This window comes from Chiloscyllium punctatum, chromosome 8 (assembly GCF_047496795.1).
Source record: "Chiloscyllium punctatum isolate Juve2018m chromosome 8, sChiPun1.3, whole genome shotgun sequence".
Classification (NCBI taxonomy): domain Eukaryota; kingdom Metazoa; phylum Chordata; class Chondrichthyes; order Orectolobiformes; family Hemiscylliidae; genus Chiloscyllium; species Chiloscyllium punctatum.
This window is the reverse complement of record NC_092746.1, coordinates 85,834,896-85,906,984: the sequence shown is the minus strand read 5'-3', so window position 1 is coordinate 85,906,984 and position 72,089 is coordinate 85,834,896. Positions and strand designations below refer to the sequence as shown.

The following is a 72,089-nucleotide window of genomic DNA, read 5'->3' as shown; positions in this document are numbered from 1 at the left end:
GCAATGAAGAGAGGGTGGACAAGCTTGAATTGTTTACCTTGAAGCAGGGAAGGTTGAGAGGGGACTTGATAGAGTTTTAATCATTAAAAGGTACTTGCATGAGCACTTGAAATGTTATAGCACTCAAGGCAATGGGGCTAGATTTGGAAAGTGGGGTGAATATAGATTCAGGGTGAAATAACTCCATGTAGGCTGGTATCTGTGAAATTCCCTGCCCAGTGAAGCAGTTGAGGCTACCTTGTTGAATGTTTTTAAGGGTAAGATAGACATACTTTTTAATAGTAAAGGAATTAAGGTGAGCAGGTGGTTAAGTGGAGATGAGTTAATGAGAAGATTAGCCATTATTGAATGGCAGAACAGGCTCAAGGGGCCTACTCTTGCTCCTCTTTCATATGTTCTATCCCATCATCACGACACCCTTTACTTACACGTGCATAGTACCTGACACTGACCCAGCTGGCACACAGCTGTGTCGTAGAGTAAGCAGAATCCCTGACATTCCTCTTTGTATCCCTGAACTCCCTGATTGGAGCAGGTTAACAACCCCAGTCAGGGAAGTGATATCCAATGAGACCCACCTGGCTGACCTCATTCCAATCACTACATGCATTGCCCTCTACGTCCTAGGACGTAGACCCATTCTTTTTCTTGTAGCTTCTTAAGAGGTGTTTTCGGACAAGGTCTAGTTCTTCTGACTCTGCCTCAATATGGACTCTTGTGCCCTGAGCACTGGCTGAAATTCATCTTTTTCAGGTGACAATTGCATCAAGGCTGCTGTGTCTGTCACATCTTCAAAGATTTCTTCGCTAGGCAGAGGGGCAGAGACCATGGGTTCTGACAGCCTTGCCGGATGTTCTGAGGGGTTGGCTATGTTTGCTCCTGCCTTGTTTGTGAAGTTGCAGCTTCCATGCAGTCCACATGCTTGTTCACGACTGCCTCTCCTACCCAAACTTTGTACATCAGGGGACCTGACCTCACGTCAATCATGCCTCTTACCCATGCAGGGCCATTCTCACGGTTTTGACAGCAAACGTCATCCACTGAAGTAAACTGCCACTCCTGATTAGAGGAGTCTTGTGTCCAGCACTGTCATTCCTAATACCACTTCACCCTCTCCCCCAGGTCTGTGAACATCAGATACAACCTGGTGTAGTCTTATCCTCATTAGCAACTCTATTGGAGCTGTTCCTATAGTTCCCTGAGGAGTGGTCACATAAGCAAACAGGAAGTAGGTCAGTTTGGTATCAAGTGAAACTGTAGGCTGTATCTTTAGGCCAACGTTCAAAGTTTGGGCTGCTCTTTCCACTAGACCATTGGACGATAGATGGAAGGGTGTGCAGAAAGTTTAAAACCAGAATGGATTCTGCCAGTGGTGGCACTACTGGCGGTGCATATGGCTGTGGGAGGCAGCTCAAGGCATCTACATTTGCCACTTGACATTGTTCCAACTGATAATTGTACGCATTCTGAATAACTAAATTTGACCTGATGCAAGGGGCAGCACAGCCCTGTCCTCTTTAAGTAGCTTTAGCAGGGATTTGTGGTCCATTTCTATAACAAATTTATGTCTATAAATGTTTTGGTGGAACTTTTTCACACCAAAGATGATCACCGAACTTTCCTTCTCTGTCTGAGTGTATCTTTATTCAGCATCAGCCAGAGTCTAGGAAGGATATGTTATCAGAGTTCCTCTCCACTGAGCCAATACTGGGACAACACTACCCTGATAGCATATGGGGAGGCATTGCCTGTCAGCCACATCTCACTTGGGATCATAGTGTGCCAACACCTTAGATAATACTAGCTGCTTCTTCACTTCCCTAAATGCTATGTCTTGGCTATGAAACTATTTCCAAAACTGACCCTTTTTCAACAGCAAATGTAGAAGTGCCAGGATGGAAGTCAGGTTACATATGAATTTTCTGTAATAATTCACCAACCCAAGGAAAGACCTAACTCCAGTACAGACATGGGAGCAGGGGCACCTTTGATCACACTCCCTTTATCTTCCAACAGGTGTAACCCTGTTTTGCCAAGTCTTCCCTCCTAAGGCATACATCCACCTTGGGGAAAATTTAAGCACTATGTCCTAAGTTCTCTAACTGCTCTTTATTGATCTTCCTGGTTGTTAGCATGTTATTCAGATAAATGGCGCCCAGGGATAGATGTTATAAAATGTTCTCCATCATCCTCTGGAAAATGGCACAGGATAATGTTACCCCAAAAGGCAGTCTCGTACATTGGTACAAACCCTTATTGGTATTAATTGCAGCACACATCTGGGAACCCTCATCTAATCGCAATTGCAGGTACGCATGTCCAGCTTCATGAAGGACGGCACGCCCCACAGGTTTCATGTATAAGTCCTCTACGTGAAGGACTGGGTATTTATCCAGTTGCAAAAAACAGTTCACCGTTTGTTTGAAATCCCTACAAAGGCAAACTGACCCTTCGGGCTTCATAATTGCTGCCCATTCTGGTTTGATGATTCCTCCACTGTCCAGCCTCCAGATTTCTGCCTCTAATTTTGCATGTAGACAAATGACACTGGGCAGACCATGCAGAATCGTGAAATTGATTCTTGGTCAAAATGTATGGTGGCCTTGAACCCTTTGATAGTCCCTGAAAAACTTCTGGATGTTTAATTAGGACTTCACTCAGGCAGCCATTTTCTAATCAAAAAATGTTAAACCAGTCAAGTTGAATCTTTCTCAAAAAAGTTTGCTCCACCAAGCTTGGGCCTGAGCCCTATACTAGAATGAGTTATAACTGAACCAGTTGATTCTCTTAAGAGACCAGAACTAAAGTTGTACCCTTAATCTGTAGGGGTTCCCCGGTGTAGGTCCTCAGCCTGGCCAAGGTCTTACACAAACTTAAGGGTTGGGGTCCAGAGAAATTTTGTAAAGACTAATTTTGCAGTCATTGCACTGATATCGACGTCTATTACATCTGGGTGATCATTTAAGCTGATGTTTATTTTGATTGGTTCTAATTTGGATGTTGCTAAACATTTTAATAACTGTTCCAAGCCAGATGTAGGTGTGCATTCTCCTGGATCCTGGCGTATGAGCACTCTTATTTAATTCAGGCCTAGCAAGACTCTCTTGCTGTCTCGAGCTCACAAATTACAATGGCCTACCGGCCCAGATCCTTGAGAAACTTTTAACTGTTTGGGCAAGGCTTGGATTTATTTTGGGGTTTGCTATGGGCTGACCTAGAGTCCCTCTGCTCAGGATATCTCCTGAGTGAGGCTGTGCAATTGCCTTCACTCATGCGGTGTTCCCCAAGCACAGTCACCCTGGTGAGGATGTCCACTTCCATCAGCATAGCTGTAACTCATAAGATCCACTTGCCACATTTTCTAATGACAAAGTCGGTTGCAGTGCCCGTTTGAAATCCAGTTGGGCCTCATTTAGTCGGTGTTTTGCCTGGTTAGATCATTAATCCCACACACTAAACATGTCTCAGTATCTCACTCAGGGTTAAACCAAAATCACATGCCTCTGCCATTCATCCGAACTCATCAAAAATCCCGATATGGATTCCCCTAGTTCTCGAACATGTTGAGTAAAACTGATAGCTTCTCAGAATTACAACTTGCAATTGTAATATTTCTTTGCTAAATCAAGCAATTTTTGAAATATTTTAATATCTGTTGCCTCCAGGAAGTTAGGCGAGAAACCTAAAAAGTTGCAGGTCCGCACATTGTCAAAATTAATCGTTGATTTTCATATGCCTCAATGTCATTTGCCTGGAGGAAGTTATGCATTCTTTCCACATACTGGCCCCAGTCTTTGACGGCAGGGTCAACGAGTCAAGCTTCCCAAATAGCAGTATGAAACCAGAAATGCTTACCTCAATTCCGAAGGGTCTGTTTCCATGCTGTACATCTCTATGACTCTATAATTCAAAGACAACTGTTGCAAGAGAATCTTTTCAGGGATGTGTTTTTGTCTCATTGCCGAAATAACTTCACAAAGGCTACTATCCAGTCACCAAGTCACTCTTTATTTACACATGCATAGCATATGTCACTGACCCAGCTAACACAGAGCCGGCTCCTAAACTGAGCAGATCCCCTGACTCTCCCGTTTATTTTTTGTTCATTGTTTTTCCTTTTCGTTTCCCCGGTTATATATTTTAGCCCCATACTGCCGCCTAACTGTGGTAGTGCTTATTTTTCCCAGCATCCATGTCATGTGTGTGCAGGTGTAGGACACAGTTAAAAAAAGATGTTTAAATCTTTATTTGTATTCCACCACCAGGAAGAAAGGAAACACCCGAGTGGCCAGTGACAAACAAATCCCTTCTAATCAAAGGCCAATGCTGCGTGATCAAAAATGTGAAGGGGAGGGCAGGGATTAAATCCAAATAGAATTGGAGGAGGAGACTCTCCCGTTGTTTTGTGAACAGAACCTCAAACTCTCCTGATTATTTTTTTCTCTTTCACACTACTGCCTAACTGCAGTAGTGCTTATTTTCCCCAGCACCTATGTTGTGAGTATACAGGTGTGAGACAGTGAAGGACACAAGGTGCACAAATCTTTATTCAGTTTCCACCACCAGGATGAAAGGAAACACCCAAGTGGCCAGTGACAAGCAATACCCCTCACATCAAAGGGCAATGCTGTGTGATCAAACAGTGAAGGGGAGGGCAGGGATTAAATCAAAATAGAATTGGAGGGGGAGACTCTCCTGTTTTTTTTCTCTCTGATCCAGCTCCCTCAGAACCAGCTCTCAGACAGAACAGAATCTCTGACACTCCTGTTTTTTTTTCTTTTAAACCCCACACTACCGCCTAACTGCGGTAATGCTTATTTTCCCCAGCACCCATGTTTTGTGTGTGCAGGTGTGAGACACAGTGAGAGACACAAGGAGCACGAATCTTTATTCAATTTCCACCACCAGGATGAAAGGAAACACCCAAGTGGCCAGTGACAAGCAATGCCCCTCACATCAAAGGGCAATGCTATGTGAGCAAAAAAGTGAAGGGGAGGGCAGGGATTAAATCAAAATAGAATTGGAGGAGGAGACTCTCCCATTTATGTCTGTCAGACAGGATTCCCTGATTGGACCAGGTTAACAACTCCAATAAGGGAACTCATATTTAATGAGATCCACCTGGCTGACTTGTTCGAATCACTACACAGTGAAGCTTTGGTGGTATAGACTCAATGGGCTGAAGGACTTCTTCTGCAATGTATGATTCTATGATCCCAACTGATTGGAATCCTAGAAAAATTTCCAGAGTTGAAGGTCACGAGATGGACCGTTAAGATTATTTTTCTTCAACCTGTTTACCATAATGGCAGTCGCTGAATATTTTCACATAAGACAGGCAATGCATTTTTAACACAAGAATATGTTTGTAACACAGAAGCAAAAATCAAAACTATGCTTTTTTAAAATTCATTCATGGGACGTGGCAAAAACTGGCTGATCAGCATTTATTGCCTGTTCCTAGTTGCACTTGAGAACATGTTGGTGAGCTGCCTTCTTGAACTGCTCTAGCCCACCTGCAGTGCACTGAATCACAATACCATTAGGGAGGCAATTCCAGTGATATATTTCCAAGACAGGATGGTAAGTAGCTTGGAGGGGAACTTGCAGGGAGTGGTATTCCCATGTATCTGCTACCTTTGTCCTTCTAGATAGAAGTGAACGTGGATTTGGAAGGTGCTGTCTAAGGATCTTTGACGAATTTCTGCAGGGCTTCTTAAAGCACTCTGTTCCTACTGAGTATCGGTGAGAGAGGGACTGGATGCTTGTGGATGTGGTGCCAATCAATTGAGCTGCTTTGTTCTTGATGATGGCAAACTTCTTGAACGTTATTGGTGCTGCATTCATTCAGGCAAGTGGACAGTATTACATGGGGAGTCAGGACCTTTGTTACTCGCCAAAATATTCCGAGCCTCTGGCCTGCTTTTGTGGCTGCTGGATTTATGTGGCAGGTCCAGCTGAGTTTCTCATCAGTGGTAACCCCAAGGATGTTAACAGTGATCGATTCAATGATGGTAACACTATTGAGTGTGAAGGGGCAATGGTTAAATTGTCTCTCATTGGGAGATGGTCATTTCCTAGCATTTGCGTGGCATGTAATTTGCCACTTGTCAGCCCCATCCTGGATATTGTCCAGATCTTGTTATATATGAACATGGACTGCTTCAGTATGTCAGGAGTCACAAATGCTGAACATTGGACAATCATTGACAAACATACTCACTTCTGATCTTACGATGGAGGCAAGGACATTAATAAAGCAGCTAAGTGGGATCTAGGACAATACCCTGAGGAACCACTGCAGAGAGAGCCTGGAACTGAGATGACTCACCTCCTACAACCATGACCATCTTCCTATTTGCCGGTTTTGACTCTAACCAGTATAAAGTTTGCCCTTGTATACCCATTGATTGCAATTTTGATCTGGCTCATTGATGCCACACTTGATCAAATGCAGCCTTGATGCCAAGGGCTGTCAGTCTCACCTCACCTCTGGAATTTAGTTCTTTTGAACCAAGGATGTAATGAAGTCCCCAGCAGAAACCGAATTGGGCATTACTGAACAGGCTATTGCCTACATTTTAAGACTAAGTTCCAAAATAAAAAGAAAAAATATAAAACTTTAATCACACTTATCTCATTTCAGAAGTGTCCAAAAATCAGAATAAGTATGCTTCATGTTGATGTCTGATTATATTTTTCAATATTGCTGAGTTATATAATCATTTTAGTTCAAAATTGGCAAATATCTATTCGGGTCATGGAGGATATTTGAAGAAACTTTCTTTTCAATTATGCTATTGACTCTAACCTACTTATGTTGATATTGTTGATAGAAACACAAACTTGCAAAACAGAGGTCACTCAGTCCATCATATTTTGTAAAAATGCTCCTATTTAGTCCCTTTGTCAGAGTCATACAGTCATAGAGTCATGAGGATGTACAGCATGGAAACAGACCCTTCGGTCCAACGTGTCCATGCTGACCAGATATCACAACACAATCTACTCCCACCTGCCTCCAAACCCTTCCTATTCATGTACCCATCCAAATGCCTCTTAAATGTTGCAATTGTACCAGCCTCCACCACATCCTCTGGCATAGAACATAGAACATAGAACAATACAGCACAGAACAGGCCCTTCGGCCCACGATGTTGTGCTGAATTTATAACCTAGATTAAGCACCCATCCATGTACCTATCCAAATGCCGCTTAAAGGTCGCCAATGATTCTGACTCTACCACTCCCACGGGCAGCGCATTCCATGCCCCCACCACTCTCTGGGTAAAGAACCCACCCCTGACATCTCCCCTATACCTTCCACCCTTCACCTTAAATTTATGTCCCCTTGTAACACTCTGTTGTACCCGGGGAAAAAGTTTCTGACCGTCTACTCTATCTATTCCTCTGATCATCTTATAAACCGCTATCAAGTCACCCCTCATCCTTCGCCGTTCCAACGAGAAAAGGCCGAGAACTCTCAACCTATCCTCATACGACCTACTCTCCATTCCAGGCAACATCCTGGTAAATCTTCTCTGCACCCTCTCCAAAGCTTCCACATCTTTCCTAAAGTGAGGCGACCAGAACTGCACACAGTACTCCAACTGTGGCCTAACCAAAGTCCTGTACAGCTGCAACATCACTTCACGACTCTTGAATTCAATCCCTCTGCTAATGAACGATAATACTCCATAGGCCTTCTTACAAACTCTATCCACCTGAGTGGCAACCTTCAAAGATCTATGTACATAGACCCCAAGATCCCTCTGTTCTTCCACCTGACTAAGAACCCTACCATTAACCCTGTATTCCGCATTCTTATTTGTTCTTCCAAAATGGACAACCTCACACTTGGCAGGGTTGAACTCCATCTGCCACTCCTCAGCCCAGCTCTGCATCATATCTAAGTCCCTCTGCAGCCGACAACAGCCCTCCTCACTGTCCACAACTCCACCTATCTTCGTATCATCTGCAAATTTACTGACCCACCCTTCGACTCCCTCATCTAAGTCATTAATAAAAATTACAAACAGCAGAGGACCCAGAACTGATCCCTGCGGAACTCCACTTGTAACTGGGCTCCAGGCTGAATATTTACCATCTACCACCACTCTCTGCCTTCGACCGGTTAGCCAGTTTTCTATCCAATTGGCCAAATTTCCCTCTATCCCATGCCTCCTGACTTTCCGCATAAGCCTACCATGGGGAACCTTATCAAATGCCTTACTAAAATCCATGTACACTACGTCCACTGCTCTACCCTCATCCACATGCTTGGTCACCTCCTCGAAGAATTCAATAAGACTTGTAAGGCAAGACCTACCCTTCACAAATCCGTGCTGGCTGTCCCTAATCAAGCAGTATCTTTCCAGATACTCATAAATCCTATCCCTCAGTACCCTTTCCATTACTTTGCCTACCACAGAAGTAGGACTAACTGGCCTGTAATTCCCGGGGTTATCCCTATTCCCTTTTTTGAACAGGGGCACAACATTCGCTACTCTCCAGTCCCCTGGTACCACCCCCGTTGCCAGTGAAGACGAGAAGATCATTGCCAACGGTACTGCAATTTCCTCTCTTGCTTCCCACATAATCCTAGGATATATCCCGTCAGGCCCGGGGGACTTGTCTATCCTCAAGTTGTTCAAAATGTCCAACACATCTTCCTTCCTAACAGGTATCTCTTCTAGCTTAACAGTCCGTTTCATACTCTCCTCTTCAATAATACGGTCCCTCTCGTTTGTAAATACTGAAGAGAAGTACTTGTTCAAGACCTCTCCTATCTCTTCCGACTCAATACACAGTCTCCCACTACTGTCCTTGATCGGACCTACCCTTGTTCTCGTCATTCTCAGGTTTCTCACATATGCATAAAATGCCTTGGGGTTATCCTTGATCCTATCCGCCAAGGATTTTTCATGCCCTCTCTTAGCTCTCCTAATCCCTTTCTTCAGGTCCCTTCTGGCTATCCTGTATCCCTCCACTGCTCTGTCTGAACGCTGTTTCCTCAACCTTATGTAAGCCTCCTTCTTCCTCTTTACTAGACATTCAACCTCCCTCGTCAACCAAGGCTCCCTCACACGACCATTTCTTTCCTGCCTGATAGGTACATACATATCATGGACACGTCGTATCTGCTCTTTGAAAAAGTTCCACATTTCCACCACATCCTTCCCTGACAGCCTATGCTCCTCAAATCCTGTCTTACAGCATCGTAATTTCCCTTCCCCCAATTGTAAAATCTACCTTGTTGTGCACACCTATCTCTCTCCATAACCAAGGTGAAAGTCACAGAATTGTGGTCACCATCACCAAAATGTTCACCCACTAACAAGCCCACCACTTGTCCTGGTTCATTACTGAGTACCAAATCCAATATGGCCTCCCCTCTGGTTGGACAATCTACATACTGCGTTAGAAAAGCTTCCTGGACACACTGCACAAACACCGCCCCATCCAATCTACTTGATCTAAAGAGCTTCCAATCAATATTTGGGAAGTTGAAGTCGCCCATGACTACGACCCTGTGGCTTCTGCACCTTTCCAAAATCTGTTTCCCAATCTGTTTCTCCACATCTCTGCTGCTATTGGGGGGTCTATAGTAAACACCCAAAAAGGTGACTGCACCTTTCCTATTTCTGACTTCAGCCCATACTACCTCCAGAGACAGATCCCCCTCAAACTTCCTTTCTGCAGCCGTTATACCATTTCTAATTAGCAATGCCACCCCCCCTCCTTTTTTACCACCCTCCCTAATCTTACTGAAACATCTGTAACCAGGAACCTCCAACAGCCATTCCTGTCCCTCATCTATCCACGTTTCCGTGATGGCCACAACATCGTAGTCCCAGGTACCGATCCACGCCTTAAGTTCACCCACCTTATTTCTGATATTCCTTGCGTTGAAGTATACGCACTTGAGCCCATCTCTGTGTCCGCAAGTAGTCCCTGTCAGTGCTACCTTCTCCACAGCCTCCCTACAGTCTTGGGCATCCTGACACACAGCTAGCTTACTTGCTGGACTACAAGTCCGGATCCCATCCCCCTGCCAAATTAGTTTAAACCCCCCCCCGAAGAGTGCTAGCAAACCTACCCCCCAGGATATTGGTGCCCTTCTGGTTCAGGTGCAACCCGTCCTGTTTGTACAGGTCCCACCTTCCCCAGAATGCAGTCCAATTGTCCAAATATCTGAAGCCCTCCCTCCTACACCATCCTTGCAGCCACGTGTTCAACTGCACTCTCTCCCTATTCTTTGCCTCACTGTCACGTGGCACCGGCAACAACCCAGAGATGACAACTCTGTCTGTCCTAGCTTTTAGCTTCCAGCCTAACTCCTTGAGCTCTTGAATGACCTCCCCACCCCTCTTCCTACCTATGTCGTTGGTGCCAATGTGTACCACGGCTTCTGGCTGCACACCCTCCCCCTTAAGGATTCTGAAGACACAGTCCGAGACATCTCGGACCCTAGCACCCGGGAGGCAACAAACCATCCGAGAGTCTCGCCCATGTCCACAGAACCGCCTGTCCGTCCCTCTAACTAAAGAGTCCCCTATAACTAGCGCTCTCCTCCTCTCCCCCTTTCCCTTCTGAGTCTCAGAGCCACAGACCCCTTCACTGCAGCTTACATCTGCAAGGCTGTCCCCCCCCAACAGTTTCCAAAGCTGTATACTTATTTTTTAGGGGAACGACCACAGGGGAACCCTGCACTGCCTGCTTCTTCCCCTTCCCACCTCTAACTGTTACCCAGCTACCTCTGTTCTCTGGCGTAACTATGTCCCTGTAGCTTCTATCAATCACCCTCTCAGCCTCTCGAATAATCCTCAGTTCATCCAACTCCAGTTCCAGTTCCCTAACTCGTTCAGTGAGGATCAGGATCTGACTGCATTTCCTGCAGACGAAGTCGGCAGGAGTATCGGTGGTCACCCCTACCTCAAACATCCTGCAGGAGGAACATTCCACTGCCTGCGCTGCCATGACTGTACACTTTGTCTCCAAAAACAAGAACACTGAGTCAATAACACTGAGTCACTTACCTGTGGACTTTAAAGTTAGGTTCGAGGAGGCCCTACAAAAGTAGGGCCTGGGGTCTAAAACACACCCACTCAAATACTAATCACTTACCTTCCCGCCCAGCTATGCGCTCCAACCTCACTTCCGCTGCCCACTACAGGTAAGTAATTTTGAAACAAACTGTCTTACCTTAGCTGTAGTCTCCCGGGTTCGCTTTGACTCGGCCGCTGCTCCCACTCAAATGACCGTTGGTGATTAAAGGGTGAGTATTTATACATTTACACAGCTCATTCCATACATGTACCACCCTCTGCGTGAAAACGTTGCCCCTTAGGTCTCTTTTATATCTTTCCCCTCTCACCCTAAACCCATGCCCTCTAATTCTGGACTCCCCTACTCTAGGGAAAAGACTTTGTCTATTTACCCTATCCATGCCCCTCATAATTTTGTAAACCTCTATAAGGTCACCCCTCAGCCTCCGATGCTCTGGGGAAAACAGCCCCAGCCTGTTCAGCCTCTCCCTGTAGCTCAAATCCTCCAACCCTGGCAACATCCTTGTAAATCTTTTCTGAACCCTTTCAGGTTTCACAACTTCTTTCCGATAGGAAGGAGACCAGATTTGCACGTAATATTCCAACAGTGGCCTAACCAATGTCCTGTACAGCTGCAACATGACCTCCTAACTCCTGTACTCAATACTGTGACAAATAAAGGAAAGCATACCAAACGCCTTCTTCGCTATCCTATTTACCTGCAACTCCACTTTCAAGGAGCTATGAACCTGCACTCCAAGGTCTCTTTGTTCAGCAACACTCCCTAGGACCTTACCATTAAGTGTATGAGTCCTGCTAAGATTTGCTTTCCTAAAATGCAGCACCTCGCATTTATCTGAATTAAACTCCATCTGCCACTTCTCAGCCCATTGGCCCATCTGGTCCAGATCCTGCTGTACTCTGAGGTAACCCTCTTTGCTGTCCACTATACCGCCAATTTTGGTGTCATTTGCAAACTTACTAACTGTACCTCTTATGATCGCATCCAAATTATTTATGTAAATGACAAACAGTAGAGGACCCAGCACCGATCCTTATGGCACTCCACTGGTCACAGGCCTCCAATCTGAAAAACAACCTCCACCAGCACCCTCTGTCTCCTACGTTTGAGCCAGTTCTGTATCCAAATGGCTAGTTCTCCCTGTATTCCATGAGATCTAACCTTGCTCACCAGTCTCCCATGGGGAACCTTGTCAAACGCCTTACTGAAGTCCATATAGATCACACCTACTGCTTTGCCCTCATCAATCTTCTTTCTAACTTCTTTAAAAAACTCAATCAAGTTTGTGATCATGATTTCCTACGCACAAAGCCATGTTGACTATCCCTAATCACTCCTTGCCTTTCCAAATACATGTATATCCTGTCCCTCAGGATTCCCTCCAACAACTTGCACACCACTGAGGTCAGGCTCACCGGTCTATAGTTCCCTGGCTTGTCTTTACCGCCCTTCTTAAACAAGTGGCACCATGTTTGCCAACCTCCAGTCTTCCAGCACTTCACCTGTGACTATCAATGATACAAATATCTCAGCAAGAGGCCCAGCAATCATTTCTCTAGCTTCCCACAGAGTTCTCGGGTACACCTGATCAGGTCCTGGGGATTTATCCACCTTTAACCGTTTCAAGACATCCAGCATTTCCTCCTCTGTAATCTGGACATTTTGCAAGATGTCACCATCTATTTCCCTACAGTCTATATCTTCCATATCCTTTTCCACAGTAAATACTGATGCAAAATATTCATTTAGCATCTCCCCCATTTTCTGTGGCTCCACACAAAGGCCGACGTGCTGATCTTTGAGGGGCTCTATTCTCTCCCTAGTTACCTTTTTGTCCTTTATATATTTGTAAAAACCCTTTGGATTCTCCTTAATTCTATTTGCCAATGTTTGCCCTCCTGATTTCGCATTTAAGTATACTCCTACTTCCTTTATACTCTGCTAAGGATTCACTCGATCTATCCTGTCTATACCTGACATATGCTTCCTTCTTTTTCTTAACCAAACCCTCAATTTTTTTACTGGAGAATTGACATTTCGGGCATGAGCCCTTCTTCAGCCCTGACCTGCTGCGCTTTTCCAGCAACACATTTTCAGCTCTGATCTCCAGCATCTGCAGTCCTCACTTTCTCCTCAATTTTGTTAGCCATCCAGCATTCCCTATACCTACCAGCCTTCCCTTTCATCCTGACAGGAATAAACTTTCTCTGGATTCTTGTTATCTCATTTCTGAAGGCTTCCCATTTTCCAGCCGTCCCTTATTTTTTCACAATGTTAAATTTTGATATACTTCATTGCCACCTTTTAACCCTCATTTTTTATAGACAGAACAGAACTAATTTTGCCCCACCTTTCCTTATTAGAAGTCACTCAAATCAAGTAAATGTCCTCCTTACCCATTTCACCTTGAGTCATACATCACAGAAACAGATCCTTAGGTCCACCTCATCCATGCTGACCAGATATGACCTCATTCCATTTGCCAGCATTTGGCCATATCCCTCTAAACCCTTCCTATTCATATACCCATCCAGATGGATTTTAAATGCTGTAATTGTACACACATCTACCACATCCTCTGGAAAATTGTTCCATAAATGCCCATTATCTGTGAGAAAAAGTTATCCCTCACATCCTTTTTAAGTCTTTCCCCTCTCACCTCAAACTTATGCGCTCTACTTTTGGACTCACCCACCTGAGGAAAAAGACCTTGGCTATTCATCCCATCCATGGCCCTCATGATTTTATAAACCTCTCAAAGATCACCCCTCAGCCTCTGATGCTCTAGGGAAGGCAGAGGGGTGCGGAGGGGAAGGAAGGTGGGGTCTAATTGGAATTGGCAAAAGTGTCGGAGGATGATACGTTGGATGTGTAGACTGGTGGGGTGAAAAGTGAAGAGAATATGGAACCCTGACTTTATTATGCTTGGACGGGGTGGGGTTAAAAGCAGCGGAGCAGGGAATGGAGGAGGGGGCTGTCCGGATGACACTATCAAGAACATCTTCTCCTCCCCACCCCTCTGCTTTCTACAAGGACCACTCCCTTCGGCATTCCATGGTTTGCACCACCCTCCTCACCAACACCCCTGAAAACTCAGGTACCTTCCCCTGCAACCATAAAAGATGCAAACCCGGAGGCAAACCTCCTCCCACACCTCCATTCTGGGGCCCAAACAGTCCTTCCAGGTGAGACAGAGGTTCACCTGCCTCTCCTCCCATCTAGTTTCCTGTATCCAGTGCTTTTCCACATCGATGAGACCAAATGTAAACTGAGGGCACGTTTCACCAAGCATCTCAGTCAGGTCCGTAAGGGCAAGTCTAACCTCTCAGTCACCACCCATTTCAACTCCCCTTCACACTCCCTCTCCAACATGTCCATCCTTGGTCTCCTCCATTCACAGTGAATCAGACTGTAAATTGGAGGAAAATCACCTCATCTTCCAACTGGGCAGCCTACCACCCTACAGTCAGTTCTGCTATAACGTGGTAGTTCTGTTCTCGTGCAATCCTGCATTATAAGAAAATCATGTAATAGCAGCACCATATAAACTAATAGAGCTGGAATCATGTTTCAACCATTGCATGCTTTAAAACCTTGCATTTTAGAAACACTGTCCCCAATCCATCGATGGTGTGATAGTGAATTCACATTAACTAAATGCATGCTTTAGCAGAAAGACCTGTAACCTTCCCACCCATCCCAGTCTCCATTTCCAGGACCACCAACAGCCTTCCACCCCTCCAACCAACCCCTCCATTCAGCTACCAACCGGATTCATTCCTATTGACCTACTAGGCCGTCCCTAATATTCACCTATCACAACCTCACCACTCCACCCCTCACTCATCCACAACTCTTCCCCTCCACTTCTCTTTATCTGCAGCTCCACCTATCCTCGCCTCCATTCCTCAAGAACAATTATACCTGAAATGTCAACTTGTCCACCTCCTGATGCTGCTTGGCTTGCTGTGCTCTTCCAGCCTCCTGCTTGTCTACTTTATACCTGACCTATATCTGCTTTCAATTTTACTCACTTTCTACTTTATCCTGCAAAAGCTGATTGGGGGCAGATGTTTGAGGATAAAGGGACAGCTGGAAAAATGGGAAGCCTTCAGAAATGAGATAACAAGAATGCAGAGAAAACATATTCCTGTTAGGATGAAAGAAAAGGCTGGTAGGTATAGGGAATGCTAGATGACTAAAGAAATTGAGGGTTTGGTTAAGAAAAAGAAGGAAGCATACATCAGGTTTAGACAAGATAGATCATGTGAATCCTTAGAAGAGTATAAAGGAAATATGAATATACTTAAGAGGGAAATCAGGAGGGCAAAAAGGGGACATGAGATAGCTTTGGCAAATAGAATTAAGGAGAATCCAAAGAGTTTTTACAAATACATTAGGACAAAAGGGTAACTAGGGAGAGAATAGGGCCCCTCAAAGTTGAGCAAGGCTGCCTTTATGTGGAGCCACAGAAAATGGGGGAAATATTTTGCATAAATATTTACTGTGGAAAAGGATGTGGAAGTTATAGACTGTAGTGAAATAGATGGTGACATCTTGCAAAATGTCCAGATTACAGAGTAGGAAGTGCTAGATGTCTTGAAACGCATAAAAGTGGATAAATCTCTAAGACCTGATCAAGTGTACCCGAGAACTCTGGGGGAAGCTAGAGAAGTGATTGCTGGGCCTCTTGCGGAGATATTTGTATCATCGATAGTCACAGGTGAGGTGCCGGAAGACTGGAGGTTGGCTAACATGGTCTAATATTGGCTAAGGCCTAGGGAGTGTTGTTGAACAAAGAGACCTTGGAGTGTAGATTCATAGCTCCTTGAAAGTGGAGTCACAGGTAAATAGGATAGCGAAGGTGGCGTTTGGTATGCTTTCCTTTATTGGTCACAGTATTGAGTACAGGAGTTGGGAGGTCATGTTGCAGCTGTACAGGACATTGGTTAGGCCACTGTTGGAATATTGCGTGCAATTCTGGTCTCTTTCCTATCGGAAAGATGTTGTGAAACTTAAAAGGGTTCGGAAAAGATTTCCAAGGATGTTGCCAGGGTTGGAGGATTTGAGCTATAGGGAGAGGCTGAACAGGCTGGGGCTGTTTTCCCTGGAGCGTCGGAGGCTGAGGGGTGACCTTATAGAGGTTTACAAAATTATGACAGGCATGGATAGGGTAAATAGGCAAAGTCTTTTTCCAGGGTTTGGGGAGTCCAGAACTAGAGGGCATAGGTTTAGGGTGAGGGGGGAAAGATATAAAAGAGACCTATGGGGCAACTTTTATCACACAGAGAGTGGTACGGGTATGGAATGAGCTGCCAGAGGAATTGGTGGAGGCTGGTACAGTTGCAACATTTAAGAGGCATTTGGATGAATATATGAATAGGAAGGGTTTGAAGGGATATGGGCTGAGTGTTGGCAGGTGGGACTCGATTGGGTTGTGATATCTGGTCAGTTGGACTGAAGGTTCTGTTTCCATGCTATACATCTCCGACTCTAAATACCATTTCAAAACTATAATCCACACTAGGTCCCCTCTTTAGTCACAGAAATTAGCTCTTTGCCAGTTGAGCATTTTATCTTTTCTATTTTTTTTTAACAAATCTATTTGAACATTGTGATTTTGTGGCCACTGTTAGCCACATGGTATCTAACTAGAAAACACTCCACTGAATTCCCAGAAACAGACACATTGTTTTCAACTTTGTTGAAGTATTTGTTTTTTTTAATCATTTATTAACATGAAAATACAGTGGATGTAGGAGTTTTAAGTTCACAAACCAAATTTTAACATGATAACACGAAATTGCTCCAGCAAAATACAATGATCCTGTATTTTAAATGTGGAAATATATAAGTCAAAAAAAATATTTCAACATTGGACCATGATGAGTCAGGAAATTGCAGGTCAATATCAAGGCATGCACAAACTTATGCAACACACATGAATTTCTGATAAATAAATCTTTCTATATTATCCATAATATCACTTGGATCAGCTGGACAGACTTGGTAATCCTGGGTATGAGCCTTTCCAATCCTTTCCAGCACAGCATTGTGAATGGAAGGCATGGAGTTTAAGGAGTTCAATATCTGCAGCTGATCAATGGGTCACTGACTTATTTCTTTAACCTTCAAAGCCTGCAGCATAGCAGCTGCTGACTTGCAAGGATGAGCTGTTGACACAACAACAACAGGACAGGTCCCATCATGTTGACGATCCGCTACCAATTTTGCCATAGCAGTGTCTGGGTCCAGAAGGTAAACTGTGGATCTGTAAACAGAGTAGATAGCATCCAGGCACTCTCCCTCCGAACACCAGTCTGACATAAAGTCATGTTGAATTCTCTCAAGTAAAGGGTTTAGCACCTGAAAGTAATATTGTTCTTTCAGCTGGGAAAACAGCTTGGTCATCAGCAATCCATCACCTTGTGAAACAAGATGTAAATATCTTTCAATGTTGGAGGCCTTGAGAACATCTAATGTCGGAGAAAAAGCAGTCACATTTCCATGCCTCAAATCATATTTGCCAGTCCTTATGAAATCAGTCAGTGTGGCATCTTGATTAGAAGCACAAATAAATTTACGAATTGGAATCCCCATATATTTTGCATATACTGCTGCCAATATATTATCAAAGTTACCTGTGGGAATACAAACATCAATTGGATCTCCGAAGGTAATTACACCTTGATTGATAAGATCAAGATAAGAAGAGGCATGATAGACTACCTTTGGCAGCAAACAAGCCAGTTTGTTGAGTTTGCAGTATACAAAGCTGTACCATACTCAACAGTTAGGAAGCCTCTGTAGTCAGAATTTGTGAATATTTGTTTTATAATCATTTGACAAAAATCAAAGTTAGATTTGACACCAACAGACTTTACATTTTCTGCTTTGTAACTAATCATCTGTGCTTTCTGAACCTGACTCATTCTCTCTTCAGGAAAGAATGTGAGAATTGCAATTCTTTGTTTGTCAGCATCACTGAACATCCAGAAAGCCATCCAGAACAGCACACCCATATCCCCAGAAGTAACAACTAGAATTAGATAATTGCAAGTTCTAGGCATGCAATATGCAAATAGCTGTGGTAACATCTGCAATGCAATGTCCATGAAGGAAACTGTGGGTCCATAAAACAATTCAAGAAGAAATTGGCTGCTGCCCAAATGTCTGACAGGTGCTATCTTGTTACAAGAAAAATTCTGTCCATATGCTTTCATTACCATCTCTCGCAGGTTGACAGCTGGCACATCATTAGGATGGATGAACTTCTCATGTAGGATTTGTGCCTGTTCAGTGTAAGAAGCTTCAACCAATCTTTGCCACTCTCCAGCAGTCAATTCTGGAAGTGGATCTTGCAGGCACAAAGAGACCTCCATATAAAGCCAGGCCTTCGATAACAACATCAGTGAAGAAGCCAGGGTTTTGCATGAACTCAGAGTCATTATTTACACTTCTGGTTGAAACAAATATTCCTGATGTAGAGTCTTAATACCTCTTTATACCATCAAGTATCTTCACAGCAACTGCTTCAGCTGTGTCACCAGCCTGACAGAGGACACGTACATCATACCACTGGTGGTAAAACTGCTGTCTGTACTGAAATGTGTCTTGCACTGAAACACCAGGCCTCAGCCCTACAATATGGTCAATATTCATCCCTTCAAGTCTTTCCAGTATATCTTCAAGCGATACGTCAAGGTAAACAATAATTCTATTCTTTTTAACATGGTTCATACTAGAGAGATGCATAGGATTGGACCCAGTAAGAGAAATAACACCTCTGACTGTTGAAAGCTTCTGAACGATTTCTCCCTCCTCTTGCAAAAATAGTTCCTCACCAACCTCCTGCAGCTTCTGAGCAACACTCATGTGCCATGTCTTTTCAAGTATCTCATTAATATTTATTACAGGAAGGCCAGTAATCTGACCAATAAACACTGCTACTGTTGTCTTCCCTGCACCAGGAGCACCAAGAAGAACAATGTTCTTTTCGCCAACAAGTGACTTAGGTGTAGACAGCATTGTGGACAGCATCAATTTAGCATATTTTGAAAAGAGGAACGTCTTTCGAAATGTTAAAGCAACCTTTCTGTTGAGTGGAATTAAAGATTGATTGCATACCTGTCTGTGAAAGAGTCTGTGCATCAGGTGACGCACACCTGCATAAATCACCCTGGGCATTCTGATCTACAGTCAGACAAGGACATGTTCTAAAATAATAAGAAGACAAAAGGTTGTTCTAAATTACATAAACTACAATATTAAAGCATCATTAATTTTCTTCAAGTACAATTAAAGAAGCAACTAAAATCAATAGATATCTACAGAACTGAAAACTAGATTTGTTATAGCATTTTGTATTTTGTCATTTTGCTAAGACTAGGGCCTCAGGTAATGTTGTAGAACAGAGGTTCAGGGACAGGTCACAGGTAGACATGGTGGTTAAAATGAAGGTTTGCCTTCATTGTTCAATCCTTTGAGTATAGGAGTTGGAAGTCATATTGAGGTTGCACAGGACATTGGTGAGGCCTCTTCTACGTCCAGTTCTGGTCGCTCAGTTAAAGGAAAGACATTATTAAGCTCGAAAGGGTTCAGTAGATGTTGCCAGGCACGGAAGATTGAATTATAAAGAAAGGCTGCACAGGCAGGGAACTTTTTCCACTGGAGTGTAGGAGGTTGACACACACCCTTATCGAGGTTTATAAAATCACAAGGTGTATAGATAGGGGTAATGGTAGGTGTCTTTTCCATAGAATGGGGGATTTCAAGACTAAGGGACATACTTTTAAGGTGAGAGGAGAGAGATTTAAAAAAGACATGAAGGACAAATTCTTTATACAGAGGGTGGTTCGCATGTGGAATGAAGTGGTGGATGTGAGCATAGTTACAACATTTAAAAGAAACTTAGATAAATACATGAATAGGAAAGGTTTGAAGGATATGGGTCAGCAGCAGGCAGGTGGGATTAATTTAGTTTGGGATTATGTACGGCATAGACTGATTGGACCGAAGGGTGTTTCCATGCTTTACGACTCTGTCTCAACATGTGAAATGTGAACTGTAAAATGCTTTATTATGCAAACCGAGCTTGCTGACATCGAATCACTTTTTTAAAATTCATTTCTGGGACATGGGCATCACTAGCTAGCCAGCATTTATTGCCCATCCCTAGTTGCCCTTGAGAAGGTGGTGTTGAGCTGCCTCTTGACCACTGCAGTCCACCTGCTGTGGAGTGACCCACAATGCCATTTGGGAGGGAATTCCAGGGCCTAGACCCAGTGATGGTGACAGGATGGCAATATATTTCCAATTCAGGATGGTAAGTGGCTTGGAGGGGAACTTGAAGGTGTGGTGTTCCATGTATCTGCTGAATTTGTCCTTCTAGATGGAAGTGTTTGTGCATTTGGAAGGTGCTGTCTGAGGATCGTTGGTGAATTTCTGTAGTGTATCTTGTAGATTGTACTACTGCTGCTACTGACTGTCAGTGGTGGAGGAAGTGCATGTTTATGGCTATGATGCCAATCAAGTGGGCTGCTTTGTCCTGGATGGTGTCAAACTTCTTGAGTGTTGTTGGAGCTGCATTCATCCAAGCAAGTGGGGAGTATTCCATCACACTCCTGAATTGTGTCTTATAGATCGTACTAAGACTTTGGGGAGTCAAGAGGTGAGTTAGTCGCCACAGTATCCTTAACCTCTGACCTGCTTTTGTAGCCACGGTGTTTATGTGGTGAATATAGTTGAGTTTCTGGTCAATGGTAAGCCTAAGGTCATTGATAGTGGGGAATTCAGTTCTAGTAACACCATTGAATGTCAAGAAGCAGTGGTTATATTGTTTCTTGTTGATGGTCATAGCCTGCTATTTGTGTTACGTGAGTGTTACTTGCCACTTGTCAGTCCAAGCCTGATTACTGTGCAGAATTTGTTGTAGTTGAACATAGACATGCTTCAGTACCTGAAGAGTGCTAAACATTGTACAATCATCGATTAGCATCCTCACATTTGACCTTTTGACGGAGAGAAGAAGCTGAAGATGGTTGGGCCTAGGACATACCTTGAGGAACTCCTGCAGAGATGCTCTGGAGCTGAGATGGCTCACGTCCAAAAACCACAATTATCTTCCTATGTGTCAGGTATGACTCCAACTACTGGGGAGCTTGTCCCCAATGCCCATTCATTCCAGTTTTGCTAGGACTCCTTGATGGCACACATAGTCGAATGAAGCTTTGATGTCAGGGGCTGTCACTCTAACCTCATCTCTGGAATTCAGCTCATTTGTCCATGTTTGGAACCAAGGCTGTAATGAGGTCACAAGTTAAATAGCCCTGGTGGAACCCAAACTGGACATTACTGAGCAGGGTTTTGCTGACCAGGTTCTGCTTGATAGCATTATTGATCATACCTTCCATCACTTCACTGATAATTGAGAGTAGACTGGTGAGGCAGTAATTGGTCGAGTTGGATTTGCACTGTTTTTATGCACAAGACATACATGGGAAATTTTCCACATTGTAGGGTAAATGCCAGTGTTGTAACTGACTGGAACAGCTTGGCTACGGAAGCAGCAAATTCTGGAGCACAAGTCTTCAGTACTATTGCCGTAATGTTGTCAGGGTCCATAGACTTTGCAATATCCAGTATCTGCAACAACTTCTTGATATCATGTCAAGTGAATTGAATTGCTTGAAGACTGGTATCTGTAATTTTGGGGATCACTGGCCAAGATGGATCAGCCACACAACACTTCTGGCTGAAGATTGCTGCAAATGCTTCAGCCTTATCTTTTGCACTGATGTGTTGGATTCTTCCATCAATGCAGATGGGGATATTTCTGGAACCTCCTCCCCAGTGAGTTGTTTAATGTCTACCACCATTCCTGAGACAGGACTGCAGAGCTTTGATCTATTGATTGTGGGATCGCTTAGTTCTATTTATCATTTGCTGCTTATGCTGTTTAGCATGCAAGGAATCCGAGGTTTAGGGTGTAGGTTTGCTCGCTGAGCTGTAGGTTTGATATCCAGACGTTTCATTACCTGGCTAGGTAACATCATCAGTGGTGACCTCCAAGTGAAGCGAAGCTGTTGTCTCCTGCTTTCTATTTATATATTTGTCCTAGATGGGGTTCCTGGGGTTTGTGGTGATGTCATTTCCTGTTCGTTTTCTGAGGGGTTGATAGATGGTATCTAGATCTGTGTGTTTGTTTATGGCGTTTTGGTTGGAGTGCCGGGTCTCTAGGAATTCTCTGGCATGTCTTTGCTTAGCCTGTCCCAGGATAGATGTGTTGTCACAGTCGGATTGGTTGGTTTTTTCCATCCGTGTGTAGGGCTAAGAGGGAGAGAGGGTCGTGTCTTTTTGTGGCTAGCTGGTGTTCATGTATCCTGGTGGCTAACCTTCTTCCTGTTTGTCCTACGTAGTGTTTGTGGCAGTCCTTGCATGGAATTGTGTAGATGACGTTAGTTTTGTCCATGGGTTGTACTGGGTCTTTTAAGTTTGTTCATTTTTGTTTGAGAGTGTTGGTGGGTTTGTGTGCTACTAGGATTCCGAGGGGTCTTAGTAGTCTGGCTGTCATTTCTGAAACTTCTTTGATGTATGGTAAGGTGGTTAGGGTTTCTGGTTGTGTTTGGTCTGCTTGTCGTGGTTTGTTCTTGAGGAATCTGCGGACTGTATTTTTTGAGTATCCGTTCTTCTTGAATACGTTGTGTAGGTGGTTCTCCTCTGTTTTCCGAAGTGTGTCCATGCTGCAGTGTATGGTGGCTCATTGGAATAGTGTTCTGATACAGCTTCATTTGTGTGTGTTGAGATGATTGCTGATGTAGTTAAGTATTTGGTCAGTGTTTGTCGAAAGAAAGGACAACGGAGAACTACAAACCTGCGTATACAGAAAACCGACAAACACTGACCAAATACTTAACTACACCAGCAACCATCTCAACACACACAAACGAAACTGTATCAGAACACTATTCCAATGAGCTAGCACACACTGCAGCACAGACGAACTTCGGAAAACAGAGAACCAGCTATACAACGTATTCAAGAAGAACGGATACTCAAAAAATACAGTCCACACATTCCTCAAGAATAAACCACGACAAGCGGACCAAACACAACCAGAAACCCTAACCACCATACATCAAAGAAGTTTCAGAAATGACAGCCAAACTACTAAGACCCCTCGGAATCCTAGTAGCACACAAACCCACCAACATTCTCAAACAAAAGCTAAGAAACTTAAAAGACCCAGTACGGCCCATGGACAAAACCAACGTCATCTACACAATTCCATGCAAGGACTGCCACATACACAACATAGGATACACAGAAAGAAAGTTAGCCACCAGGATACATGACACCAGCTAGCCACAAAAAGACACGACCCTCTCTCCCTCTTAGCCCTACTCACGGATTAAAAAAACCACCAATTCGACTGAGACAAAACATCTATCCTGGGACAGGCTAAGCAAAGACATGCCAGAGAATTTCTAGAGGCCCAGCACTCCAACACAATGCCTAAACAAACACATAGATCTAGATACCATCTTTCAACCCCTCAGAAAACAAACAGGAAATTACATCACCACAAACCCCAGGAACCCCATCCAGGACAAACATATAAATAGAAAGCAGGAGACAACAGCTTCGCTTCACTTGGAGGTCACCACTGATGATGTTACCTAGCCAGGTAACGAAACGTCTGGATATCAAACCTACAGCTCAGCGAGCAAACCTACACCCTAAACCTTAGGTCTGAGCTACAAACCTTGCAAAAATGCAAGGAATCCTGTTTTCTGGCTTCACCAGGTTGACACCACTTTCAAGGAAGCTTAGCGCTGTTCCTGACATGCCCTCCTGCATTCTCCATTGAACCAGGGTTGATCCCCTGGCTTGATAGTAATGGTTGAGTGGAGGATTTGCCAGGCTATGAGGTTACTGTCATGAAGGTGGAGAAGTGTACTGTACCTTTAAGAAAGTTAAAAGCTAGCAGAACTACCTGACAGCACCAAGTATTCTGAACAAGATATAATTGGTCCTGCAGCATGTAGCTGGTTGGCTGGAAACAAAAACAAATTTGAATTAGGCAAATCAGTTTAAATTATACCACAAACGATACCAAACTCCAATCAAGTTTGAATTTAGTATATTGATAATACTAAAATCCAATGACACAATCTGGTGCTTTGGGGGTATAACACCGGGAGAACATGAACAGTTGCAGGAGAACCGCCAAGCCACTAGCATGTACAGACTGCCTGCAACACAGCTCTCTTAAAGGTAGCTTTATCAGTCAATGATCTGTGAAACCGAAATCCCTAAGAAAAAGAAAACCTACAGAGGAAGGTACAGAGGGAAGATTCAACAGCTGCCTGCTTTTGAAACCTGAATTTTGGAAAGTCTTATTCGGGGGTTTTTATCAGACTAGTATTATAGAAGGGAAAGTAAACATTAGGTTAGGAGGAAGAAGTATAAATAGTTGTTAGTTAATTATCCTCTGTTATACTTCAAGAAATAAAGTTGTTAATTTTTCTTTAAATAGTTCTTGCCCTCTCAAATTTTAACAGATTACAACACGGTTTAAATTATTTCTGTGTTGCAGGTTTAAATTGGGGGCAGGGTGGGTCTACCTTGTGTCATAACAATTTGGGGGCTCGTTGTCAGGATTTGAACTGGTTTAAACAGATTTGAATAGATTTGGGCTATGAGAATTCCCAGCAAGTTTAAACACTTGCAGGTGAGTGTCCTAGATCTTAATGTAAGTGAGATAATTTGTTTAATTTCAGTGACTTGTGGTTGATTAAGTTAAAAGTGAGAGAAATGGCTCATAAAATTGCTAAAGACGTTCTGGGATTTGAAGGTGATTGTCAAATTTGCCAAAAGATTGAGAAGGAAAGAAAAGGCCATACTTTTAGAATTAGCAAAGTAGTTAGTATTGGGTTTAACCAAGGACAAAAGTAAAGCTGAAATTGTCAGGGAATTACTCAAACACTTCGATGTGCCAGAGAAACAGACAAGTGTAGTAGAGGTATAAAAACTTAAATTACAATTGAGGAAAATGGAGTTAGAAGATAAACAGAGAAAGGGGGGGGGGAGAGAAGGTTCTTAGCTGATCAAAGAGATAGAAGAAAGGGAGAGAGAAGGAGAGCGAGAAGCTAGAGAAAAAGAGAGAGAATTTGAAATTGAGAAGTTGCAACTTAGTCAGCATAGTTATGTTAACAGGATGGAGATTAAAAGAGAAGGTAGTAAAATATACAAATATGTCAAAACTCTGCCACATTTTAATGAGAAAAATGTTGAAGCCTTTATTTCATTTGAAAAATTGGCTAGGCAGATGGAGTGATCTGAGGATTCATGGGTAATGCTAGTTCAGATTAAACTGGTAGGCAGAGCTAGTGAGGTATTTGCCGCGCTGTCAGATGAGGGGGTCAAGAGAATATGAAGAGGTTAAACAGGCTATTTTAAATGCTTATGAACTGGTACTAGAAGCATATTGACAGCCGTTCAGAAACATAAAGAAGGCGCCAGGTCAGACTTGTGTTGAGTTCAAAAGAATTAAACATAGTCATTTTGCTTTAAAAATAGATAGTACCTTTGCTGCTCTAAGAGAGATTATTCTGCTGGAGGAGTTTAAAAACTCACTTCCAGAGATGCTAAGAATTTATATGGAGGAACAGAAAGTTCAGCACAATTAGTAGACGAATACATGTTGGTGCATAAGATGAGCTTCCGGCCAGAATTTCGTCCTGTGAGGGATAGAAGTTGGGAGAATGGGAGATTCTACGCTACAAAACCAAGAGTACAGAACACTTGTAAGAATGTACCAGATGCTAAAAAAGATGCCCAAGGGGGTGTAAAGGAGGTGAAAGGTCTCAGGTGTTTCCACTGTGGTAAAGTGGGACACATAGTGCTGGTCATGAAAGAAAGGCACTGTGGGAAAAGATGTGGTAAAATAAGCTAAATCAGTGGCATTAGTGAAGGTAGTAAAAGAGACCCCCAAGAATAGCCGAGGACCTGCAAGAGAGTGCACAGCCTAGGCAGGAGTTAGGTATGGAGTTGGTACCAGATCTCTACAAAGAATTCGCCACTCTGGGTAAAATTTACTCAAAGTACGGGGGAGAAGGACAAGAAGTTTTAATTTTGAGAGATACAGGATCTAACCAGTCGCTGATAATAAGAAATGAGAGAATATGCACTCTTTCTGATCTGTTACCCAAGAGTGTGGTATTTTGTGGGATAGATGGACAGAAATGTAGCTATGTAAGATCAGATCCTCAAGATTGGGGAAGTTACAGTGACAGTGATTGACAGTGTGTTAGTTTCAGGAATTCAGTTTGTACTTGGGAATGATTTGGTAGGATCCAATGTTGGCGTGACACCCCTTGTTGTGGAGAAGCCCAAGGAAGACCAAGAAATTGAGGAGTTAAAACAGAAATATCCTGGTATTTTCCCAGATTATGAAGTAATCAAATCCCACTATTATAAGTCACTGCATGAAATGAAAAATAAAGAGAAAGACGAAGGAGTTGAGGTTTTTTGCCATTAGGGATGCCCCAAATGAATGTCCTCAGTTCTCTCTCTTCAAGTTAATGCTCAGCCATGAAGTGAGAGGCTTTTTAAAATTAATTAAAGAAAAATTGACAGGACCAAAATCGGAGATCTCACACTTAGATTATGTGTTGGAGGTGAAGGAGAGACTAAATTGAGTAGGTAAGTTAGCTAAACAGCACCTAAACAGGACACAGTATAGAATGAAGTAGGTGGCAGATAAAAGCTCGGAGACTCAGATATTTTCCCGAGGGGATGACATGTCAGGACTGTTACCAGTGATAGGAGATCCCTTCAAAGTCAGGTTTAATGGTCCCTATCAAATTGAGAAAAAGTTGAGTCAGGTGAACTAGCTAGTAAAGATGCCAGATAGAAAAAAAAAGGTATCAGGTATGTCGTGAACATGTTGAAACCGTATTATACTAGAGAGAAAGAATTGGAGAAATAGGTGATAGTTACTGCCCTCCAAAGTGAGGAATCAAATCCAGATAATGTGGATTTTGATGTGCCTCAAAATAGATTAAAAGATGAAAAAGTCTTTGGGGAGTTGGATAGGTTACTAAGCTATCTGTCTCAAGAGCATAGAATGCAGTTGAAAGATTTGTTACTGCAGTATAAGGACATATATAAGGATCAGATCGAGAGGACTAATGCTATTGTACATGACGTAGACATAGGGAATACTGCTCCGATAAAACAACACCTCTATCAGCTTAAGCCTTTCAAAGCCAGACAGGTCCAGATGAAGGTGGAGGTCATGTTCGACGAGGATATCATTGAACTGAGCCAGAGCGAGTGAAATTCGTCGAACGTCTTAGATCTCAGACCTGACAAGACTCAACGATTCTGCGTGGATTACTGGAAGGTCACCGCTGTTACCAAATCTGACTCATATCAATTCCAAGGTTGAAGGACTGTATCGACAAAGTCAGACAAGCTAGTTACATAACCAAGTTGGACTTAATGCATGGTTACTGGCAGGTACCTTTATCAGAGACGGTGAAAGAAATTTCTGTATTTGTAACCCCAAATCAGCTGTATCAATTTAAAGTGATGTTCTTTGGAATGAAGAATGCACCCTCCACATTCCAAAGATTCACACAACCACAGTTGTGGCTCGGTTAACAAACTGTGCAGTCTATTTGGACAACGTAGTGATCTTTATTAAGCCCTGAAAAGATCACATGGTACAGTTGGCAGAGCTCTTCGAACAACTACGAGAAGCCAAACTGGTAATAAACTTAAGTAAAACTGAATTCATCAAAGCAGAGGTGACATTCTTGGGACATAACGTCGGTCATGGAAGGTTGACCCCACAGGACGCCAAGATGGAGGCCATCGAGGAAATTCCACGATCAACCTCAAAGAAAGACATGCTTCGATTCTTAGGGCTCAGCGGATTCTATTGGAAGTTTGTTCCAAACTTCAGCAGTGTAATGGCACCATTTGCGAAAGAAGAACACAGTTTTGGCAGACAGAACAATGCCAGAAGGCATTCAACCACTTGAAATTTTCAAAACCTTTTCAAGTTGCCGTTGATGCTAGTGAAATACGAGTTGGAGCTGTACTCCTACAAGAAGATGAGGATGGGATTGATCTGCCAGTTGGTTACTTTTTGAAGAAGACCAACACCCAGAGAAAATATTCCACGGTCGAAGAACAACTATTGAGTTTGGTACTGGCCTTACAACATTTTAATGTGTATGTCACGAACAATGTGTCAGAGAGGGTGGTGTACATGGATCACAACCCTCATACATTCTTAGAACGCTTTAAAGACAAGAATATGAGACTATTTCATTGGAGTCGCATGCTACAGACTTTAAATTTAAAAATCATATGGGTTGCAGGTCGTGAGAATGTAATCACAGATGCGCTATCGCAGATTTAACTGACAAAGTTTAGATGAGATTTATATTTATTTAATACTATATATACACATATATGGGAAGATGTTAAGTTGAACAGAAATTAAAGTTATCTGTATGTTAAGGCAATGTGTTTAAAGAATACGAAAAAAAAGCCATCTTTTCATTATGATGGTTCCTTTTTTCTTAAGGGGGCAGGTATTATGAAGGTGTAGAAGTGTACTGTACCTTTAAGAAAGTTAGAAGCTAGCAGAACTACCTGACAGCACCAAGTATTCTGAACAAGATACAATGTAACATTTTGGTCCAGCAGCGAGTGTAGCTGGTTGCCAGGAGACAAAAAACAAATTTGAATTAGGCCAATCAGTTTAAATTATAGCACAAAAAAACTCCAATCAAGTTTGAATTTAGTATATTGACAATATTACAAACCAATGACACAATCCAATGCTTTGGGGGTATAACACTAGGAAAACGTGAACAGTTGGAGGAGAATTGCCAAGCCGTTAGCATGTACAGACTGCCCAACTCTCAACTCTCTTAAAAGTATCTTTATCAGTCAATGACCTGTGAAACAGAAATCCCTAAGAAGAAGTAAACCTACAGAGGAAGATACAAAGGGAAGATTCGATAGCTGCATGGTTTTGAAATCTGAATTTTGGGAAATCTTAATCGGGAGTTTTATCAGACTAGTATTATAGAAAGGAACAAACGATAGGTTAGAGGAAGGAGTTGTACATAGTTGTTAGTTTATTATTCTGTTAAATTTTAAGAAATAAAGTTGTTAATTTTTACTTTAAAATAGTTCTTGGTCTCTCAAAATTGAACAGATTACAGCATGGCTTAAATCATTTCAGTGTTGCAGGTTTAAATTGGGGAGGGGAGGGGGAGGGTTTACCCTGTGTTGTAACAGCTACAAATTGTGCTGGAGTACACTTCTACTGCTGTTGATGACCCACAGCGCCTCAAGCATGCTCCGTCTTGAGTTGATAGATCTGTTGAAGTCTGGCCCAATTGCCACAGTGATAGAGCCACACAACAAGATGAAGGTTATTTTCAATGTGAAGTCGGGACTTCGTTTCCACAAGGACTGCGCGGTGTTCACTCTTACCAATACTGTCATGGACAGATGCAACTACAGCTGGCAGATTGGTAAGGATCAGGTCAGTATATTTTTCCCTCTTGTTGGTTCCCTCATCACCTGCCGTGGACCTAATCTAGCAGCTATGCCCTTTAGGAGTCAACCAGCTCGATCATTAGTCCTGCTGTTGAACCATTTTGGAGGTGGACACTGAAATCCCTCACCCACAATACATTTTCTGCCCATACCAACCTCAGTGCTTCCTTGAAGTGTTGTTCAACATGGAGCAGTACCGATTCATCAGCTGAGGGAGGACAGTATGTGGTAATCAGCAGGAGGTTTCCTTAGTCCATGTTTAACATGAAGCCACAATACTCCATGAGGTCCGGAAACAATGTTGACGACTTCCAGGGCAACTCCCTTCTGACTGTAAAGCACTGTGCCACCACATGTACTATCTCTATCCTGCCAGTGGGACTGGACGTATTCAGGGACGGTGTCTGGGACACTGTCTGTAAGGTAAGATTCCCTGAGTACAAATATGTCAGGCTGTTGCTTGCCTTGTCTGTGAGACAGCTCTCCTAATTTTGGCAGTAGCCCCCAGTTTTTAGTCAGGAGAACTTTTTTAGGCAACAGAGTTGTTTCTGCTGTTGTCTTTTCCAGTGCCTGGGTTGGTGCCAGGTGATCCAACCAGTTTCATTTCTTTGAAACTTTGTAGCAGTCAGTACAACTGAATGGCGTGATATACCACTTCAGAGGACAACTGAATGTCAACCACATTACCGCAGGTCTGAAGTCACATGTAGGCCAGGTGAGGATGGCAGATTTCCTTCCCTGAAGGATATGAGTGAATCAGATTTTTTTTCTCTGACAATCGACAATGATTTCAGTAGATTCTTAATTCCAGATTTTTTTTCAGTGAATTCAATTCCACCATCTTGAGTGGCAGAATTCGAACCTGGGTCCCCAGAATATGAGCTGAGTTTCTGGATTAATAGTTTCATGATAATATCACTAGGCCATCACCTCTTCTTTTCTTATGGTCATGTCAAACTTCTGTTCTGTGCAGGCTATCTGATTCTCAATTTGTCAAGTGTGAAACCATTTAGCAAATGACAAATTTACACCATTTAGAGTCTCTATCTCAAGGCTACATTGGAAAACAAACTTGGGCTAGACTTTGGGGAGCAAAGCCAGTTGCTCAAGTTGAGAAATTTACCAACTTGCCAAACCCACTTCAGTATAATACCCCAAATGCATTATTTTTGATCTGGGGGTGGGGTAGAGCATGAATAGAATCAGATCCATGGATTCTGGAAACAGCATAGGCTGCCAGAAGGCTAGCAAGGTGGTTAGAAGACCCAACTTAGATCTCTGGGAATTTGTCCCTTTTCTTGTTGTTAGACCCTCTAGCCTTCACCCATCAACAACCACCCATGGTGGGTCCCTATACCCTCCAAGTTACTTCCACAGCCATTCACACACAATTTTACATTCGCTAGCCCCAGGAGACATTAAAGCATTGAAGAAATACTTCCGACACTCTTACATAATTGTAAGGAAGCCAAACTTTCACTGGTCTCTTCAAGCTTTCAAAAAAAACTGTGAATGCCAAGCTGTCCACTGAGATGACCGTAGCACCTGAAACACAGCTAAGTATTCATAATACATAGAAACATAGAAAATAGGAGCAGACGTAGGGCATTCTGCTCTTTAAATTTGCTCTGCCATTCAATGTGATCATGACTCATGATCTAACTCAGCATCCTGCACCTACTTTCTCTCCATACCTTTTAATGCCTTCATCCCTAAGACCTAGGGTGGCACAGTGGCTAGCACTGCTGCCTCACAGCACCAGAGACCCGGGTTCAATTCCCGCCTCAGGCAGACTGTCTGTGTGGAGTTTGCACATTCTCCCAGTGTCTACGTGGGTTTCCTCCGGGTGCTCCGGTTTCCTCCCACAGTCCAAAAAATGTGCAGGTCAGGTGAATTGGCCATGCTAAATTGCCCGTAGTGTTAGGTGAAGGGGTAAATGTAGGGGAATGGGTCTGTGTGGGTTGCGCTTCAGTGGGTCGGTGTGGACTTGTTGGGCCGAAGGGCCTATTTCCACACTGTAAGTAATCTCATCTAATCTAAACTACATTGAATTACTTCTTGAAGACCACTTTCTGTGGCAGACAATTCCATAGACTTACCATTCTCTGGGTGAAGAAATTTCTCCTCATCTCAATCCTAAATGGCATACTATGTATTCTTAGACTGCGATCCCTGTTTCTGGACTCTCCGGTCATTGGGAATGTTTGCTTCTTGCATTTACCCTGTCTAGTCCTGTTAGAATTTTGTATGTTTCTATGAGATTCCCTCTCATCCTTCTAAACTGCAATGAATATAGTCCTAATGTATTCAGTAACTCTTCATATGGGAAAGTGATTACTGCAAATGCTGGAGATCTGAGTCACAGAGTGTGGTGCTGGAAAAGCACAGCCGGTCAGGTAGCATCTGAAGAACAGGAGGGGAGTGAGACTGGGGGGGATGGTAGCTTAGAATGCAATTCTAAGATGAGGTGAAGGTGAGAGGTCAGAGAGGACCTTTCCCTCCGCTACATCGGTGACTGTATCAGCCCCACCTTGTGCTCCCACAAACACGTTGAACAGTTCATCAACCTCACTAACACTTTCCACCCCAACCTTAAGTTCACCTGGACCATCTCAGACATCTTCCTCCCCTTCCTGGACCTCTCCATCAACATTAATAGTAATCAACTCAACACGGCCATCTACTACAAACTCAATGACTCCCACAGCTATCTGGATTACACCTCTTCCCACTCTACCTCCTGTAAAAATGCTATCCCTTATTCCCAAATCCTCCGCCTCTGCCACATCTGCTCCCAGGAGTACCAATTCCACTATAGCACATACCAGATGTCCTCCTTCTTCAAAGATTGCAATTTCTCTTCCTATGTGGTCGATGATGCCCTCTAGCACATCTCATCCACTTCCCACACCTCCAACCTTAATCCCCAACCCTCCAACTGCAACAATGACAGAACCCCCTGGTCTTCACCTTCCACCCACTAACTTCTGCATACACCGCATTATCTTCCGCCATTTCCACCACCCATAAACACACCCAACCACCAGGGATATATTTCTCTCCCCACCTCTATTGGTGTTCCATAAAGATCATTCTCTCCATGACTCCCTTGTTAGTTTCATGTCCCCCACCAACCCACCCTCCCATCCCAGCACCTTCCCCTGCTACTGCAGGAAGTGCAAAACCTGTTCCTACATCATCCCCCTTACCTCCGTCCAAGGCCCCAAAGGAGCCTTCCACATCCGTCAAAGATTTACCTGCGCTTCCACATGTCATCTATTGCATCCCGATGTGGCTTCCTCTACATTGTGGAGACAGGATGCCTACTTGCGGAACATTTCAGAGACCATCTCCGGCACACGCGCATGAAACAATCCCATCGTCCTGTGGCCAAACACTTTAACCCCCCCACACTCTGTCAAGGACATGCAGGTCCTGGGCCTCCTCCACCGCTGAACCCCTACCACCGAACGCCTGGAGAAAGGACATCCTCCTTGGGTCCCTCCAACCACTGCGTCAATGTGGATTTCACCAGTTTTCTCATTTCTCCTCCCTTCACCTTATCCCAGATCCAAACATCCAACTCAGCATCACCCTCTTGACCTGTCCTACCTGTCCATCCTCCTTCCCACCATTCCACCCTCCTCTCTGACCTATCACCTGCACACCCAACTTCATCTACCTATTGTATTCTTAGCTACCTTCCCCCCAGCCCCACTCCCCTCCCATTTATCTCTCAGACCCCTTGACCCATCGCTCATTCCTGATGAAGAGCTTATGCTCGTAACGTTGCTTCCCCTGCTCCTCGGATGCTCCCTGACCGGTTGTGTTTTTCCAGCAGCACACTCTTCAACTCTATCTCTTCATATGTCAGTCCTAATATCCCACAAATCTGTTATGCTCCCTCCATTGCTAGAACATCCTTCCCCAGATAAGGAGACTGAACTGCAATCAATACCCGAAGCATGCTCTCACCAAGGCCCTGTGAAATTCCTGAAAGATATCCCAGCTCCTGCACACTACACCACTTACTACGAAAGCCAAAATACCAGTTGTGTTTTTCACATGCATTTTTATTTTCAACAACTGATGTACAAGGAATCCTAGGACCCCTTTCTCAATCTGTCACCATTCAAATAATAATTTGCTTTTGTATTTTTGCTATCAAAGTGGACAACCTCACATTTATCCACAGTATGCTTTATTTGCCATGCACTGCCTACACATCCAACTTGTCTAAGTCACACTTGGAGATCTCTGCACCTCCTGAAAGTTCGCTTTCCCACCCAACGTTCTGTCATATATAAATTTGGAGATTTTACATTTACTTCCCTCATCTAAATCATTCATAGATATTGTGAATAGCTGAAATCAAAGCACTGATCACTGCAGTACCCCACTAGTCATTGGCTGGCATTTGGGAAATGACCCATTTATTCCTTCCTCCTTTTTGTTTCGTGTCTGCCAACCAGCTCTCCGCCCATGTCAGTACACTAAGGAGGGATACTTCTGCACTGGAGAAGGAGATTTATCAGGATGTTACCTGTGCCGGAGAGCTTTGGTTATGAAGAGAAATTGGTCAGACTGGGGTTAGTTTCCTTGCAGCAGAAAAGACAGATTGGGGACATGATTGAGATGTATAAAATCATGACAGGCATTGACACATAGACAAGAAGGAGCTTTTTCCTTTGGTGAAGTGACCAGACGACATAGATTTAAAGTAAGGGGCAGGAGATTTAGAGGTAATGTAGGAAAAAAAGATTTCACCCAGAAGGTGGTGGGAATCTGGAACTCACTACCTATAAGAGTGAAAAAGCAGAAACCTTCATAATATTTAAGAAGTACTTGGATGTAGACTTGTAATGCCAATGCATACAAACAGATGAGACAAGTGCTGGAAAATGGGATTAGAATAGTTAGGTGGTTATTAGATTAGATCCCCTACAGTTGGCCCAACATGTCCACACTGACCCTCCAAAGAGTAGTCCACCCAGATCCATCTTCTTCTGACTAATGCACCTGACACTATGGGCAATTTAGCATGGCCAATTCACCTAAACTGCACATCTTTGGATTGTGGGAAGAAAGCAGAGCATCCGAAGGAAACCCACACAGACATGGAGAGAATGTGCAAACTCCACAGACAGTCATCTGAAGTGGGAATCAAACCTGGGTCCCTGACGCTGTGAGGCAGCAGTGCTAACCACTGAGCCACCGTGCTGTGTTTTTGAATGACACAGTGCTGATGGCCCAAAGGGCCTTATTCTGTGCTGTAGACATTAATGACTTTGCCCACTCCCATGCACTTTAATTTGACATGCTAATTTCTTACATGGGACCTTAGTGAAAGCCTTCTGAAAGTCCAGGTAAACCACATCCACTTGCTTGTCCTTCTCAATTCCTAAAAAAAACCAAAAGCATGATTTCCCTTTTGAAAATCTATGCCGACTCTGTTCAATCCTGTCACTGTTTTCCAAGTGTTTTGCTATTAAATGTTTTATAATGGACTCTAGCATTTTACCTCCAAACAATATCAGGCCAACTGACATAATTTTGTGTTTTCCCTCTACCTCCTTTTATATATAGTGAAGTTACATTAGTTATACTCATACTTTTTGTTTTACCTATGTCAATATCGATGTGCGTGACAACCACTGGCTGTTCACCCTCCCATTTCAGAATGTCTCATAGCTGTTCTGAGACATCCTTAACCCTAGCACCCAAGGGTTAATCTACCATTCTAGAGTCTCTTTTGCAGCCACAGAAATGTTTGTCTATTCCACTTCCAATTTAATTCTCTATTATTATAGCCTTCCACACTTACTCTCACCTACAACAGAGCCAACTATGGCACAACAATTTTGGCTGCTGCTACCTTCCTGAGAGAGCAAGTTTCCCGAACAAAACCCAAAATGGTATCTGTTTTTCAGAGAAATGTTCATATGGGACACCCACACTGCCTGCTAGTCATCCATTCCTTCTGTCTGTGGTATCTTAGTCTGTGGAGTGACTAGATCAGTATGTGTGCCATCCACGACATTCAGCTTCACAAATGCTCCACAGTATCCCCTGATGCCACTTCAGCTCTGAAACTCAGGCTTCTGGGAGCTATAGCTGGAGACACATTCTGCACACAAGTTGGTCCCACACACTGGAACTGTGCTTCATTTCCCACGTAGAGGTGGAGGTGCACACCACAGCCTTCAGTTCTTCTCCTATGGCTTAGCTCTCCAAATTGAATCACTAGATTGCCCTCAAAACCAAATATAATTAATTACTCTCAATCTCTTCTTCTACGGTCTTCTGCATTATTGCCCTTACAAACTTTACTGAAAATCAAAGCTTTAGAAACTATAAGCAATAAAAATGGTATAAATGCTCAGCCCTCTTAACTCACCAAATCAGCTGCTTTCTCTGACCTTGTATCACCTTTTGATACTCTTCCCAGACTGCTTCACCATGATGCTGACTGCAAGACTTTCTTTCCAACATGATAACAGAGCTTAGAGAAATACCACCTAAAAGGTTTACTGAAATTACATTACCAAATGTTGCTTTTTTTAAACCTATGCCTGTCAATTTTGGTTTATTTATCAATGCGCACTAATGACTGCAGAATGTTAAGTTTAAAAAGTGCAAATTTTTTGAAAAATCACCTTCTGACAACTTTATAGAGATCCAATCTAACCCTTTTCAAAAGCATTTATATCTACTCAATCAATTTGTCACACCTACAAATGGTGGGGTTAGGTCCTCGGAATAGCTAAAATGATGAGCTCTGTTTGAACTCAACACTGAGCTCAAGCTTTCAGCATGTATTGTTTGTTAATAGCTTTAGCATAACTAGCAAAGGTCTGTCTGGCTCCAAACACATATTGAAGATCTTCAAGACTTTTGTTTAAAAGCAGTTCTTGCCAGTAGTCACCCTTTATTTTGATACAGATTTAAAGAAACAATAAATTACATAACACAGTTGGTAACAGATGGAAAGTTACATAAAAGACAGATATATCATCAGTGGCTTATGGAAATAAACCAACTTTTCTGGGCTCCTGGAATAACTCAAATGCTGTAGACTATAAATCACCTGACCCTGATTAGAGTTACCAGCCGTGGTTGGAAAGTTCCTATAAATTTCATCACATGACACCTTTAACCATCCTGTCCAAACAGGAATTTTCCCCAACTCTCATAATTTAATTACATCTGTAACAAAATTAAGAGGGTGTTCAATGAATAATTCCTAGAGATTTTTGGACAATCCTGAGCATTGGCATTCTGGTATATATTGTATTTATACAACTCCATATCGTTAAGATATTGTTTTTTGATAGCGCTCAAAATGAATGATTCAATTGCAGAAGCAGATTTTGCAGTTCAGCAAAATTTGCTTTATTTTTATTCATTCATGGGATGTGGATGTTACTGGCTAATTGAACATTTATTGCCTATCCTTAATTTCCCAGAAGCAGTTAAGAGTCAACTAGGCCAGCATTTATTGTGCATTCCTAATTGCCCAGATGGCAGTTAAGAATGAACCACATTGCCAGGCTCTGGAGTCACATTTAAGGCAGACCAGGTAAGGATGGCTGCTTTCCTGTGCTAAAGGACATTAGTGAACCAAATTTATTGTTTAAAAAATGCACATTAGTTATATGCTTGTCATGAGGCTAGTTTTTTATTTCAGTCTTTTACTGAATTCGAATTTTCCTATCTGCCAAGGTGGAATTTAGACCTATGACCCAGGAACATAATTCAGAATCCCTGGCTAACTAGTCCAGTCGCATTACTAATTTTCCACATTCATGAGTGTTCCCTACGATACAACAGTGACTCTGTTTCAAAAGTATTTACTTAGTTGTACATTGCCCTATCTGTCCTAAGGTTATCCAGTTAGTCACATAGATGCAAATACGTCTCTTTCCTTTCACTTGAACTACAATTCAATTTTGGTACATATAGTGACTGGCATAAAATATGGAAAGCATAACGTAGTATAACATTTCACCTTACTTTATTTCATTCACTCTTGGGATGTGAGCATTGATGACTGGCCAACATTTATTGACAAGAGTGTTGAGCTGGAAATGTACAGCAGGTCAGGCAGCATCTGAGGAGCAGGAAAATCGACACTTCAGGCCAGCATTTATTGCCTATCCCTAGTTCCCTTGAGAAGTGGTGAGATGCCTTCTTGCAGTCTAAGGATATATACACCCACAACACTATTAGGGAGGTTGAGGACTTTGTCCCAGTGACAGCGAAGGAATGGCAATATATTTCCAAGTCAGGATGATGAGTGGCTTACAGGGGAATTTGAAGATGGTGTTCCATGTATAACTTGGTCCTTCTAGATGGAAGTAGTTGAGAGTCTGGAAGGTGCTGTCTGAGAATATATGGTGAATTTCTGCAATGCATCTTATAGAAAGTGCACAATGCTGTTATTGGGGGAGGGAGTGGATACCAATCTGGATTTGGTGCCAATCAAACAGCCTATTTTGTCCTGGATGGTGTCAAGCTTCTTGAGTCATGCTGGAGCTATATATATCCAAGCAGGCGTGGAATATTCCATCACACTCCTGACTTGTGCCTTGTGGACAGACTTGGGGAGTGAGGACATAGGTTACTCGCTAAAATGTTCCGAGCCTATAACAGTAACAATCAGGATGTTGATAGTGGGGGATTCAGTGATGGTAGTGCCATTAAATGTCAAAGGGCTGTGGTTAGATTTTTTATTATTGGAGGCAGTCATTGCCCAGCATTTGTGTGGCATGAATGTTATCTACCACTTGCCAGTCCAAGTCTGGATATTGCCCAGGTCTTGTTACATTTGAACTTGGACTGCTTCTATATCTGAGAAGTCACAGATGGTGCTGAACATTGTGTAATCATCGCCAAATGTCCCCACTTTAAACCTTATGATTGTGGATAAGACACTGATGAAGAAGCTGAAGATGGCTGGGCCGAGGACACTATCCTGAGGAATTCCTACAGAGATGTCTGAAAGCTGAGATGATTAATGTTTAACAACCACAACCATTTTCCTATGTGCCAGATATAGCTTGAGAAGCAATAAACCTGTAAGCTAAATAAAATTGTTACTGTACATAATTGCCATATTTGAAAAATAAATAACATACAAGTTTCGACTTAAATATGCAATGATCAACAAACAGCAAGGTGGGCGTCACTACAAATCAGTGATGTGCAGAATCTTAGTCACCTGTCTCTATAATGGCAACTGCTACTGACTTAAAAAAAGTCATTGGCTTCACTAATTGCACAGTATTCATTAATCAACATAAATCTCTGCAGTGAGCAAATCTTATCTCAGGGATCAGATAAAATGCAACCTCTTCAAATTTCAAGTCCTGGCAATTACTCCTGGGAATTAGCTATTCTCTACGTAATCTTATCTAATGATGTTCCAGCATTAAATGACTTCCATTGTTAGTTCAAAGTGTTTTGAATAATTTTCTTTATCTTGCTTAAACTTCCTTTGCAATTAAAATCCCAATTAATCTCTTTTAATTAGTACCAGTACTTTTACAACTATAGACTGTATCAAACCACAAATCGACTGTCAATGTAAGTGAGTTGGACAGTGTCCTTACGTGAAGCCTAGCAGGTTTTTTTTCATGATCTCATCCCAAACCAGCCTTATTACTTCATGCACCATGGCCCTTTGACAATCTGCTTATCACATTCACCATAGGCAGAAGTACTCACCACCGCCAGGATATCCCATTATCCCTGATACTGTCAACATCATACTTGAAAGGTAGTCTTGCATCTAGTCAGTAGCCCGGAGTTGCACTGCACAGTTTGTGTTATCTGCCCTATACATGACAGAGAAGGGAAAACTGACTTCTTGTTTTGCTTACCGGGAGCTGGAAGCCCTGGACAAATATGGATGGTCATCCTCTTCCTTCGGATTGGCAGAGGAGGTCACCACACCAGACCCTGCCAGCCTGGTCCATGATTCCTACTGAGGTCAGTGCCATTTATATAATCCAGAGGAATATTCGGTAGTAACGCAAGAAAGTCAATGAGTTTCTCCACTCACCAAGAATAAGTGCCACTATCTTCTCTGTGACATGTAATACTCATTTTATTTTTGCTTATGCACTTATCTCCCTCCAAGGCTCATGGTCTACCATACTACTACATGCAACATCTTCCTTCATTGGTTCTCACCCATGCAAAACTCCCTGTCTAACCCTGCATGCCCCCTCCACTGCCTACTCACTCACTTGGAACACCTCGCCACCTGCCTCAGCAGGTGCCAGGTACTTTCCCTTCATGCCTCTTTAATACTTCCCTGTGTCTCATTCCAGGATGGAGGAAGCCAGAATAGGTAGTCAGGTACGCCATATTCAGCTCCTCACCCATGACACTGAATGGTTACTGGCGGTTGTCAACCAGGACAGAGACTGGTTCTATGGTGATGTTGTAACGTGCATGTGCCAGCAACCAAGTAAGCAGCACAGTCCACTGCTGTACTACTCTCCCACTACCACTACTGTAAATGTGCTCTTAACACGTCCAAACTTCCACATCTTATTTGTCACACTTTTTCTTGTGTTTCCTGCAGACACCATAAAAATCTGGAAATAAAAGTCTAATGATGCCCATGAATCCATTGCCAATTATCAGAAAAGCCCACCTGGTTCACTAATGCCCTTTTGGGGAGGAAACTGCCATCTTTATCTGGTCTGGCCTACATGTGACTCCAGATCTACAGAAATGTGGTTGACTCTTAGCAGTCCTCTGGGCAATTAGGGATGGATAATAAATGCTAGTCTAGCCAGTGATACCCTCATCAGTGATAGAAAAAAAAAGTGTAAACAGCATGGTCTCAGTATCTAAGAGGACTACACCACAAAACATTTCGTCCTCCACTTCGAAGGAGCGGCGCTCTGAAAGCTAGTGCTTGCAAATAAACCTGTTGGACTATAACCTGGTGTTATGTGACTTATAACTCTGAGAAACAAGCCACTCATTGCACAATGGATGCACTGGCAAGACTGCCTCCTGTATAATCCACCATCTCAGATACTGATACCTTGGAGCAGACCTGGGCATTTTACAGCCCGCGGGCCATATACGGCCCTTTGGTCATTCCTGTCTGGCCCACGTGAGCTCAATCTTAAATTAGAACATAAATGAAAAAGTATTTACGCCATGCACGCAATACAACTGTGTTGCTTTTGTTTTGAAAAGGATGCCTTATTTATTTACGTATGGACATACATGCACGTGTATGTGCGTGCATGCGTGAACAGCTAAATGTGATGCTTGCTGGTTAGCCCTCAAAATGTCAGCTCACGCCAAGACAAGTTATGTCATATCCCACAAAATCGCCAGAAATAGTAAACTGTTTTCTGATGGAGAGTTTATAAAGGAGTGCTTGTTGGACTCTGCAGAACTAATATGCCCGGAGAAAAAGGAGGCATTGAGAATGTGCCCCTCTCCTAACGCACTGTAACGAGAAGGACTGGGGACATCACGAGAAATCTGGAGCTTCAGCTGCAGCACAGAACGGTCAACTTTTACTTTTTTTCCTTGGCTTTGGATGAGAGCTGCGACGTACGTGACACAGCCCAGCTACTCATCTTCGTACGTGGGATAACTACGGACTTTAAAATCACGGAGGAGCTGGCAGCCATGCAGTCAATGAAAGGAACAACAATTGGTAGTGATCTGTTCACGGAGGTAAATGCATGTTTGGACACGTTGGAACTAAAATGGGACAAGCTGGCAGGTGTGACAACGGATGGTTGTCCAAATCTAATGGGAAAAAATGTTGGACTCTTAAAGAGAATGAAGGATAAAGTGACAGAAATTGACCCTGAATAGAAATTGGTATTTTTGCATTGTATTATACATCAGGAAGTGTTGTGTAAGTCAGTGTTAAAAATTAACCATGTGGTTGATGTTGTAATTAAAATAGTTAACTTCATCAGGGCAAGAGCTCTGAATCACAGGCGGTTTGTTGTACTTTTGGAGGAAAATGAGACTGAACATCGTGACATAGGCTACCACACAGCTGTCAGGTGGCTCAGCCTGGGCAAAATGCTGAAAAGTGTATGGGACCTGAGAGAAGAGATTCAAGATTTCTGTGTGAAGAAAGGGAATGGCATTCCACAGCTTTCAAATGCAGACTAGATTGCAAACCTTGGTTTTGCTGTTGAAATGACTGCACTTATGAATGAACTAAATATGAAACTGCAGTGCAAGGGCCTTTTTGTGCATGAAATGTACAACTTGGTGAAGGCTTTTATGAGAAAGTTGCAGCTTCTCTCAAGCCAAATGGAGGACAACATTCTCACCCACTTGCCAACACTGAAGGAAGCCGCACCTTCAGCTGATCACTTCCACAGGTTCTATGTTAGAAGTACTGCATGGTGAATTTTCAAGGTGATTTCAAGACTTTAAAATAGTTGAGAATGAAATGCACATGATTTTTTCCCCACTTCCATGCAATGTGGAGAATGCATCTAGTGATGTTCAGCTTGAACTCATTGACCTGAAGTCTGACACACTTCTGGCAGAGTACTTTAGGTCAGTGTCACTGCTTGATCTTTACTCTTCCCTCAAAGAGGAGAACTTTCCACACATGAGGAGGCATGCTCAGAAGATTCTAGTCCTCTTTGGATCTACCTCTATATGCAAACAGACATTCTCAGTGAAGAAGTTCAACAAATCCAAATACAGATCCTCTATCACTGATGATCACCTCTCAGCTGTCCTTCGTATATCCACCTCAGACATTCAACCAGATTTCAGTGCACTTGTTCAAGCCCAAAACAGACTGGATTTTTCTCACTAAACAAGTAAAATGAACTGAAAAACATCAAAAGCACTTATTGCTTTTTGTATAGAGTTGTTTATTGTTTGTAATACTGAACAATAATGAAACAATTTTTCATTATTGGTTTGTGAGATTAACATGTTAAAAATAAAATGAAATACTGAAATTATTGTTTTTACTGTTTATTTCTTCTATATTTGACCTACTCCACGATTTCATATCTTTATTGTAACAGAATATCCTTATTCTTTTGATTATAAGTTTCAGTGCAAAACTATATAATTTAGTACTTTTTACAATGGGAGAAAATTAATACTGAGCAGAATTATGTTCAACTTATTGTTGGTTCGGTCCTCCAACAAAACTCAGGTTTGTCATGTGGCCCCTTGGAAGAATGAATTGCCCACTCCTGCCTTGGAGGATTCTTCAGCTAAATTAGAATTGGGAGCACATGCTAATGAGCACATCACTGCCATGACTCTGCAGTTGTACAAGAAAGAAACACCCAGGACACCAGCATACACAGGACAGCTGGAAACCAGACCAGCAGAGGCTATCGAGGTGAAGATTTGCATCAACTAGTGTCCACTACTAGGAGGACCTCAGCAAGACATCCACTGAGGACAAGCAGTCACCTGCACTGAAGGGCAGGTTGTTGTGAGCCTGGTGTTAAGGAGTGCTTAAGGCCCAAACACTATATCATTGTCATTTATTTCAAGAGGGTTAGATTGTAAAAGCAGTGATGTGCTACTGAGACATTATAAAGCTCTGGTTAGAAAACTGTGTCCAACATTGGGCCCTACACCCCAGGAAGGACAGAGTGGCACTACAGCGTGTCCAGCGGATATTCACACAGATGATCCCTGGAATGGTAGGCCTAACATACGATGAACGGCTGAGGATCCTGGGATTGTATTCGTTAGACTTTAGAAGGCTGAGGGGAGATCTAATAGAAACTTAGAAAGGGTGGACACTGGGAAATTGTTCTGTCAGGTGGGGATACTAGGGCACATGGGTACAGCCTTAGAATTAGATGGGGTCAATTTAGAATGGAAATCAGGAGATGTTTCTTCAGCCAGAGAGTGGTGGACCTGTGGAATTCACTGTCACGGAGTGCAATAGAGGCCGGGATGGTAAATGTCTTCAAGACAGAGATTGATAAATTCTTAATCTCGCAAGGAATTAAGGGATACGGGGTCAGTGTGGGTAAGTGGCATTGAAATGCTGATCAGCTACGACTGAATGGCAGAATGGACTCGATGGCCAAATGGCCTTACTCCCACTCCTATTTCTTATGGACTTAGGGGTAGTGTTTGGACCTTAAGCACTCTTTGATGACAGGCTCACTACATCATTATAATATTTCTTTCCTTTCCTCGTCGAACCAAAAACAAAATGGAGGGCTAGAAAGATATGATGTTGCAAAATTTGTTGATGGCAGAGTAAGTAGTAAGGCTTTGGCTCAAGGGGCTTTGGAAAGCAGTGGCTTAGCAAAAATGTACAGGTAAGCTCCTTTTAACTTTCCGTTTTAGTTTTGCAACAGTTGAGATGGTAGTTAGGCTGGTTGCATGTTCCTCCTGCAGGATGTGTGAACTCAGGGGCACTTCCATTATCCTTGATGACAACACCTGGGTGAAGTGCACCCAGCTGCAGCTCCTCGGAGACCATGTCAGGAAACTGGAAACTGGAACTGGATGTACTCAGGATCATCCAAGACGCTGAGCGCTTCATAAGTAAGAGTTTTTGTGAGTTAGTCACATCGAAAATGCAGGCAGAGAGTAGCTGGGTGACGACCAGGAAAGGCAAGGAGAGTAGGCAGAGTGTCCAGGAATCTCCTGTGGCCATTCCCCTCGAAAACAAGTATACCATTTTGGATACTGTTGGGGGTGTTGAGGGACGGGGAATGACCGTTCAGGGGAAAGCTGCAGTAGGCAGGTTGGTGGCACTACGACTGGCTCTGGGGCACAGCAGGAAAAGGGTAAAGGTAAACAGGACCTCAGTGGTAGAAGATTCATTAGTTACAGGTCAGATAGGAGATTCTATGGCTGCAAACAGAAATCCAGGATGGTGTGTTGCCTCCCAGATGCCAGGATCGAGGATGTCTCAGAGCAGGTGCAGAACGTTCTGAAGGGGGAGGGTGAGCAGCCAGAAGTCATTGCACACGTTGGCACAAATGACATAGGTAGAAATGGAGATGAGGTCCTACAGACTGATTATAGACGGCTAGGAAAATTGTTAAAAACCTGGACCTCATTAGTGATAATGTCTGGATTATTTCCAGTGCCATGTGCTAGTGACGCTAAGAATGGAGGATATGGTAGATGAATGCTTGGCTAAAGAATAGATGCAGTGGGCAGGGATTCAGACTTTTAGATCATTGGGATCTTGTCTAGGGCAGAGGTGCCCTGCTCAAGAGGGACAGGTTGCATCAGAACTGGAGGGGGACCAAGAGCACTAGCCACCACTAGTGCTAGATTGGCAGGGGGGTGGGATCCTCAACAGTAGGGAGGCAAGTGCAAGGTTCATTGGGGATATGGTAATTGGAGACAATAAGTCGAAAGCTGGAACATAACAGGGAGCAAGGAATGCCTGTTGAACTCAGGACTTCGATAGGTATGTAGGACTGGGATATTATAGCCATTACAGAAACATGGCTAAGGGAGGGACAGGACTGGTTGCTTAATATACTAGGGTAGAGGTGCTTTAGGTAGGACAGAGGTGGTGGAAGGAGGGGACTGGGAGTTGCATTTGGGGGGAACCTTAAAGAAGTGTATAAGATTATGAAAGGCATGGATAGAGTGAACACACTCAGTCTTTTCCCCAGGTTTGGGGATTCGTGGACTAGAGGGCTTCAGTTTAAGGTTAGAGGGGAAAGAATAAAAAGAAACCTGAGGGGCAACTTTTCTTACACAGAGGGTGGTATGCATATGGAATTACCTGCCTGCAGAGGTGGTTGAGGCAGGTACATTAACAACACTTAACAATCACTTTCACAAATGCATGGATAAGAAAGGATTAGAAGGATATCAGCCAAGAGCAGGGAAATGGAGTTAGTGTGGACTGACATTTTGGTCGGCATGGACCAGTTTGGGCCAAAGGGCCTGTGTCTGTGCCATAGGACTCTGACTTGCTCAGCTTCAGGCTGAAAACATCCCATACGATCAGCGGGTAAGAAGTTCACGAAAATGAACAAGCAGACACAGGAGCAGCAACAGGTTCATTGGAGGGATTGGATAAACTGAACTGCATCAAACCTGATGGCACCATAATGCTTCAGGCATGCAAACCTCTAGCTGCCTCCACAGACAGGCTGGCAGCTGCAATGGAGTCGATCCAGCACACTCAGTGTTTGCTGGATTCACACACACATCTGCACTCCACAGAGCGTTAAGCGCCCTTGATCTCACACAAAGTGTCCTTCCTCATAAGGAAATAAAGCAGTTCCAATAGGACCCAGATGAAGAAGGAACAACACGCGGATTCCCTGGAAATCTATGCTCAGGACACTCCAGAGGTGGCTGGCCTTTCACCTCCAATCTGCCTGCCTCCTTCAGTCCTGTGAGAGTTCAAGCCAACATGGGCACACCCACCTCTAGGATGACCCATTCAGCATATCTAACACCACTAGCCCTGTGCACCCCCAGGGTTCCCAAACTTGCAAGGCCAATAGACTCCACTGTGTGGCATGTTCCCTTCATCATAGCTGCAGACCTCCAGACTGCATCAAGATATAGTCAGAGGGAATGAATAACAACCTTCTGAGGGCACATTGGTGACACTTCATTGTCAATACCATTATTATATTTTGAAATATATGTTCACTTATCACTATCAGCTGTGTGAACGAATTCTGTCTAGCTGCAATTATAAGAAAAAAAAAATGCAGAGCACAGCCATCCCTAACACTACTTAAGGTTTTGTGGTTCAAGGTGTGAATTGAGCAGCTCCTGCAGCATGTGCAAGTTATGGGAACTTAGAAGGATAGTGCTACTTTAGGAACTAGGGTGAATCTTTCCAGGCCACAATACATTGCTAGTGCATCACAGCCATTAGTGAGACTGATACTGAAAATTTAAAATTTGAATTTAGGCTGTTGTCAGGAGCAACAAGTATATGTAGGCTTTTATTAACCACAAAATGGCTTTTCAATTTAAAATAACACAACAAAATGGCTTCAAGTTATGATTTGACACTGTGAACCTGCATTTCTGCTCTGTTGAGTTAGCTGAATTTGAAGATAAAGCAGACAATGGAGTCTTCATAAACTGAATCATTAAACATTAACTGATCACTCGTACTAACCTTGAACTGCAAGTATGAGATGATGATGTGCGTAAGACAAAACCATTTCCCAGGAAATATCATTGGATTAACCTGCTGTCAATCATGTCACCTTATTACATTTGATTGGTCTATCCTTGTACTGTCTCTTAAAAAACTTAAAAATTGCTTATTGTTCAATGGTAATTCAGAGTCATAGTCACAGAGATGTACAGCATGGAAACAGACCCTTCCGTCCAACCTCCCAACCCAATCTAGTCCCATCTGCTAACACCCGGCCCATATCACTCCAAACACTCCCTATTCACATATCCACCCAAATGCCTTTTAAATTTTGCAATTGTACCATGTGCAAATCAACCACATCCTCTGGCAGCTCATTCCATACACATACCACCCTCTGCGTGAAAAGGTTGCCCCTTAGGTCTCTTTTATATCTTTCCCCCTCACCCTAAAACTATGCCGCCTAGTTCTGGACTCCCTGACCCCAGGGAAAAGACTTTGTCTATTTTATCCTATCCATGCCACTCATAATTTTGTAAACCTCTATAAGGTCACCCCTCAGCCTCCAACACTCCAGGGAAAACAGCCCCAACCTGTTCAGCCTCTCCCTATAGCTTAAATCCTCCAACCCTGGTAACATCCTTGTAAATCGTTTCAGAACTCTTTCAAGTTTCACAACATCTTTCCGATAGGAAGGAGACCAGAATTGCACACAATAGTCCAACAGTGATCTAACCAATGTCTTATACAGCCGCAACATGACCTCCCAACTCCTATACTCAATACTCTGACCAATAAAGGAAAGCATACTAAACGTCTTCTTCACTATCCTATCTACCTGTGACTCCATTTTCAAGGAGCTATGGACCTGCACTCCGAGGTCTCTTTGTTCAGCAATGCTCACTAGGACCTTACCATTAAGTGTATAAGTCCTGCTAAGATTTGCTTTCCCAAAATGCAGCACCTCGCATTTATCTGAATTAAACTCCATCTGCCATTTCTCAGCCCATTGGCCTATCTGATCAAGATTCTGTTGTAGTCTGAGGTAACCTTCTTCACTGTCCACTGCACCTCCAATTTTGGTGTCATCTGCAAACTTACTAACTATACCTCTTATGCTCATATCCAATTGCACAATTTCTCCACAGAAAACAGAAGCTTTAACCTCTGTGTTGCTGAACAAATCTGTGCCAGACTGCCTTATTTCATTAAACTGGTTTAAACCTTGCTTTAAACAGACTGTACTCCTAGTGATTCTTTTGACCCATCATAAAACCAAGGCCCCTCTTTTTTTGTTGGAGGGGGGGGGGGGTCCAGATCTTCAATACCTGATACTGCAGCATGTGTTTTAAGGTGCCTGCGGACAGGATTTGTTGCTCACAAAATAGGATAATGCCCAAGGTTCACACAGGATATCATGCATGCAGGTGTCCTTCAGCTATATGGTATGTCTGTCTTTGTAATGCTATTGCCCTTTGAAGGGCCTCAAATCACTCAAAAGTGATAACTACTCCCTCTGAGACTGAAGCATTTACATCAGCCATTTCAAGTGTGGTTGCAGCCATTTTCAGCTCCATTATGCACATGTTATTTCCAGGCCAATGGATGGAAACAGCAATCACATTTCATACAGGAAGTCTCAGGCTCATCAGAATCGATGTTATCGGCAAAAGCCCTTCATCAGGAATGAGGCAAACAGCCAGGGGGGTGGTGAGATAAATGGGAAGGAGGTGGGGCTGGGGGGAAGGTAGCTGAGAGTGTGATAGGTAGATGTGGAGGTGGAGGTAATGGTGATAGGTCGGAGGGGAGCATGGACCGGATAGGTGGGAAGGAAGATAGACAGGTAGGACGGGTCATGAGGGTGGTGCCAAGTTGGAAGGTTGGAACTCTGATAAGGTGGGGAGGAGGGGAAATGAGGAAACTGGTAAAATCCACATTGATGCCATGGGGTTGGAGGGTCTTGAGGCGGAAGATGAGGCTTTCTTTCTCCAGACATATTGAAACAACATGTCAATTATAGTTCACTGTACCCCATCAAAGCCAGGGTGGTCTTCACCATCGATGACACCCTTCCCTGTTACCCCTTTCAATTTCACATTCTATCCTATTTCCTCAAATATTGAGTTACCTCCTCACACAAGCCTCTTCTCCTCTGCATCCCAGTATGCTGCTCTCAGTCACCACAATTGAAATCCCAATTTATTTCCCATAGTTGTATACCCTGATAAATATCCCTCGAATTTAGTTGATGGACCCCCAGGACAATGGAGGCCCACGCTTTGATCCAGTTGGATGAACAGTCTCAAATGATGGCTGGCCAGACCCAACTCAAAACTGTGCAGCTCTCCTACTGACTGATAACAATTACCAGACTGGTTGTACTGGACCCACAACGATTACCCAGGCTCACTCCCCAGACTGCAAAGGTACGCACCCCAACCCTGACCACCCCAAATGGCACAATGACTATGCCCAACTCCCAGGCTGATACTGGAGATTAGATTAGATTAGATTCCCTACAGTGTGGAAACAGGATCTGCGGTCCAACCAGTCACGGTTGGCGGCACGGTGGCACAGTGGTTAGTACTGCTGCCTCACAGCGCCAGAGACCCGGGTTCAATTCCCGCCTCAGGCGATTGACTGTGTGGAGTTTGCATGTTCTCCCCGTGTCTGCGTGAGTTTCCTCCAGGTGCTCCGGTTTCCTCCCACAGTCCAAAGATGTGCAGGTCAGGTGAATTGGCCATGCTAAATTGCCTGTAGTGTTAGGTAAGGGGTAAATGTAGGGGTATGGGTGGGTTGCGCCTCGGCGGGTCAGTGTGGACTTGTTGGGCCGAAGGGCCTGTTTCCACACTGTAATGTTATCTAATCTAATCAGTCCACACAGACCCTCCAAAGAATAACCCACCCAGACCCATTTTCCTGACTAATGCAGCTAACACTATGGGTAATTTAGCATGGCCAATTCACCTGACCTGCACATCTTCGGACTGTGGGAGAAAACCACATGGACATGGGGAGAACGTGCAAACTCCACACAGTCGCCAGAGGCTGCAACCAAACCTGGGACCCTGGTGCTTTGCCTTATTTTTATTATTCATTCACAGGATGAGGACATCACTGGCCAGGCTAGTATTTATTGCCCATACCAATTTGCCTAGAGGGCATTTAAGAGTCAACCACATTGCTGTGGGTCTGGAGTCATACGTAGGCCAGACCAGGTTAGGATGACAGTTTCCTTCTCTAAAGGACATTAGTTAACCAGATGGGCTTTTCTGACAGTTATCAATGGATTCATCGTCATCATTAGACTTTTAATTCCAGCTTTTTTTTTAAACTGACTTCAAGGTCCACTATGTGCCATGGCAAGATTCAAACCAAGGTCGCTGGAACATTATCTGGGTCTCTGGATGAACAGTCCAGCGATAATACCACTAGCCATTGACTCCCCTTTCTGTGACACTTTTTGTGTCAGAAGTCCCTGACTGAAGAGTGTCTTCCTTGACTCAACTTACACATAGCTATTTGACTGATGTGCATGCAATATACTTACCACATTCACAACTGACACATGATGCAGATGTGAGATTGACATTATACAATTATACATGTACAGCAACATGTCTACCCCCTTCACTGAAGATTGCTGTCAGGCATAACAAGCTGCCTGGCTTTAAATCTGCACCAAGTAACAATGCAAGATAGAAGAGCTATAATAAATAGAACAAAACAAAAACTCCAGGTGCTGGAGATCTTAAACAAACTAAAACAGAAATTGCGAGAGAAACTCAGTAGGTCTGGAAGTACCTGTAAAGAGAAAATAGAGTTACTGTTTTGGGTCCTTTGATTTCTCCTTCAGAAGACCTGTGAGCAATAAAGGGGGCAAATTATGAAAAGGAATGATAAGGAAAGGCAAGGCAAGGATGTTGTGGGAATCCAAATATGCTGTGGGAATCCAAGTACGCATGAAGTGAGTGGGCACTAGGAGAAAGTGAGGATTCGAGTGCACACCCTGGTTGAGTTAGATGTCTGCCTTGCACAAAGTGTCTTGGCAGCATCATTCCATGAAAAGTGCCTTTGGGCTCCAGGGTATGATACTAAATCACAGAACAGAGTAGCAAGTGGATCGGAGATATGCCAATAGAGATGGAGAGATCATATCTGTCTGCTATTGAGATCTATGGACAGGAGATGCATGTGGTCACTTCCATGGCGTGTACCATGAGATGTTAGTGCCTGGCTCTGACGTTCAAGTGAGGAAGTGCTGCCATCAAGTTTCTAACTGGCATATGAGAGAATGGGAAACTGCACATTGATAGAGTCATAGAGATGTACAGTATGGAAACAGACCCTTCAGTCCAACCCGTCCATGCCGACCAGATATCCCAACATAATCTAGTCCCACCTGCTAGCACCCGGCCCATATCCCTCCAAACCCTTCCTATTCATATACCTATCCAAATGCCTCTCAAATGTTGCAATTGTACCAGTCTCCACCATATCCTCTGGCAGCACATTCCATACATGTACCACCCTCTGGGTGAAAAAGTTGCCCCTTAGGTCTCTTTTATATCTTTCCCCTCTCACCCAAAACTTATGCCCTCTTGTTCTGGACTCCCCCACCCAGGGAAGAGAGACTTTGTCTATTTATCCTATTCATGCTCCTCATGATTTTATGAGGTCACCACTAACTATGCCCCTCGTAATTTTGTAAACCTCTACAAGGTCAGCCCTCAGCCTCCGACGCTCCAGGAAAAACAGCCCCAGCCTGTTCAGCCTCTCCTTATAGCTCAACTCCTCTAACCCTGGCAACATCCTTGTAAATCTTTTCTGAACCCTTTCAAGTTTCACAACATCTTTCCGATAGGAAGGAGACCAGATTTGCACGCAATATTCCAACAGTGGCCTAACCAATGTCCTGTACAGCCGCAACACGACCTCCCAACTCCTGTACTCAATACTCTGACCAATAAAGGCAAGGTTACCAAACGCCGTCTTCACTGTCCTATCTATCTGCGACTCCACTTTCAAGGAGCTATGAACCTGCACTCCAAGGTCTCTTTGTTCAGTAACACTCCCTAGGACCTTACCATTAAGTGTATAAGTCCTGCTAAGATTTGCTGTCCTAAAATGCAGCACCTCGCATTTATCTGAATTAAACTCCATCTGCCATTTCTCAGCCCATTGGCCCATCTGGTCCAGATCCTGTTGTAACCTGAGGTAACCCTCTTCGCTGTCCACTATACCTCCAATTTTGGTGTCATCAGCAAACCTACTAACTGTACCTCTTATGCTCACATCCAAATCATTTATGTAAATGACAAAAAGTAAAGGACCTAGCACTGATCCTTGTGGCACTCCACTGGTCATGGGCCTCCAGTCTGAAAGACAACCCTCCACCACCACCCTCTGTCTTCTACCTTTGAGCCAGTTCTGTATCCAAATGGCTAGCTCGCCCTGTATTCCGTGAGATCTAACCTTGCGAATCAGTCTCCCATAGGGAACCTTGTCGAACGTCTTACTGAAGTCCATATAGATCACATCTACTGCTCTGCCCTCATCAATCTTCTTTCTAACTTCTTAAAAAAACTCAATCAAGTTTGTGAGACATGATTTCCCACACACAAAGCCATGTTGACTATCCCTAATCAGTCCTTGCCTTTCCAAATACATGTACATCCTGTCCCTCAGGATTCCCTCCAACAACTTGCCCACCACTGAGATCAGGCTCACCGGTCTATAGTTCTCTGGCTTGTCTTTACCGCCCTTCTTAAACAGTGGCACCATGTTTGCCAACCTCCAGTCTTCCAGCACCTCTCCTGTGACTATCAATGATACAAATATCTCAGTAAGAGGCCCAGCAATCACATGTCTAGCTTCCCACAGAGCTCTCGGGTACACCTGATCAGGTCCTGGGGATTTATCCACCTTTACCCGTTTCAAGACATCCAGCACTTCCTCCTCTGTAATATGGACATCTATTTCACCATCTATTTCCCTACAGTCTATATCTTCCATAACCTTTTCCACAGTAAATACTGATGCAAAATATTCATTTAGTATCTTCTGTGGCTCCACACAAAGGCCACCTTGCTGATCTTTGAGGGGCTCTATTCTCTCCCTAGTTACCCTTTTGTCCTTAATATATTTGTAAAAACCCTTTGGATTCTCCTTAGTTCTATTTGCCAAAGCTATCTCATGTCCCCGTTTTGCCCTCCTGATTTCCCTCTTAAGTGTACTCCTACTTCCTTTATCCTCTTCTAAGGATTCACTCGATCTATCTTGTCTATACCTGACATATGCTTCCTTCTTTTGCTTAACCAAACCCTCAACTTCTTTAGTCATCCAGCATTCCCTATACCTACCAGCCTACCCTTTCACTTTGACAGGAATATACTTTCTCTGGATTCATGTTGTCTAATTTCTGAAGGCTTCCCATTTTCCAGCCGTCCCTTTACCTGCGAACATCCGCCTCCAATCAGCTTTCGAAAGTTCTTGCCTAATATCGTCAAAATTGGCCTTTCTCCAATTTAGAACTTCAACCTTTACATCTGGTCTATTATTTTCCATCATGATTTTAAAACAAATAGAATTATGGTCGCTGGCCCCAAAGTGCTCCCCCACTGACACCTCAGTCACCTGCCCTGCCTTATTTCCCAAGAGTGGATCAAGTTTTGCAACTTCTCTAGTAGGTACATCCACATACTGAATCAGAAAATTGTCTTGTATGCACTTAAGAAATTCCTCTCCATCTAAACCTAACACTATGGCAGTCCCAGTCGATGGTTAGAAAGTTAAAATCCCCGACCATAACCACCCTGTTATTCTTACAGATAGCTGAGATCTCCTTACAAGTTTGTTTCTCAATTTCCCTCTGACTACTGGGGGGTCTATAATACAATCCTAATAATATGATCATCCCTTTCTTATTTCTCAGTTCCACCCAAATAACCTCCCTGGATGTATTTCTGGGAATACCCTCCCTCAGCACAGCTGTAATGCTATCCCTTATCAAAAATGCCACTCCCCCTCCTCTCTTGCCTCCCTTTCTATCCTTCCTACAGCATTTGTATCCTGGAACATTAAGCTGCCAGTCCTACCCATCCCTGAGCCATGTTTCTGTAATTGCTATGATATCCCAGTCCCATGTTCCTAACCATGCCCTGAGTTCACCTGCCTTCCCAGTTAGGCCTCTTGGATTGAAATAAATGCAGTTTAATTTATTAGTCCTGCCTTGTCCCTGCCTGCCCTGACTCACTTCTGTTCTCAATTGTACCAGTCTAAGATTGATCTCTTTCCTCACTATCTCCCTGGGTCCCACCCCTCCACCTTACTAGTTTAAATCCTCCAAGTTCTAGCAAATTTCCCTGCCAGTATATTAGTCCCTTCCAATTTAGGTGCAATCCGTTCCTTCTTGTACAGGTCACTTCTACCCCAAAAGAGATTCCAATGATCCAAAAATGTGAATCTTTCTCCCATACACCAACGCCTCAGCCATGCATTCATCTGCTCTATCCTCCTATTCCTGACCTCACTAGTTCGTAGCACTGGGAGTAATCCAGATATTACTACCCTTGAGGACCTCCTTTTTAAATTTCTGCCCAACTCTCTGTAATCTCCCTTCAGAATCTCAACCTTTTCCCTTCCTATATCGTTGGTTCCAATGTGGACAATGACCTCTTGCTGGCCCCTCTTCCCCGTGAGAACATTCTGCACTCTCTCTGAGTCATCCTTGATCCTGGCACCAGGGAAACAACTCACCATTCTGCTTTTTCTCTGCTGGCCACAGAAACATTTGCCTGTGCCTCTGACTACAGAATCCCCTAACACAATTGATCTCTTGGAAGCTGACATACCCCTCGTTGCATTACAGCCAGTCTCAATACTAGAAACTTGGCTGTTCGTGCTACGTTCCCCTGAGAATCCATCACCCCCTACATTTTCCAAAACAGCATACCTGTTTGAAATGGACATATCCACAAAAGACTCCTGCCCTAGGTGCCTACCTCTCTCACCCTTCCTAGAGTTAAACCCAACTATGTGACTGTATCTGAGACTTTCCTCCCTTCCTATAACTGCCATCCATCACATACCGTTGCTGTTGCAAATTCCTCATCGCTTCTATCTGTCTCTCCATTCGATCCACTCGATCTGATAAGATTCGCATCCAACAGCATTTATGGCAGATATAATCCACAGTAACACTTAAACTCTCTTTAAACTCCCACATCTGACAAGAAGTACATAACACTGCAAAGGCCATTTTTGCTCCTTCACAATCTACAGACTCAGAAAATAACACTGTCTTATTCCTCTACAAAACGCTGCACCAGGTTAAATTAATAGCTAAGGCTTATATTTTAAGTTTAATCAAGAGACTTATCTCCAAAAACATATAACCAAGAAAGATTAAGCAATAATAGATGTTAACGCTTGCTAATACATGCAAAATACATTAAAATAGGGTTCTTGCAATTTATGAGTGAGAATCTTATCTCGCCATTCAACACTTGATTGAAAAATTGGACACTTTGCTCTCAGCATTGAGACGCTCCTTGTTGGCCACCTCAAGCGATTCTCCCAACTTTCTCACTATTGCCCACATTATTCAGGAACTTTGAATATTCCGCCCAAGATTCTGCAAGTTATAGGTAAGGGTTTCCATAGAATTAAACTGGGATGAAGAGGAGAAATTAACAGTATCCATGACACAATAGAATTGACCTAAACAGCATGTTTTCTTCTGGAAGTTTCAAGATTTAATAACAGTAGGAGAACTCTAAAGTTTGATATTTATGAAGCTTCACAAAATGTTCTTATGATATGATTTGGAGGTGCTAGTGTTGGACTGGGGTGTACAAAGTTAAAAATCACATAATGCCAGGTTTATGTAGAAGCACTCCAAAGAAGTGGAAGGAGCAGCACTCCGAAAGCTAGTGTTTCCAAATAAACCTGTTAGACTATAACCTGGTGTTGTGTGATTTTTAACTTTATTCTTATGATACTGTAGCTTACACAAAGTGAAAATGCTGGGAGATAGCTGTTATTGCACTATAAACAATGGAGCTTTCCAATAAGAATTAGTATAACTTCAAGTTATCATAATTATGTTCATTGTTATTGATTGCATTAGTCATTTTGAATTACATTGATCTGATCATTTTATTGCAATTGTAGGTTTTCCTGAATAGTCGAATAATGATTTAACTTTAAATAGGAATTCTGCCAAAAATACAGTCGTATCGTATTATCGTTGACTGAAAATATGCTCAAATATTACACAAAATTTATAATTTAGAAATAGAAAGCCTTCTGATAAAATTGTGCAATTACAAAGTTAGCCACTCTATGTTTATTTTGCTGAAAAAGTTAATTATCATTTAATCCGCAGCCTCTGTTCACTGATCAGTCTTGTTACAATAGGTCAACTTGAATTGTTGTTTTCATCCAGTTAGAAGACAATCAAATGCATGAAACTTGACTCTCAAACAGAATGTCACCCACAAAGGCAGTAACCCTAGCAACAAGTTTTGGATGCAATTATTTCCTTGTGGGAATATTATCCCTTGAACAACCAACCAGTAGAGCATTTCAAAACTTAATGCAAGGTAAAAGCGGTGTGTCACGAGCAGTAATTTAATCGTTCAACAGTATCACCACAAAAATAATGAAATTAAGGATCAGCAGATTGTATATTTCTTAACAGGAATCCAATGATAGTTTTCGCAATATATCTGAGCAGGATTTTTAAAACTTCCATGAAGCTACTACTTCACATTGCGCAATCACATTCATATGTCTAGTTACACGATTGTCGTTATTTTTAGGAACAGTCCTCTCAAGGCTAACAATACTTTTCTCTAACCATTTTGATGACAATAATAGTCAATGCCAAAATAACTCATGGTGCACTTCCAGATGTTATACCACAATAAGCTATTGTAGAAACATGAATTGTTGTCTGTAATTACATAGTTAAATAGAATCATGTAGTATTTAGAGCCTAGTAAGGATCATTCAGCTAAATGGTGCACGTCAGAATTTATGCCCCACAGAAGCCTCTATTCCCATTCTTCATCTAAATCAAACAGCATATTTTTCTTTTCCTTTAACTCGTACATACTTACCTAACTCCTTTAAACTTGATGGAATGCCAAGCAAATGTACTTCTTTGTCTGGGATGTCAAATATTCAAGAAATCAACATCAGTCTGGGCAAACCAGTGGGTTCGAGCAATACCGTGGTAAAAACAATGACTGCAGATGCTGGAAACCAGATTCTGGATTAGTGGTGCTGGAAGAGCACAGCAGTTCAGGCAGCATCCAAGTAGCTTCGAAATCCCGCATCCACTTCATTAAACATTAATTTCACCGACCACTGATGCACAGTGGTAGCAATGGGTACCATCTATAAGATGCACTCCAGCAACTCACCAATGTTCCTCGAACAGCACCTTCCAAACCTCTAACACCTAGAAAGTCAAGGGTGGCAGATGAATGGTAATTTCTATCTAAGTCATCCACAGTCCTGATGTAGAATTATATTGCCATTCCTTCCTTCAGGTAAAGCACTTCCTTCTTTGGCAGAACCTCAGGGTCAAGGATGATGTGCTATCTCTCTGATTAGTGAGGTGGGGTTGGGAGACAGTGGTTATGTGATGGCTGAGTTGTCCAATTTTGGAGCTGCAAACTCTGTCATAGGTGGGGCTGGCAGTGTTTGATGAGTCAGATAGGTGAGATTCTCTGGATTCTGCCTGATCCTTCCACTTGACTTCCAGGTTGTCTAGGGGTTTGCTGCAGATTTTACTGGTCAGTGTTAGTGATTGTGACAGGGACAGATTGTTAGAGACATCTACCATGTCACTATCCCCAGTATCAATGCACTGGTCATGCATGTCCAGCTGTGATGAGTCGGCAACATTGTCCAACACAAGCTTCCTTAGACAAGAACTGTACTCCAAGCTCTTTAATGATAAGCAAACACTAGGAAGGCAATTTTAAAGACCCAACATGCAAAATTCCCATACTTACAAACAGCGCCTTTATATTGTATTGCATTCTTGTTCAATTTGCATACAAATCAACTTGCAAACGGAGTCCAGTAAGGAACCTGTTCAAAACCTGGGGACTGCCTGTAAAATGAGGATACAAATTTAAAGAGAGCACATATATATAAACTTTGATATACAGACATTTTTGAAGGTAATAGTACAAGTTGATAGTGTTGTTAAAATAACATTCAGAATCCTTGCAATAATGAACAGAAGCAAGTAAAGCAAGGAAGCTATGCAAACCGTTTGTAAGATTAGCAGCTAGGTTCCAGCTAGAATATCATGGCCAATCTTAGGCAATGCACTTCAGGATAATAAGGCATGAAGAGGGTGCAGAAGAGACTTATTCATAAAATACCTAGAACGACAAACTTCAGTTACGTAGAGACACCAGAGAAGCTGGGATTACTTTAAAATTTTGTGGTGGAAGAGGAGATTCATGGAGATGCTAAAACTTAGTTGGTGTTTTGATGCAGCATATAGGAAGAATCAGTTTTCACAAACGAGTGAGTTTGTTGGTAGAGATCACATGTAGGACAACTCCCAAAAGAACAAGGAGGAACATACGGTGAAGGGTTTATTTAATGCAGTGAATTATGAGATCTGGAATGCAGTGCCTGAAAGAGTGGTGGGAGGAGATTCAAAGTGAAATTAAAATATTCTTGAAAAGTAAAATTTTGGATAGATATTGAAAATTACACAGCAGGAAGACTGATTAGATAACACTTTCAAAGAACAAACACAGGTATGGTCCTTCTGATCCTTCTTCAATGTTCATGCGCAGCAGGAACTTCCAAAATCAGAGGTCAATGCATTGACATGCTGTCTTATGAGCACAGAACAGTTGTACAGCCAGTACAATCAGCTGAACAGCATTTTTCTATGCTGTATGCTTCCAAGGTGTAAAATTTGGATTTATTGTCGAGTACCAGTCAGAAACCAAAGCTAGGTTGCCAATGCATAGAAACAAAATGAAGGGTGACCCGATTAACATAAGGGAGACACATAAACAATGCACAAAATAAAATACCAAGTCTCTGCATCACAATTATTGTTCAGGAACACAATTGTCAATCCAGAGGCCAATGTGCTGTGGACTTGGCCTACTTATGCCATTATGTTGTAACTCATAATGAAAATAAACTGTGCTCATTTGAACATTGGTGGAGAAGTGCTTGGATTGACCAGCAACAGCTCCACACACATGACATAAAGACACCATTTGACTTTTGAAACTGGACTCAGTCTGTTGAAATTTTATAACAAGAGTATTTCTCAGATCTTTCTCTTTTATTTCAAGGAATTTCACAATACAACCTTCCACTTTAATTACCTTACCTTCAACAATCCTGTCGTTTGTCACCCAATACATTTTAGGGGGAATGATAGCATTATGGTAATGTCATTGGACTAGCAATCAGAGGCCCGAATTAATACTGTTCAACATTATTAACAAGTGTTTAAAGAAAATTTAGGTTAAAAAAGAAATTAGCATCGCTATAATTATTTCCAAGCTGGTTTCCAACAGTGTGTTGGAATTCCTATGGATTCTTGGGCAAGATAAGAGGGGTAAAATTTATACATTCAATGGGAGAGACTGGGAAATCTCAATCATTATAATGTGCTGGTAGCAGGGAGGAATTCTGGTCAGGTTTGTCCTTCACAACATTGTGCACATGTATCTCCACAGGATGCAAGGAATAAATGGAGGTACAGAGATAGAGAGGTGAAGAAAGGAAATTCCAGAACATAAGGCCTAAGTAACTGAAGCCACAGCCACCTAAGATGGAGCGATTAAAATCCAAGGCTGTAGACTTTATTGATATATTAAAAACACCAACCTATCCCCTGGGAGCAGGTGACCTTCCCACCTTCGTAAAACCAAGATGTTGAGAGGTTAGCTGTTATGTACGTAGTTTTTGAGTCATAGATATGTACAGCACGGAAACAGACCCTTCGGTCCAATTTGTCCATGCCGACCTGATATCCCAACCCAATCTAGTCACACCTGCCAGCTCCTGGCCCATATCCCTCCAAACCCTTCCTATTCATATACCCATCCAAATTCCTTTTAAATGTTGCATTTCTAAGAGCCTCCACCACTTCTTCTGGCAGCTCATTCCATACACGTACTACCCTCTGCAAGAAAAAGTTGCCCCTTAGGTCTCTTTCATATCTTTCCCCTCTCACCCTAAACCTATGCCCTCTAGTTCAAAGAGGATTGATGAGGACAGAGCAGTAGATGTGATCAATATAGACTTCAGTAAGGCATTTATCAAGGTTTCTCATTGTTGACTGGTTAGCAAGGCTAGATCACATGGAATACAGGGAAAACTAGCCATTTGGATACAGAACTGACTCAAAGGTAGAAGGCAGAGTTGTGCTAGCGGAGGGTTGCTGTTCAGACTGAAGGCCTGTGACCAGTGATGTGCCACCAAGATTACTCTACAGATATACACAGAACAAGTGGTACTACTGGTAAAAGTGCAGCTAAGGGACCACTGTGCTGAACTGCCTCTGTATGTAGTGAAAGGCGACTAACCTGCATTATTCAAACACTCTTATTTACAGAAATTAAAGTTAAATTGAGGTGTGATTAATAGCTGGCGGAATCAAAAGCAAGTTTGTAAGAAATGTTGCTCAGGTCTTCAGGGAACCTTGGGGGAGGTGGGAAGAGTGAAAATTAAACATCGGTTGAAGCTGAGGCTCATCCAAGGAGTCTGAAGGCGCATCTAGCCTAAAGTGAAGGCACACTGGAACGGCTGGTGAAGCTGCAAGTATTGGAACCAGTGACCATCAGTGAATAGGTCAATCCAATCACTCTGATCTTAAAAAACAAATGGTGCCATGAGGATTTGCAGTGACTTTAAGGTCACAGTGAACCCAGCCGTGTGTGTGGATGAATTCCCACTACCATGCATTGAGGACCTGTTTAGTGGATTGTTAGGGGTAAAAAAAAATCTCAAAAATGCATCTGTTGCAGGCCTACTTATAAATGTGTGTCACAAAGAACACCCAGCTGCTGCTAAAGATAGTGCCACACAGGGAACTGTTCCAAGTGACTGCTTTTGGCATCACATCAGCGCCAGCTCTATTCCAGATAGCCTGGACCAAATTTTGAGTGTAGGGGTCCACTGTTATCTGGACAATTCTTTGGTTACTGTATCCTCCAAAGAGGATCATTTGAAAAACCTACAAAAAAGTCTAAAAAGGTTGCAAGAACACAAGCTACAAATAAAAAAGGGGAAATGCAAGTTTTTTAAAGACTCCATGGGCCATGTAATCAATGGCAAGGGAACTACACAAAGCACCCAAGAAGATGAAGGCTATCATGAAGGCCCCTAGACCAGAAATTGTGTTTCAGCTGAGATCATTCTTGGTGCTTGGAAATTACTTCGACAAGTTTGTGTCTGATCGGGCAACAACGGTAAAACCATGCATCGGTTTCTCGGAAAAGGATAACCGTGGAAATGGACTCAAGAATGTGAGATGGCTTACCAGGAGGTGAAGCAAGCCCTGACTCATTTTGACCCAAATTGGCATGCAACATCTCACCTTATAGGGTTGAGACTGTACTGTCACACATTTTGCCAAATGGAGAGGACAAACCCATTGCATCACATCAATTCCACAAACAGACTTTACTCATACCATTTGACAATTTTATTCACCTGCAGGGACTTATTATTCAGCCTACTGACACTCCCCTCACACTATTTGTCTGATCTTTTGATCTCTCTGCCTATAAATTCTGTGCCAGTGTGCTTTTCTTCACTTCACCTAATGAAGGAACAGCACCCTGAAAACTTGTGATTTCAAATAAACCTGTTGGACTATAATCTGGTGGCATGTGACTTCTGACCCTGTCCACCCAAATCAAACACCAGCACCTCATGATTAAGGAAGATGGAGGAAAAGTATATACAAGTGGAAAAAGGGTTGGCCTTTGTTTTAAGTGTTACGAAGTTCATCCATTTCCTTTGCAACAGGCATTTTGTGCTGGTGACAGGCTGCTAACCTCCATTTTCAGCCTGTATGCAGGAATACCATCAACGGCAGCAGCTGAACTGTAGAGATGGGCACTGGCTCTGACAGCCTACTTGTATGAAATTGAATACCAATGGTTGGAGAAGCACAGCGATGCAGATGATTACCACTACTGAAAATTAAGGATGTTCCTTACTGAAACTTGAAAATTGCATATTTTTGCCAGGAAGACAAGGCACCAATGTCTGGAGTAGTGGTGCTGGAAAAGTACAGCAGTTCAGGCAGAATCCAAGGAGCTTCGAAATCGATGTTTCGGGCAAAAGCCCTGATTCCTGATGAAAGGCTTTTGCCCGAAACGTCGATTTCGAAGCTCCTTGGATGCTGCCTGAACTGCTGTGCTTTTCCAGCACCACTAATCCAAAATCTGGTTTCCAGCGTCTGCAGTCATTGTTTTTACCTCAAGGCACCAATGTCAGCAAGGTAGACACAGAACACTACCTGGAATAACCCAATCTTCAGCCTATTCGTAGACTTAGTCCTGACAGGAAATACTTGTCATAGAAGCAGCCCTTACCTGCCAGGAAGTGTGATTGTCTGTATCACTGTGTTTAATGTGGGGAATGAGAGTTTATATTCGTATCCCACTGCAAGGAAAGGTACTGAAACCAAGTGCACCCCCAGCGTGGTGTGAATAATAGAAATAGCCAGGTGCTACATTCGGTGGATTAGTGGTGCTGGAAGAGCACAGCAGTTCAGGCAGCATCCAACGAGCAGCGAAATCGACGTTTCGGGCAAAAGGCCTTCATCAGGAATAAAAAGCTTTTGCCCGAAACGTTGATTTCGCTGCTCGTTGGATGCTGCCTGAACTGCTGTGCTCTTCCAGCACCACTAATCCAGTATTTGCTTCCCAGCATCTGCAGTCATTGTTTTTACCCTGCTACATTTGGTGGCTGAATATGGACTTCCAGACTGAGGAGAAAGCGGAATCATGCAAATCCTCCACAGTAAGCAAAGTGCCGCCGTTATCACTTCACACTCATGGGAGTGGCCTTTTTAAATAAGTCCAAGTGGGAAAAAAAGTAAATGAATACTTCGAAATAAGCATCCAATGTGAATTATACAAGACCTGGCTGGATTATCAAGCACTGTTTCAGGTTTCTTATGGTTCCGTGGAAACGTCCCCAGATCGGAGCTAGGAACTCTGAATTCCAGTCCCACCTGCTCGAGATCTTTAAGAATACCACTAAACAGCTTAGTTAGAAAATATCTGTCAGTCTGTTTCATTTGACAGTTTTACTGTTAGTTTCCTTCTGAGGACGCAAGTGAGACAGAAATAAACCTTTTTGCTACGTCTGATAGTGTAAATCTGATAAGGATATAAATCTCACCCGTTGTAGCTACAATACGGTAGTCTCAAAACAACTAAACTGAATGAGCAGGAGAACGCTTAGCATTTCCTAACCAAGCACAAAGATTGTTCTGGAAGCCTCAGGGATGCACTCTGGGACATGGCCGCCAGCGCATGTCACTTACTGGGTGGCGGTTATTGATGCTTTTGTTTCGGCTCGGTGACGCGGACACGGAATGGCCGACTGGGGTCGGGACAGAACCCAGCCCGCGCCCGCTCCCCACGCCCGCACGCCCGCGGCTGCTGGGTCACAACAGCTTTTACAGACTCCACGACAGACGGCTCGGTTAATGCACGTGTGGCCGAAGGAACTGCACCCATCATCGGCGATCTGTAGAGAGGGAGGGATTAATGTGAGAGAGTTAGTGTGTACTGTATACTGTAAATGTATTTTTATTTCATGCGCACTTCTCAATCTAACCACATACAAGGCCCTAATTATCCCTTGGTCTTGAAAAGCTGAGTCACTGCTTTATAATGTGTCTTAATAGACGTAGTGAGGAATCATTTAAATCCCTGTGTCTCACTCTTCTATTTCCTGCAAAATGTTTATGCTGTTGTAATTCTAGCTCCTTGAGGGTCCCTGATTTTAATTGCACCGTAGATCTGTGTGTGTGCCTATTTTTGACCGACCCGAAATTCCTTTATTATAAAATGCTCCCAATCCAACTTGCTCTCCCAATCCTATTGTTAAGCAAACTTTTGGTCATTCCTGGAATATCTCTAATTGTCAAATTGTCTAATAACGCATCTGTGCAGTTACTTTAAAATTGTTCTATAAGTACAAGTTGTTGTTATTGTAATTGTCTTTCATCATGATGACTGCACATTAACCTGTGCTTGTGGTCACAGTTGGTGTAATCTGGGTGATTTTTATCCATGTTCAATGGGAACCTCAGCAGTCTGGAGGCAAATCTAGTGAACTAAAATGTACCCTACAATGTCATAACGAAAGGCCAGACACTTCAAATGCAAAATAAAATAAATTAGAAAATGCTAAAGCAGTAAGCAAAGTAAACTAAAGAAATATTTGTGAAATGTTTTATATAAAACACATCACAGGACATTTATTTTGAGACCAATGAAATAATTTGCAGTATAATCGTTGATAATACCGGAAGTGGCATTTGTGCACAAGCTCCCACAAACAGTGGTAGCCTTGAGGAGGAGTTGAGAGTATCCATGATAGTATGTAATGGAACTAATGAGGGAGCAAGCTCTCCTAGATCTGGTCTTATGTAATGAGACAGGAGTAATTAATTAATGACCTCACAATTAGGGATCTTCTTGGAAGGAGCGATCACAGAATGGTTGAATTTAGAATACAGATGGACAGTGTGAAGATAAAATCCAATACCAGGGTCCTGTGCTTAAACAAGAGAGACTACAATAGGGTAGGGGAGGACTTGGCTAAAGTAGACTAGAAACAAGGACTTTATGATGCGACACAGTTACAAGCAGTGGAGAACTTTCAAAGCAATTTTTCAAAGTGCTCAGAAAAAGTATATTCCAATGAAATGGAAGGACTGTCAGAAAAGGGGTAATCCACCATGGGTGTCTAAGGAAACAAGGGAGGCTATCAAATTGAAGGATCAATAGGAAACTAGAAGATTGGGAAAGCTTTAAAGGTCAACCGAAAGCTACAAAAAGAGCGATAAAGAAACATAAGGTAGAACGTGAGAAAAAAAAACTTGCACAGAACATAAAAACAGACAGCAAACGTTTCTATAAATATATAAAATAAAAAAAAGTGGCTAAAGAAAACATTGGTCCTTGAGAAGATAAGAAAAGGCCTTTAGTCATGGGATATGATGAAATGGCCAAGGCATCAAACAGGTATTTCATGTCAGTCTTCACAGTGGAGGACGTGAATAACATGCCAGTAATTGACAAAAAGACTGAGGTAGATGAGGACCTGTAAGCAATCATTATTATGGAAGAGGTAGTGTTGGGCAAACTAATGGAGCTAAGAATAGACAAGTCTCCTGGCCCTGATGGAATACATCCCAGGGTGCGAAAAGCAATGGCAGGAGAAATAGCAAGTGCACTTGTAATTGTCCAAAATTTGCTGGACTCTGGGGCAGTTCAGAAAACAGCAAGTGTGACACCATTGTTTAAAAAGGGCTGTAGATAAAAGATGGGGAATTATAGATCGGTTAACTTAACTTCTGCAGTAAGGAAGATGCTTGAGTATATTATCAAGGAAGAAATAGCAAGGCACCTGGATAGACATTGTCCCATCAGGAAGACGCATCATGGGTTCATGAAGGGCAGGTCATGCTTAACTAATCTTTTGGAATTCTATGAAGACATCACGAGCATGGTGAACAACGGGGACCCAGTAGATTTGGTGTACTAGATTTCCAAAAGGCCTTCGACAAGGTGTCGCACAAGAGGCTGCTGCATAAAATAAAATATGCATAGCATTACGGCTAAAGTATTAGCATGGATAGAGGATTGGTTGACCAATAGGGTGCAAAGAGTGGGGATACATGAGTGCTATTCTTATTGGCAATCAGTAACTAGTGATGTGCCTCAGAAATCAGTAGTGGACCTCAATTATTCACAATTTACATAGATGATTTGGAATTGGGGACCACATGTGGTGTGTCAAAGTTTACTGATGACACTAAGATGAGTGGCAGAGCAAAGTGTGCAGAGGACTATGAAACTTTGCAGAGGAACAAAAATACTTTAAGTGAGTGAGCAAAGATCTGGCAATAGAATACAATATTAATAAATGTGAAATCATCCATTTTGGTAGGAGTAACAGTAAAAAGTTGCAGCATGCTTCTATGCAGAGGGATCTGGGTGTCCTTGTGCATGAATTATAGAAGGTTGGTCTGCAGGTACAACAGGTAATTAGGAAGGCAAATAGAATTTTAGAGTCATAGAGATATACAGCATGGAAACAGACCCTTTGGTCCAACTCGTCCATGCCGATCAGATATCCCAACTCAATCTACCACCTGCCAGCATCTGGCCCATATCCCTCCAAACTCTTCCTATTCATATACCCATCCAGATGCATTTTAAATGTTGCAATTGTACCAGCCTCCACTATTTCCTCTGGCATCTCATTCCATACATGTAACACTGTCTGAGTGAAAAAGTTGCCCCTTAGCTCTCATTTATATCTTTTCCCTCTCACCCTAAACCTATGGCCCCTAGTTCTGGACTGACTCACCTCAGGGAAAAGACTTTGTCTATTATCCTATCCATGCCCCTCATGATTTTATAAACCTCTATAAGGTCACACCTTAGTTTGCAAAGCTCCAGGGAAAACGGACCTAGCCTATTCAACCTCTCCCTATAGCTCAAATCCTCCAATCCTGGCAACATCCTTGTAAATCTTTCCTGAACCCTTTCAAAGTTTCACAACATCTTTCTGATAGGAACGAGACCAGAATTGCATGTAATATTCCAGTAGTGGCCTAACCAATGTCCTGTACAGCCGCAGCATGACCTCCCAACTCCTCTACTCAATACTCTGACCAATAAAGGAAAGCATACCAAACACCTTCTTCACTATCCTATCTATCTACGACTCCACTTTCAAGGAGTTATGAACCTGCACTCCAAAGTCTCTTTGTTCAGCCACACTCCATAGGACCTTACCATGAAGTGTATAAGACCTGCTAAGATTTGCTTTCCTAAAATGTAGCACCTCGCATTTATCTGAATTAAACTCTATTTGCCACTTCTCAGCCCATTGGCCCATCTGATCAAGATCCCTTTGTAATCTCAGGTAACCTTCTTCACTGTCCACTACACCTCCAATTTTGGTGTCATCTGCAAACTTACTAACTATACCTCTTATGCTCGTATCCAAATCATTTATATAAATGACGAAAAGTAGTGGACCCAGCACGGATCCTTGTGGCACTCCACTTGTCACAGGCCTCCAGTCTGAAAAACAACCCTCCACCACCACCTTCTGTCTTCTACCTTTTAGCCAGTTCTGTATCCAAATGGCTAGTTCTCCCTGTATTCCATGAGGTCTAATCTTGCTCACCAGTCTCCCATGGGGAACTTTGTCGAATGCCTTACTGAAGTCCATATAGATCGCATCTACCATTCTGCCCTCATCAATCTTCTTTGTTACTTCTTCAAAAAACTCAAATCAAGTTTGTGAGACATGATTTCCCACACACAAAGCCATGTTGACTATCCCTAATCAGTCCCTGCCTTTACCAATACACGTACATCCTGTCCCTCAGGATTCCCTCCAATAACTTGCCCACCATCAACATCAGGCTCACTGGTCGATAGTTCCCTGGCTTGTCCTTACCACCTTTCTTAAAGAGTGGCACCATGTTAGCCAACCTCCAGTCTTCTGGCACCTCATCTGTGACTAACGATGATACAAATTTCTCAGTAAGAGGCCCAGCAATAATTTCTCTAGCTTCCCACAGAGTTCTCGGTTAGACCTGATCAGGTCCTGGAGATTTATCCACTTTATCCATTTCAAGACATCCAGCACTTCCTCCTTTGTAAAGTGGACATTTTTCAAGATGTCACCATCTATTTCCCTACATTTCATATCTTCCCTGTCCTTTTCCACAGTAAATACTAATGCAAAATACTCGTTTAGTATCTGCCCCATCTCCTGCAGCTCCACACAAAGGTTGCCTTGCTGATCTTTGAGGGGCCCTATTCTCTCCCTAGTTATCCTTTTGTCCTTAATGTATTTGTAAAAACCCTTTGGATTCTCATTAACTCTATTTGCCAAAGCTATCTCCTGTCCCCGTTTTGTCCTCCTGATTTCTCTCTTAAGATTACTGGTACTGCCTTTATACTGTTCTAAGGATTCACTCAATCTATCCTGTCTATACCTGATATATGCTTCCTTCTTTTTCTTAACTAAACCCTCAATTTCTTTAGTCATCCAGCATTTCCTGCACCAACCAGCCTTGCCTTTCACCCTAACAAGAATATACTTTCCCTGGACTCTCGTTATCTCATTTCCAAAGGCTTCCCATTTTCTAACCGTCCCTCTCCCTGCGAACATCTGTGCCCAATCAGCTTTTGAAAGTTCTTGCCTAATACAGTCAAAATTGGCCTTCCTCCAATTTAGAACTTCAACTTTTAGATCTGGTCTATCCTTTTCCATCACTATTTTAAAACAAATAGAATTATGGTCGCTGGCCCCAAAGTGCCCCCCCACTGCCACCTTAGTCACCTGCCCTGCCTTATTTCCCAAGAGTAGGTCAAGTTTTGCAATTTCTCTAGTAGGTACATCTACAAACTGAATCACAAAACTTTCTTGTACACACTTAACAAATTCCTCTCCATCTAAACTCTCAACACTATTGCAGTCCCGGTCTATGTTTGGAGAGTTAAAATATAACCACCCTATTATTCTTATAGATAACTGAGATCTCCTTCCAAATTTGTTTCTCAATTTCCCTCTGACTGTTAGAGGGTCTATAATACAATTCCAATAAGGTGATCATCCCTTTCTTATTTCTCAGTTCAACCCAAATAACTTCCCTGGATGTATTTTCGGGAATATCCTTCCTAAGTACAGCTGTAATGCTATCTCTGATCAAAAACGCTACACCACCTCCTCTCTTGCCTCCCTTTCTGTCCTTCCTGTAGCATTTGGTATCCTGGAACATTAAGCTGCCAGTCCTGTCCATCCCTGAGCCACATTTTCTGTAAATGCTCAGATATCCCAGTCCCATGTTCTTAACCATGCGCTGATTTCATCTGCCTTCCCTGTTAGGCCTCTTGCATTGACATTAATGCAGTTTAATTCCTCCATTGCTAAAGGGATTGAGTTAAAATCAGGGAGGTTATGTTGCAGCTGCATAGGGTGCTGTTGAAGCCACACCTGGAGTACTGCTTGCAGTTTTGGTCTCCTTACTTGAGAAAGGATGCTCTGGCACTAGAAGGTGTGCAGAGGAGGTTCACCAGGTTGATTCTGGAATTGAGGGGGTTGGTTTAGGAGGAGAGACTGAGTAGACTGGGATTATATTTATTGGACTTTAGAAGAATGAGGGAAATCTTATAAAAACATGCAAAATTATGAAGGGAATATACAAGATAGATGTAAAGAGGATGTTTTCACTGGGGCATGGATAGAGTAAATAGGCAAAGTCTTTTCCCTGGGGTCGGGGAGTCCAGAACGAGAGGGCATAGGTTTAGGGTGAGAAGGGAAAGATATAAAAGAGACCTACGGGGCAACTTTTTCACACAGAGGGTGGTAAGTGTATGAAATGAGCTGCCAGAGGAAGTGGTGGAGTCTGGTACAGTTGCAACATTTAAGAGACATTTGGATGGATATATGAATAGGATGGGTTTGGAGAGATATGGGCCGGGTGCTGGCAGGTGGGACTAGATTGGATTGGGATAAATGGTCGGCATGGACGGGTTGGACCAACGGGTCTGTTTCCATGCTGTACATCTCTATGACTCTATAACTTGACAACTGAAACTGGGACAAGAGGGCATAGCCTCCAAATTAGGGAGCGGATTTAGGACTGAATTGAGAAGGTGCTTCTTCATCCAGACAGTTGTGAATCAATGGAATTCCCTTCCCCTTTGAAGTAGTTGACACTACTTCAATAAATGTTTTCAAAGCGAAGATACTTTTTTTTTTGAACAATTAAGGAATTGAGGGTTACAGTGGGTAAGTGGAGCTGAGACCATGAAAGGGTCAACCATGATCTTACTGAATGGCAGAGCAGGCTTGAAGAGCCAGATGGCCTACTCCTGCTCCTGGTTCTTCTGTTATAATGACCAGATACCTGTTTTTATGTTTTGGTTGACTAGTAAATATGGACAGGAGCCCAAAACGTCGATTCTCCTGCTCCTTGGATGCTGCCTGACCTGCTGCGCTTTTCCAGCAACACATTTTCAGCTCTGATCTCCAGCATCTGCAGTCCTCACTTTCTCCTAGTAAATATGGACAGGCTACTGAGATAATTCTGTAGTAGTTCTTTGACATAGTGCTATGATGAACAATAGGGACAGGAGGCTGTGTGACTGCAGATGAGGCAGGTCTGAGGACCCAGGAAGATAAAATTAAGGAACCCTGGCCTCTGCAATTGTCCAATGGTTCTGAGGTTCTCACAAGTTATGTGGACAAGTGTGGAGACTGTGGGGAAAATGAGCAAACTGATCATGGCAGCTGAGCACAATAAGTCATTCAACTCGGAGGAGGAAATAAGAGTTTGGCTGCAATATAGATATAGGGGTATAGATAAGGTGAATGGCAGGTCTTGTCAAGACCATGAGGCATATTTTTAAGGCGAGAGGAGAAAGACTTTTAAAAGGCACAAGGGCTAATTCTTTGACACGAGTGGTTCGTGTGTGGAAAAAACTTCCAGAGGAAGTGGTGGCTGCGGATAGAGTTTAGCATTTAAAAGACATTTAGGTAAGAACGTGGTTAAGAAATGTTTGGAGCAATATGGGCCAAGCACAGACAGGTAGGACTAGTTTAGAGTTGGAGTCCCGAAGGCTGAGTTGTCTGTCTGGTACAAGGGTCAAGGACATATTTTTGGGCTGGAGTGGAACTTGGAATGAGAGGGCAGGATAGTTGTTGTCCATGTCGGTACAAAGCACATTAGTAAGACTAGATCGGAAGGTTTGCTAAATTTTGAACAGTTCGGAGCTAAATTGAAAAAGCCCAAACTCCGACAAAATAATTTCTAGATTACTATCTGAGCCATAGCCTAACTGCATGGAGTAAATAAAGTCAAGATGTTAAATCCATGGCTCAAAGATTGATATAGGATTGCTGACCATTTGTAGCACAGATGTTGATGAACACATATCAGAGGTTATCTTTTTAAGTATTTACACGTAACTTATTCTATATTATTACTTTACATTGAGCAAATGTTTCCCCTGTAGTATTTTAATAAACAAAATCATGAAATAGAAGTTTTAATTTTAGCTTTTCTCATCATGTGACCAAAGTGCAACAAAGACCTTGAACAAGTGTCTGGTCTGTATTCAAGGAATCTGACATTGTTTTAGGTATCCGTCCAGGGGATCTATAATGTGGTTCCCCAACAGTTTTGCACTAGGATTACTGATACACAAACTGTGCACAGAATGTTTCACTGTGAATTGTGTTTGCACCCATTTTACATTCTGAAAATGTGGTATTGTTATTAATTTCTATCCCAACGTACATAGACAGTGAATAGGCACACCCAATAATTTTAACAAAGCATAGAACTATTCATTACTGGGGACACACATGAAACAAGTTGGGGCTATCATCATTTTGATATATTTTCATAGAAATTAGAAGTATTAATTGAAAAATCTGGCTGCTCCTTTTCACAATGTTGTGAAATTTTAACTTGTAATGCCATATTCTGGCAGTGGATGTCACCAAGGAAGTTGTTTAAATCTATCTTCCTCAATTTTGTTAAGATTTAAGGGAATAGAGATGCAATGGCAGGCCTTTAAGGGGATAATTCAGAATATACAAATTAGAAACATACTAAGGAGAAAGAAAATTTTCAAAGGGATGACTCACCTTCCATGGTTAATTAAAAACATTAAAAACCTAAAGGAAAAGCAGAAATTGCACAAAGTCAGATGGAAGGTTAGAAGATTGAATAGAATATTAAAAGAAATCAGAAAGACTACATTTTGTAATGTTTTTGTCCTTTCTTTAAAGATTATTAAGGAGATAACAGAGTGAAGGAAGTAGCTAGCTTGAAATGTAAAATAGGAGTAAAAAATTTCAAAGGTTTTTAAAAAGAATTAATAAACTGAATGTTTGTCCTATTGAAAGTGAGTATGAGGAATTAATAATGGAAAATAAGGAGATGAAAGATGAATTGAATCAATTTTGCATCAATTTTCACTTTGATTGATGTAAGTAACATCCCAGAAGTTTAAATAAAGAAATGAAAAGGAGGGAGAAATTC

General features: G+C 42.7%; 1 protein-coding gene across 1 annotated transcript; it reads right to left on the bottom strand.

The window, feature by feature from the left end:
* Window positions 1-16,877: 16,877 nt before the first annotated feature.
* Window positions 16,878-63,416, bottom strand: LOC140480258 (threonine synthase-like 1). The gene is given in 5 exon segments (XM_072574970.1): window positions 16,878-17,816; window positions 17,819-18,428; window positions 18,430-19,286; window positions 57,781-57,881; window positions 63,321-63,416. Coding segments are annotated over 3 exon segments (2,256 nt in total). The 5' UTR covers window positions 19,258-19,286; window positions 57,781-57,881; window positions 63,321-63,416; the 3' UTR covers window positions 16,878-16,998.
* Between the last annotated feature and the right edge of the window lie 8,673 nt (window positions 63,417-72,089).